The 62,080-nt window shown below is 34.0% G+C and overlaps 2 protein-coding genes and 1 pseudogene across 3 annotated transcripts; 2 read left to right on the top strand and 1 right to left on the bottom strand.

Annotated features, from left to right (window-relative positions):
• Nucleotides 1–7,767: 7,767 nt before the first annotated feature.
• On the top strand, nt 7,768–9,961 carry LOC120133887 (serine/arginine-rich splicing factor RSZ21-like). 2 transcript variants are annotated; one of them, XM_039150380.1, is made up of 6 exons: nt 7,768–7,869; nt 8,055–8,156; nt 8,352–8,440; nt 8,643–8,871; nt 9,352–9,450; nt 9,552–9,961. In XM_039150380.1, exons 2-6 carry the CDS (start codon nt 8,068–8,070, stop codon nt 9,556–9,558), a joined length of 513 nt encoding a protein of 170 aa, XP_039006311.1. In that variant the 5' UTR covers nt 7,768–7,869; nt 8,055–8,067; the 3' UTR covers nt 9,559–9,961. The 2 variants fall into 2 exon arrangements, with proteins under 2 accessions (XP_039006311.1, XP_039006312.1); XM_039150381.1 differs by lacking the exon at nt 7,768–7,869 and adding an exon at nt 7,889–7,911.
• Nucleotides 9,962–15,694: 5,733 nt separating this feature from the next.
• LOC120134346 lies at nt 15,695–17,353 on the top strand (annotated as a pseudogene).
• A 782-nt stretch (nt 17,354–18,135) lies between these two features.
• LOC120134282 lies at nt 18,136–19,928 on the bottom strand. The gene is made up of 3 exons (XM_039150736.1): nt 19,168–19,928; nt 18,831–19,069; nt 18,136–18,736 (listed from the first exon to the last, which is right to left on the bottom strand). The coding sequence occupies exons 1-3, from the start codon at nt 19,897–19,899 to the stop codon at nt 18,142–18,144; spliced, it is 1,566 nt and encodes a 521-aa protein (XP_039006667.1). The 5' UTR covers nt 19,900–19,928; the 3' UTR covers nt 18,136–18,141.
• Between the last annotated feature and the right edge of the window lie 42,152 nt (nt 19,929–62,080).

Genomic DNA, 62,080 nt, shown 5'->3' on the forward strand with positions numbered 1-62,080 from the left:
TCTGCTTCAGTGGTAGATAATGCGACACAATTTTGTTTCTTTGAAAACCAAGAAATCAGCATATTTCCAAGGAATTGAAAAGTACTGGAGGTGCTTTTCTTATCTAATTTGCATCCTCCATAATCCGCATCAGAGAAGGCATGCAAGCTAAAGCTAAAGTCTCTAAGATACCAAAGTCCTAAACTAGGAGTGTCCTTAAGGTATCTAAAGATCCTCTTAACAGCTAGTAAATGTGATTCCTTAGGGCATGATTGAAATCTAGCACATAAGCAAACACTAAACATAATGTCCGGTCTACTTGCAGTTAGATAAAGCAAAGAACCAATCATTGACCTATATAATTTAACATCCACACATTTACCTCCTTAATCTATGTCAAGCTTTGTCGATGAGCTCATTGGAGTGTTATGTGGCTTCCCATTTTTCAGTCCAAACTTATTGAGCATATCTTTAACGTACTTAGCTTGATTGATGAAGATGCCATCTTTTCTTTATTTGATTTGGAGTCCCAAGAAAAATGAGAGCTCCCCCATCATGCTCATCCCAAATTCACTTTGCATTAGCTTAGAAAATTCTTGGCAAAGAACATCATTAGTAGAACCAAATATTATATCATCAACATCAATTTGAACTACTAATAAATCTTTACCTTTATGCTTTAAAAACAATGTAGTGTCAACCTTCCCTTTTGAAAAACCTTTTTCAATTAAAAAATTTGACAATCTTTCATACCAAGCTCTAGGAGTTTGTTTTAAACCATAAAGTGTTTTTGTCAATTTAAGAACATGATTTGGAAATTTTAAATCTTCAAAACCTGGAGGTTGTTTCACATACACTTCTTCCTTTATAAAACCATTTAAAAATGCACTTTTAACATCCATTTGATATAATTTAAATTCATAAAAACATGCAAATGCTAATAACATTCTAATTGCTTCCATCCTAGCTATGGGAGGGTTTGTTTCATCATAATCTATGCCCTCTTCTTGAGTATAGCCTTGAGCAACAAGTCTAGCCTTGTTTCTCACTATATTACCACTTTCATCAAGCTTATTCCTAAACACCCATCTAGTACTTACAGTAGATTTATTACTAGGCCTTTCAACTAATGTCCATACTTTACTTCTCTCAAATTAATTTAATTCTTCTTGTATAGCCATAATCCAATGTTCATCTTTTAATGCTTCTTTAATATTCTTAGGCTCTATGCATGAGATAAATGCAACATAATTACAAATATTTCTAAGAGAAGATCAAGTTGTTACCCCTTTTGATGGATCACCTATAATCTCACCATCCTTGACATAATTGTACTCTCTTGGGTAAGATACTTCCCTTTCTTCAATGGTTGGATTCTCGAGAGGATATTGAGTTTCCTCATCTTTCGTTTTTTCCTTTGATGATGGTTCTCCAACGTCATGTTCACCGTTATTTATATTTATAATACCTACATCATCATTCAAACAAGAATCCTTCCTCGGAAGGGGATTATCATCGAAAACAACATGTATAGACTATTCTACAACTAAATTTCTTTTATTAAATACTCGATAAGCTTTAGAATTTAAGGAATAACCCAGAAAAATTCCTTCATCACTTTTAGCATCAAATTTGCCAAGATTGTGTTTACCGTTGTTTAAAACAAAACATTTACATCCAAAATGATGAAAATAGCTAATGTTAGAATTTTTATTTTTAAAAATTTCATATAGAGTTTTCTTTAAGATTGGCCTAATCATTACTCAATTTACAACATAACAAGCGGTATTTGTGGCTTCCGCCCAAAAATATTTTGGCAAATTGTTTTCACAGAGCATGGTTCTAGCCATTTCTTCTAAAGTTCAATTTTTCCTCTCAACAACTCCATTTTGTTGAGGGGTTCTAGATACTGAAAAAGTATGACTAATACCATTAGAATTACAAAAATCAGTAAATCCAAGATTTTCAAATTCAGTTCCATGATCACTCCTAACACTAGTTATAAATTAACCTTTTTCGTTTTGGATTACTTTTGAAAACGTGATGAATTTTTCTAATGCTTCATCTTTAGTAATTTAGAATAGAACCCAAGTATATCTAGAATAGTCATCTACCAAGACAAATGCATATTGTTTTCCACCCAAGCTAGTAGTCCTAGTTTACCTAAAAAGATCTATATGGATCAATTGTAATATTCTACTAATTGATACATCATTAATGGATTTAAAAGAAATTCGCTTTTGTTTTCCTTTAGCACAAGCATCACAAATTTTATTAGTATCAAATTTAAGCTTAGGCAACCCTCGAACTAAATTTCCTTGAATTAGCCATTGCAAAACACTCATACTAGCATGTCCTAGTCTCCTATGCCATAACCAACTATCATGCTCATCCTTAGCAACTAGGCATAAATTAGTCATATCAATAGAGTCTAAATGCACCATGTATATGTTTCCTATTCTATGACCAACAAGCATAATTCGATTAGATGCAATGTCAATAACTTTACAACCATTAGTTTCAAACATGACATTGAATCCTTTATCACATAATTGACTAATACTTAAGAGATTATGCTTTAATCCATTCACATATAAAACATTTTTAATTTGTATTGAAGAGGTATTACCTATAGTACCTATACCTTTGATGTGACCTTTTGAATTATCACCAAAAGTCACTTCTCCTCTATTTTTGGCGTTAAGCTCTATGAACCAACTTTTGTCCCCAGTCATGTGTCTTGAGCATCCACTATCAAGGTACCATGAATTTGAATTTGTTTCCCGTGCCTTGTAGCAATGCTCCTTTTCCTACAAACATAGATTAATTTCTAATTTTTGGTACCCAAATTATTTTGGGTCCATATTCATTGTTTCCAAAATCCTAGTCCCCTTAGGTATCCATTTGTGTAGGATATCCTTATCTTTAGTAGTAATGAGCTCTTTAGGAACCCATATACTTCTAACGATTTTTTCATTAGAGTTTCTTCGGGGACCTCTATGATTGTAGTTTTTAAAATTTTTTCTAACAAAGTTGGATTTTGAATTTTCTCCATTTTCAAAACGTTTTGTTCCAACTTTATCAAAAGAGGTTTTAAGACCATCAATTTTCTTTTGATGATCATCATGGACCTTTGAAAGTAAATTTTGCAAATCCAAAATTTTCTTTTCAAACTCTTCTAGTTTGATTTGCAAATCTTTGATTTTACTTTCAAAATCGTTGTTGGTTTTGGATATGAGTTTATTTTCATTTTTCAATTTTGAAACATCATTTTTATATTTTAAAAACAATTTCTCACAATCCGAAGCCAACCCATTATATTCCTCTAATAGCTCATCATAAGATAAATCATCAAATTCAGATGAGTTAGAGGTTACCTTAGAATCTTCCCCAAATACCATCAAGCACAAGTTTGCTACTTCTTGTTCCTTTTCATCGGAACCCTCTTCATCGCTCCATGTAGCCACATGAGCCTTGTGCTTATTTTTTAATTGACCCTTTCTTTTTAATTGTGGGCAATCATATTTGACATGCCCCGGTTTTTTGTATTCATAGCAAATGATAGGGTCCTTCTCTTTTGGTTCATTTTTTAGGCCTTCATTTCGTTTGAATTTTCTTCCTCGGTAAGGTCTCATCATTTTTTTGAACCGTTTGGTAAACAATGTCATTTCCTCGTCATCTTCATGTTCATCTGAATCACTCTCATCTTTTGTGGATTTGAGAGCAACTCCAATATTTTTCTTCTTCTCCTTCTCCTTTGGTGTCTCGTCAATCTTATCGAGGTCTACCTCATATTCAAGCATCATTTCATGAGTGAGGAGGGAACCGATTAACTCTTCAAGAGTTAAGGACTTTAGGTTCTTAGCCTCGATGATTGCAGTCTTCTTATATTGCCATGATTTTAGAAGTCAGTAAACTAACTTCCTCACAAGCTTTTTATTTGGAATGATCTCTCCATATGATTTGAGACCATTGATAATCGTTGAAAATCTATCCGTCATAGCTTTGATATCTTCATTTGGTTTCATCCTGAAATTTTCATAGCTATGTGTTAGAAGACTAATTTTAGATTTTTTTACCTCGTCGGTGCCTTCATGAGTGACTTGTAGTTTATCTCACATTTCTTTGGCGGTTGTACAAGATGAAACTCTTCTATATTCATCTGGTTCAAGAGAACAAAATATGATATAGATTGCTTTGGAGTTGAGCTGAAACATTCTTGTCTCTCCTTCACTCTACAATCTTGGATGAGTGAGAGGCTTGATATATCCGTCTTCTACAATATTCCATGCCCCCATGTCACTTGCTTGAATGAAATACATCATCCTATTCTTCCAATAGGCATAGTTAACTCCATTGAAGAAGGGAGGCTTGTTGACGGGCATCGAATCGAGACCGGAGTCGACATTTGAAGTAGAAGCCATTGATGACTTGACAATCGATGCAACTCTTCCCGAATCGACTCAAGAGGCGATTAAACCTTCAAATGAGTGAGGCTCTGATACCAATTGTTGAGTTAATCGATCGACAAAATCGGCCAAGGGGGGTGAATTGGCAATTGAAATTTTTGTGGAAGCTTTTGCAGAAAATTGAAAGTAATTGCACAGAGATTTAAAGTGGTTCGACTTTCTCAATCAAAGTCTACGTCCACTACCTTAGCTATCCACACTAAGGATTTTCCAACAAATTCACTAATTTGTTCTTTCTTTTGAGGCCAAAGAGATAACCTTATAACTCCCTCAAGAATATACCTCAATTCTTGATAACACTCTTTCTCAAAGAGAAGATTACAAATTTGCAAACTTACAAGGAAATCCTCACAAGATATATTGTTTGCACAATTCTAGAACAAAAAAAAGAGCACTAAAAAATGAATACAATTAAGTACAAGTAGTGTTCTTGAAAGCAAAATGAATATTGAATGAAAAATAGGCTTGAAATGCTCAAACTTGAGGTTTGATGCTTTCTCTTTGATTCTCTTTTGATTCTTGTTGATTGTTGTTTCTTGTTGTTGATCAATGGCTTCTAAGCTTGTTTAAATACACCTTCAAATGATTCTGAACGTTGGGGATGATTAGTGGAGTCAATAGAGTAGTTTAAGTGTGAAAATAATTAATTAAAGCAGTTGGGAGCTTCAGTGCATCGATGCATACCCTAGGTGCATCGGTGCATCAGTGTAAAATTCAAATATTTTGACCGTTGGACTCTCAGTGCATCGGTGCACTAAGAGTGCATCAAAGCATAAAATGCATTCAATGTTTTGAAAAACCTGAGTGCATCGATGCATGGTCTTGTGCATCGATGCATGTTATGTGCATCGATGCATAAAAAGCATTTGATGTTTGAAAAATTAATTGGTGCATCGATGCATGGATTGGTGCATCGGTGCATCACTTTGAAAAATTGATTTTAGGCTTGATTTTGGTTCAAAATACTTTGTGAAAATTGTTTCAAAAATAGTTTAAGTATAAAACACAATTTTACACATTTAGCAAGGTTTGAAATTGATCTTGAAAGACTTGGAGTAATAATTTGATATTCGAGTAATTAAATCGAATATACTTAGAAAATCATTTATGAAATCTTAAAATTCATTTAATTTAATTTGTTATATCGAATTATCAAAATGTTTTCAACATAAACATTATATAGAAATTCTTACCTTAAAGGCCCAAATAAAGCCTGCCAAAGTGTATTTGGAACCATGACCACGCAAACTTTTTCGGTCCTCAAAGGCAGACAATAACTTTTTCCAGGTAGATTTCCATAGATATGAACCCCACGAAAATAAGTTCCATGCATTTAGGTCATATACCAATAATATTATGTCCTCAGAAATAGGTTGTCTGGCCTCTTTGCCTAAAAAGTCGATATGCAAAAGTAATAAAAGGCATACTCGGACAACATCGAGGTCATCCATCCGAGTAAAACCATCTTTAACAAATAATCTCTTCAAGTCGTCGACGTGTAAACTCGGCTTCGCCTTTTCCAGCTCAGGAAAAACCCTAGATAACCATGATGGGCGGGCGATATTACTAGTGTACCGACCTATACCATCGTGTCCGAAGCGTAGACCAGTGATTAAGCAAAACTCCTCCCGCCCAAAACAAGTATACGCCGGAGGAAAATGAAACCATATCTCTTCATCACCACGTTGTATCCTCTCGGGTAGATCGTTAGTCATGGTCTGAAGAAACAAATAGGTCAACATAGCATCTCCACCCAAATGTTGTACTTTCAGCCATGGCCCGAAGCAAGTATCCTCAAACAATTTTCTTTGTACAGGTGTAAGCATCGACGCAATTGTAGTGGCTAGGCTTAATTTATTCCTTAATGTCAATGAAGCCGAAAAAACTTCTACAAAAACAATAAACATACCAAGTTAGATATACCAAAAACTACAAATTATACACTATAAACAGACATGATATTAAACAGTGAAAACAAAGCCAAATATGTTTCAAACTTGCACGGTATTTACCCAAGTCATTATTCTATCATAGTTCACAAAATGCATCAGATAACATTCTAGAAGTAAGCACTTATATAAACATTTAAAAGGATAACATATAGGTTTAGTGCAGGTTCAAGGACAATATATATGTTTAGTGCAGGTTCAAGGACAACATAAAGAGTAGTAGTTTATTCTTGAAACTTAAATTCGCAACACTGTGAAGTTAGTATTTATCTTTGTTTTTTGGTTGGAATAATGCAATTCATCCAAGTTTCAATTTGAAGAAGAAGAATAGTTTCTGAAACTTAAAATCGCAACGCGAAAATGAAAATTGCAACGCGAAATGAAAATTGCAAGTTGAAACTAAAATCGCATTGCGATTTTCATTTTCGTGTTGCGAATTTAAGTTTCAAATAGTCTTCTGCAAATTGAAACTTGAATGAATTGCATTACTTCAACCAAAAGACAAAAAAAAAGACAAATACTAACTTCACAGTGTTAAAGACTAAACAGTTTAGCAGTATTGGCAGTAACCGAATGAATTTACTAAGCAATCTAAGTGAAACGGTTAATCTATTACTGAAATTACCAGTAAATTTATCATCAATTTAAATATGAAAAATCTAATAATAATACAAAAATTTCAAAATAAAAATAATTAAAAAAACTAACCCTCGATGGTTGATTTTCCATTTCTGATCGTGAATGGTTGTGAGGGTGGCTCTGAGAGATGGAGATAGACGGATTTCGCCGGAGATTGGGACGGATTTCGCCGGAGATGGGGACGGATGTCGCCGGAGAGAGTGAGAGCTGGAGATGAGACTGAGTTTTGATTTAGGGTTTTAGGTTATGATTTGCGATTATACTGTTTACATTTGTGTTGCGAAATTAATATTGTGTTTCGAATTCAAAAATAAAATCCGCATTGCGAAAATAAACGCGCTTTGTGAATTTGACTTCTGTGTTGCGAATTTGACTTCTGCGTTGCGAATTAAATCGCAACGCGAATTCGTAAAATTGCAATGCGATTTACATATTCACGTTGCGAATTTGGAAACTGAGTTGCGAAATTGGAGTTCGCGTTGTGAATTTGTTAGTCATTTTCGTAAATCCAAAAAAAATTGATTAAAATCGTATATTATAAGGTATTTTCGGCCACTGAAATTATTTTCTATTTTTTAAATTATTCTTTATGACGGAAAGAGCATGGATTTGAGCACCTCAATAGAGATATTTCGACCCGGTCCAACAAAACGAAAATGCCATATATTAGGTAGTTCCGATTCCTAGGTCCAGGCCTTTTTACACGCTACATTGTTTTGCCCTTTAAAACCAAAAATCAATTTACAGTTTCTTGTCTTAGGGTTTCCACTTCAATTTTTAATCTCTCCATTTCTCTCTCTCTCTCATCGTAAAAATCCCTATAAATTGTCAAGGTAACTCCTAAATCCTAATCATATTTTCTCCCTCAACTACAGGTATTGCTTCGATTGTTTCCTACAAAAGCCCCTAAATATTCTCTGACCTCTCTGTAACGATCATATTCCTAGGGTTTTCTGTTTCTTTTTCTACTTTTATTGATTTTTACTTATTAGTTGATGCTATTATTTATGCTGTGCAGTGATTTTTCGAGAATGTCTCGGGTTTATGTCGGGAATTTGGACCCTCGGGTTACTGAGAGGGATCTCGAAGACGAGTTTAGGATTTTCGGCGTTCTCCGCAAGTAAATATAATTTTATTTTTCCGAATGAATAAAAATTTATTTTGATGACCTTCATAATTATGTGTTTTAGGTGGTAGCAATGAAGCTTTTGGTTTTTTCTTGTGACGTTCAAAACAAGTTTACCTATTGTTTTAATATATATAACTGTATGTATATATATTGTTTGAATGATTAATTTTGATGGAGTGAATTCAGTGTCTGGGTAGCTAGAAGGCCACCAGGATATGCATTTATTGAGTTTGATGACCGCAGGGATGCTCTGGATGCAATCCGTGAATTGGATGGTGAGTATGTATGTTAAGAGAGATGTCTTTTAAGATTCTTCTTAGTATTTATACAAGCTGGGAATTTGTTTACTACTTGTTTGCAGTATATGGTTTGACTCCGCTTTTTTGTTACGTGCTTCTTAAAATCAATGATGAATTTCTGATCCATCCTGTTTTACTGACCTGGAGTTTGCTTACTGTTTTTATTTTCTCCTTGAAGGCAAGAATGGTTGGCGTGTGGAACTTTCTCACAATTCTAAAGGTGGTGGAGGCCGTGGTGGTGGACGTCGTGGTGGGGGTGAGGATTTGAAGTGTTATGAGTGTGGTGAACCTGGTCACTTTGCTCGTGAATGTCGCTCACGCATAGGTTCACGGGGCCTGGGGAATGGGCGAAGGCGAAGCCCCAGTTCTCCTCGCCGTAGGAGTCCAAGTTATGGATATGGGCGCAGGTGTGTTTAACTGTCCTTACATACATACATTAAATACATTTGAGGCTGTAGGATGAGAGTTTCTGCTGAATCAGGTTTGCAAAGGTGCTTGTACAATGCGATGGTACAATACATGTTATGCCCTTTCTTTTGCTAAGCAAAGGCTTTTCCCCCCTTATTGGTTATCGGTATGAATGATTGTTAATGAATGCAGGATGTATAGATATATATATTCTTGGTTATATAATTGAGGTAAACTTGAGTTGCACTTGTGCCGTACTTATTTAGGCCCTAATCTTTAACTTTTTAACCCTGAAGTGCTCTAAAGTCTAAATACATATTTATGGCTGGGTAATAAGGCTTAGTTTTTTTAAAACTATTTTTCCTGTGTGTGTGCGTGTTTGATTTTTATGATTGTCACCTGAACAAGTGTACACAGATTACTTACAAGATGTACTTGCTACTTTTACAAGCTCATAAAACTTCTATATCATGTGGCAGGAACTACAGTCCACATGGGAAAAGATCTCCTCGACGCCGCAGCATCAGCAGGTCACCTCCATATCGTCGCGCTCATCGTGATTCACCTTATGCTAATGGGTATGTCATTCCTACCAAATTACTTGAATGACACAGGATCTTATTTTTATACTTGCAATGTGGTTCTATATTTGACATGCTTTGTTTAAATTCTTTTGCAGAGATTAAAGCAGGACCTGAACTGAGGAATTCTGGAATATATCTATGGAAAAGATTATGTAGTACTGCTTTAGGAGTTTCTGTGAGCAAAAGAGATTTATTTTATGTTGTTTCGTGACAATAGGGTCTCGTTAGAACTTGTGGTTTTGCGCGGCTTCCACTTGGCAAAGTGTTTCAGCTGCCAAAATGGGTGCATTGGACACCATTCTGTGATGACTTGCTCTAAGCAGCATATGGAACTGGGAAGTCCCTTTCTTCATATTGTTATCTACTTTTATTTATCTGTTACCTTCATATGTTAACTTAGTTATTATGGTAAATTTGTCTTTTTGTGATTTGATGATTCTAAAGGATTTTTATGTTTTGTTTGATTTGTGATTTTGAAGTAAACCAGCATCCTTTCGCCCCTTTACTGCATCTTAGTGCACATGGTTTCCTCACTATTGCTTCTCTGCACCACCTCTTCTACTGTTCGTCGCTCCTGCATGTTGTAGAAGCTTGAGTTGCATGCTGAATTCACTAATAGTAACAAACAGATTTTGGTTGCAACCTTGTTTGTGGTATATGCATCTGCAACAAAGCTTCTAAATCTTTTAAGACGAGGAAGCCAATAATTGGTCTACTGTTAGCTTCTCCGCACTTCGTCATCTACTTCTATGATTGCTTAATATTCAGCCCAAAACTGAATTGTGCAAGACCCCTCCATAGTCGCCCGTCTTCGACAAAGAGTTTGATCTAGGTTTGATCTTTTCTTCCATTGTAGCTGATTTTGGAAGGTGTCAGTATGACTTTTATCATGGTCTTGTCTAGTACTATTTGTTGATGCTGGGTAGGATGCTCGTATATTTGCTTGGAGACATATTTGGCGTCGATGGTATGGAACGTTTTATTTCTGTCATATCTTCGGCATGGAAGCTGCTACAACCTGCAGCAAATACTTTGATTATCATCTTAAGTGATGGATTATCTGCAATTCTTAAAGGTAAGTATCAATTTGCTAGTCTGTCTTGTATATTTGCTTGTCCGTTTTGGTGCTTAATAATGTCTTTTATATTCTGATATGGATAACGGTAAATTGTTTAACTTGCCATTTAGGCCCATTCATCCCTTGTAAATTTGATTGCTGTTTGTGTTGCATACACCAGAGGAGATTCCAGTTGAATGTTAATATAATGCTAGATACAGTTCTCAATAACGTTGAGTGGTGGTTACATTTAACCAGGTGAATTATTTCTACATTCAATAATTTGGATGTGCGATTCAAGTTTCTCAATTCATTTTTTTATGATGGAATTAGCTGTTTATAAATATCATCCTTTTCATCGAGTGAATTTAGATTTTGCTCTATAAAGTTGTGGGGGATCGGATGTAATAAAAAAAAGATTAATAACGCTAGAGAAAGTAAAGAATGATCCGAGTGTAGCCATAGATTGATGCAATCCATTTTCTGAATGTACTTCGACCGTAGCTAGGGTCGTACAAAAAATTCGAATATCCGATTTTGCTAAAAAAATATCCGAAACCGGATTTGAGAAAAATCGGTTTTTTTTAACCGGATCGGATTTTTTTAAACCGGTTATTTTAACCGGTTTGGAGAAAAAAACCTAAATCGGTTTTTTTATCGGATAAAAAATCGGTTTGAAAAAAAATCAATTTTTATCCGGAAAAAAAATCGGTTTGGGTTTAAAAAACTATACGTTAATATAACCGTTTGGGGTGGGGTTTTGTGACTGTTTTTGACTTTTTTTTTCTTTAAAAAATTACCATTTTATCACCTTAAACATGTATAAATAGGTTGGGGATGTATTTGGTTGATTACAACTTTCTCAAATCTTATTACACAATACCTAAACATCTCTCAAATCTTATTTTTGTAATTTTTTGTTCATCATGAGTAATAAGGCTGAATTTTCCGTCGGGGGAAACCTTGAAGTCGTGAGAGTGATCGAACACACTTGAAACAAAGATATTTGAGATCATTACGATTTATGTGAGATGTCAAATGGCTCGAGGAGGGCGCGTTGTAAACTTTGTCTAAAGTTTTTTGCATCGGAAGGAAACACAACGTTGAAGAACCATTTGACAAAATCATGCAAGACACTTCGCTCAAGATCGGATCCTAGTCAATCGAATCTTACACCGCAAGGTGGTGTTTTTGTTTACGACAACGAAAAATTACGAGAAGCGTTTACAAAGTTCGTGATTACAAAAGCATTGCCGTTCGACCACTTTGATGATGAAGATTTCACGACAACAATTCAACAACTAATGCAATCACTTTATACTCAAGTAAGTTGTACTACCCTTAGAAGAGATGCTATAAAAATGTGGCGTACGGTGAGGGAAAAAATGATTTTAGGATTCCAAGAACACCGTTATGGTGTGTCGTTTACATGTGACGTTTGGAGTTCCCCTCATAACACCGGAAATTCTTTTTTAGCCGTTACGTCACATTGGTTATATCAAGATAATTGACAAATGATGAAAAGAACAATCGCGTTTGAATTATTCGGTGAGCCGCATACCGGTGCTAATTTATTTACACTTTTAAAAAGGGTAATTTGTCTTTATAAATTAGAAAATAAAGTTTTTTCTATATCCTTTGATAATGCATCGAATAATACAAACGCGGTTCCAATATTGAAAATATTACTTTCACCGATTTTAGACGGTGCGTTTTTTCATACCCGTTGCGTTGCACACATAATTAATTTATCCGTGCAAGCCGATTTGGAGGTTATTGAGCCGATTAGATTAGAATTTAAAACAATGATAAAATTGGTTCTTTGTAACAACAACAAAATACTAAATGATTATAAACGATTTTGTAAGTCCGTTAATAAAAAAACTTTGGGTCATAATTTGGATTGTCCAACTCGTTGGAACTCAACTTGGATGATGATGCATACTGCCTTAAGGCAAAGGGAAACATTGCAAACATTTCACGATCGGCTTTTCGAGAGGGTTCATGTCCCAAACATTTATCCGGATTCGAGTTGGGAAACTATAGCCAAAATAATCGATTTGCTTGTGGTTTTTAAAAATGTAACAACTTTTTTATCCAGTGTTTATTACCCTACTAGCCCGTTGGTTCTTAATCAAATATTTTTGTTGGCTACCCGACTAAATGACTTTGAATTTGAAACCTTTAAAATATTTTAAGGGGATTCCCCTCATTTTTACTTGTGCCGCCGCTTTAAACCCAACGTTAAATGTTGGCGGGGTTGAAACATTAATTGAAAAAATTGCGTTTGCTTTTAATCTAACCGATGATGAACCCAACTTTGTCCAAAACCAAATAAATTATTTTAACAAATGTTTTCGAGACATGTTTGCAATTTATTTAACTAAATACGTATCAAGTAGTGTAATATACGATCAAATGAGAATGAATGCGGAATCATCTAGTAGACGTCCAAGTAACATAAATTTGAATCTTTTTAACACTCTTGTAAATTCACAATCCAAACGATCACATACTAACACTCCAAGTAGCGAGTTGGGAAATTACATGTCATGTAATTTTCTATCAAAAATGACATTTGAAGAGTTTGAAAGTTTGGATATTTTAGCTTGGTGGAAAGAAAAGGAAGCACAATTTTCGATTCTAGCCGTCATGGCCCGTGATTTACTAACCGTCCAAGCTTCTACGGTAGCTTCGGAATTCGCTTTTTCTGTTAGTGACAGGGTTATATCGCAACGGAGATCAAGACTAAGTCCCGAGTCGGTGGAAGTATGTATTTGTTTAAAGGATTATTTGGATGGAGCGGCTCGTAAGCAACATATCACCACCCTAGAAGATGCAATTGATGCCGATTAGGAAGCAAACTTACACATTGAAGAAGTCGAACTTGGAATATCCCCTCCAAACGAAGAAGGCGAAGATGATGAAGAAGAGATGGCAATGTAGTTTATTTTTAAACTTTATTTCAATTATCGTAAATTTTGTTTCAATTATCGAACTTGAAGTTTTTAAGTATTTGAATTTATCAAACTTGGAAGTTTTTAAGTATTTGAATTTATCAAACTTGGAAGTATTTAAGTATTTCAATTATGTTGAGTTAATCGATCGACGAAATCGGCCAAGAGGGGGGTGAATTGGCAATTAAAATTTCGGTGGAAGCTTTTGCAGAAAATTGAAAAGATTTGTACAGCAATTTAGAGTGGTTCGACTTTCTCAATCAAAGTCTACGTCTACTACCTTAGCTATCCACACTAAGAATTTTTCGCAAATTCACTAATTTGTCTTTCTTTTGAGGACAAAGAGTAACCTTACAAACCCTCAAGAATTATATCCCAAATTCTTGAGAAAACTCTCTCCCAAAGAGAACAATACAAATTTGCAAACTTACAAGGAAATCCTCACAAGGTAGATTGTTTGCACAATTCTAGAACAAAGAAAAGAACACTCAAAGATGAATACAATTGAGCACAATATGTGTTCTTGAAAGCAAAATGAATATTGAATGAAAATAGGCTTGAAATGCTCAAACTTGAGGTTTGATGCTTTCTCTTTAATTCTCTTTTGATTTTAGTTGCTTGATGTTTTTTGTCTTTGATCAATGGCTTCTAAGCTTGCTTAAATACACCTTGAATCACTTCTGAACGTTATGGATAATTAATGAAGATAATATAGCCGTTTAAGTGTGAAAACATTTAATAAAAATGCTTGGAGCGTGGGGGGAATTTGTACCCTCTCATAGGGAATCGGTTCCTTAAGTGTAAAATTCAAATATTTCGACCGTTGAATAGGGGGGAATCGGTACCCCCTATGGGAAAATCGGTTCTCTCCGAGCATTCTGGAAATCTCAGAGCCAAACCATTCAGGGGGAATCGGTACCCCCTTGGGGGGAATCGGTTCCCTCTGAGCAATATGGAATTTTTGGCTTTAAAATGATTTGAAATACTTTGAAAGATTATTTTAAAATTGTTTTAAGATTAAAACTTAATTTTACACTTAAGTAAGGATTAAAAATGATTTTTGAAATATTTGGAGTAATGTTTTGATATTCGAATAATTATATCGAATATACTTAGAAAATCATTTGGAAAATCTTAAAATTCATTTAACTTAGTTTGTTATATCGAAATATCAAAATGTTTTCAACAAATTATCATAAACTTTGTTGCAATTGATGACGATGTAATTTTAATAATATTAAAATCGGTTTTTTATAATCGGTTTTTTAACCGGTTTTTTAAAAAAATCGGTTTTTTTAAAACCGAAACCGGTTACACCGGTTAGGATATCTGGCCCTCCAAACAGATTAGAAACCGAACCGGTTATTTTATAAACCAATTTTTTTTCTATAGGAAAAAACCGGATCAGATAAAAATCGATCCGGATCGGATTGAAATCCGACTTCTGTGCAACCCTAGCCGTATCTAAACGAAGACCCAAAATACTTCATGAGCTTTAACACAATCATGGCAGTACAAATAACGTATGCATGAAACGGAAGATTGGGCCATTGAATTCAATGAAGTAGTAATATGTCAGAACTCAGTTTTCAACAACTAGCGGTCAATTATGTTTTTCCACGAAATTTCCAAGCCCTCATGCTTAATAATTAAGAACATACGATTCATGATACACAAATTTCTAAACATGGACAGGGAGTCCCCTCAAATTATGTTGAAAGAGAAGTTGAGTTCCTTGATATACTCAATGAGACTCTATCAATTCCCTCTGAAAGTTTCAACTTTGTTGATGGTGGTAATATTTGGATTGGTGTAGTTATTGCTTTTCTGATTTAAATGAAGAGTTATAATCGATATTTCAGGGCGCCGTTAAAGGTAAGCGACTGGATGCGCGACACAAATTATCTCACAATAATATTGGTTATAACTCTGTCTAAATTAAAAAAAAAATGTTACCAACAAACTTAATCTTCACCCTTTTTACGCCCATTCCTTCATTGTGTTCTACTCGAAGATCATCGTCCAGAAATTGCTTCCTGCTTGATACATTCACTGGACGTATATTTAGACTAGGACTCATCGATTACCGTCCGCGTTGCCGATGAGCCTATTTCTATGGAAACTCTCAACTGAATTCAATTTTGTCTTCTTTATTTGGGACCATGAGTTTAGTTATCAACCAGGATTGTAAAAGATATCAATATATCCACAGTTGAGCATTTTCTTAAAAATTAAAACTACGAGACATGGGAACAACAAAATTGGCTCAAAACCCACGACAAGCCATTAGAATAGTAGAGGATATAACCAAGAACAATTCAAACCTAAATCAACCCAGTTGGTCTTACATCCTAAGAAACCACCTTTCTCAAGGAACTCCCGATCAAGTGCTTTATTTACACACCCAAATTCGCCAACAGGGACTCTACAGTTTAGGCCTTGTTCCTTTGATATTCAAGGCATGTGCTTCTGCTTCAGCTCAAACTTATGGGAAATCTTTGCATGCCGAGTCAATCAAATTTGGGGTATCCGTCGATTTACATATCTCCTCGTCACTGCTGAGCATGTATTAAAGATGCAGCAATTTGATTGATTCCCGGAGGGTGTTTGATGAAATGCCCGAGAGAAATGTGGTGATATGGAACGCGATGATCGGTGGGTATTTGAAAAACGGGGATAGAGAATCTGCATTGTATTTGTTTGAGAAGATGCCTATTGGAAGAAATTCTGTGACTTGGATTGAGATGATCGATGGGTTTGCAAAGAGTGGAGATACTTTAAGGGCAACAAGACAATTTTTCGATAAAGTACCATTAGAGTTAAGAAACGTGGTGACTTGGACGGCGATGGTTGACGGGTGTAATGCAAATGGACAATTAGAAGCTGCAAGGGAGATTTTTGAAATGATGCCAGAAAGGAATTACTTTGTTTGGTCATCAATGATTTCTGGGTTTTGTAAAAGGGGTGATGTTAAGGAAGCAAGGATTTTTTTCGATCGAATCCCTGTTAGGAATTTGGTTAATTGGAATTCGATGATTTCAGGGTATGCACAAAATGGGTTCTGTGAGGAAGCTTTGGAACTGTTTAGGAGAATGCAGAATGAAGGTTTCGAACCCGATGAAGTTACATCACAAGTGTTTTATCTGCTTGTGCACAGTTAGGTGAATTAGATGTTGGGAAAGAAATCCATTATCGTATTAAGACGAAAGGAATGAAGGCTAATCAGTTCGTTTTGAATGCTCTATTGGATATGTATGCCAAATGTGGCGATTTAGGCCAAGCGAGGTCGATCTTTGAACGAATGAGTCACAGGAAAACCGCCTGCTGGAATTCCATGATATCGGGTTTTGCCATTCATGGAAAGAGCAGAGAAGCTCTAGAGTTTTTCAAAAGAATGGAAGAGTCGATGGAGATGCCGGATGCCATAAATTTCCTTTCGGTTCTATCAGCTTGTTCCCACGGCGGGTGTGTAGATGAAGGGTGGGAAATTTTCTCCAAGATGGAGACTTACGGTATCGTGGCAAGCATCAAACATTACGGTTGCTTAGTCGACCTTCTGGGGCGTGCTGGAAGATTGAAAGAAGCTTTCGACTTAGTCAAGAGAATGCCGGTGAAGCTGAATGATGTAGTTTGGGGGGCTCTGCTCGGCGCTTGCAGAATTCATATGGATACTAACATGCTAGAACAAGTGATACAAGAAGTTGTTGGAGTGGATAATGACTTGGATTCGGGGGATAATTCACATCATGTGCTGCTGTCAAATATCTATGCAGCTTCAGACAGATGGGAGAAGGCTGAAAAAATGAGAATGGAAATGGTGAACAAGGGGTTTCAAAAGATTCCAGGACTCAGTTATATTATAACCAGTCATACGGAGAAGTAAATTATCCGATCATAAGACTTCGATCATAGTTCAAATATACACAATTTTATTTTTATTATGATCCAATTATACACGTTTATAAACCTTTATCCTAAAAAGTTCTCTCCTTTCCATTTTTCTTTGTTGTTTGATAGGCGACGACATTAATCTTGGTAATAGTGGTCAATCACATGTAGTCCTTGTTTCATTTTATTTTTTATATCACATTTTTAATGACAATTTCCTCAGGTTTATTATGACAAGTTTTTTTTTATCTTTTTTATTTATCGTTTGGTTGCACTTATCGTTCAAGTTTTTCGTTGTTATCCTATTGATCTTTCGTGCCTTAGATTTTCTGATTGGATTTGGATACGATGTTTGCATTTAGAGATAATTTTCTCATGACACTTAACTTTGATTTGATACTGTTGATTCATTTGTCGATGCAATCAGATCTGCTCGTAGTTATCTTTTGTTCGAGTTTCTTTTAGATTTCTTTCTAATTTTTTATGTCAACGATTATAAGAATATGAATTGTGATCATAAACCTTCATTGTAATTTTAGATATTTTTTATCTTTTAATAAAATTAATTACTTCTATTTGTATACAAAAAGTTGTACACATTTATACTAATAATAAATATATCAATTCATCTTATATTACGAGTGAGTGAAACAATCAATTAATAAAGAAATAATATTACATAAAGTCTTGTGCATTATGCGAGACAGATACAATCCCAGAAATGATTGGAAATCGAACGATGGCAAAAAAAACCCTTGAAAAGTGTAATATAACCTTACCAATTCAAGGATTCTTCACCTTAATCCTTAGCTTCCTAGATATTTGTGTTGCTTTAGGATGAACTGGCTGCTTGTTCCCATCACTCTGTTCTACCTCTACCCAATTAATAACCTTCAGTATCAGAGACTGTGCTACTTTCCCTTTACATTTCTTCATACCATTCTCCAAAGTTTTCTCCAGGAACTCCATGAACCAATTCCCTGCTTCAGTTTCTATCTGCTTCCCCAATGCTAATGTATTGCTTAAGCTACACGATAATGGTCTCTTGTTTTCGTCATTCTCGTCAATAGCTTCATGGGGCAGCATGGCGAGGGGATTTGATCTTTGGACCTTCCCCGAGTTTGTTTTCGGCTCGGGAAAGGCTGCAGTTGACTCATACAACTCTGGTTCCTCGGTTTGGTCCATGGAGTTGTGCGCAATTTGATCCAAGATTGCATGCGTATCTTCACCTTTTGAGTTATGTGCCATTTCGGTTGCACCTTGAATGGACATTATATCACCCATGGCCTGAACAATTTGTTCGTGAAACTCGAGAAACCGATCTAAACATGCCGCTGGAGCATCTGGATCTGCCGACTTGCTCATGTTGGAAAACATCCTGCAACTCCAGCCAAAGTATATAATTGACCTTAGCAGCCATAAAACTTCAACTTGGAATGAAGAAAGAAGAAGATGGTTTTAAAGTGTATTACTTGAGAGAGCGGACTAAACTATCAATGGCTTTAGCATCTCTTAGTGCTAGAAGAGCAATCTTCTGAGCCTTCTCTCGGTGCTGCATGGCTTCCTTGCTCAACAAGCTAAAATTTCCGGTCAAATTCATGGCTATACTTTTGCTATTATCAAACTGAGATTGCGGTCGTAGTACATCTTCACCCATATTGAGGGAAGCAGCTCGGCGTAAACAGGGCGGTGGGGTTGAACTTTTCGTGTCCTGCAAGCGAAGGAAGAATCACTTAACATACAATTGAGTTGAATAATGAAAACAATTAAACGAACATCGATCATTGAAAAGGGGAACAATGTACCTACAGATGAGTTGAGAGGACTGATCGGAATCCGTGGCTGTCGATGGCAGACGCTTTTGCTCCGAGGAAACTTCGAGGCAGAAGAAGGCGCTATGCAGCTTTTCCTAGCCAACAACCCTCCACCCAAAGAACACCTTACACTTGCATTAACACTAGCATTCCCATCTTTCGCTACCTTTCTTATCATCGGAGACATCATCGAATTTCTCACCGAATTAGACCGCTGTTTCACCGGAGTACACTGATCGAAATGCAACCGAACCGGCTTTGGAGCCAAAGGAGAATAAATCACGTCGCTTGCACTCCCATTAGCCCCCCTTACCCAAGATCCTCTTCTATGTTTCTGCTCAACTTTTTCCTCCTCCCTTTTAAAGCCCGTTAAAGGCTCTGGAGTTCCGACAATGGGGTGTCTTCCGGGGAGAGGGTTTGCACCCTTAACGACGGGAACAGGAGAACTAGGCTCCAAACTATCAACATAAATGAACTGCCCAAGTTGCATTTTGTTACTAAGAACAAAATCTTCTTGGTCAGAAGGAAGACTAACGTAAATTGAATGCGAAGAATCCGAGACCTTGATGTAAAACCCATGTTTAGGCCACAGGTTCTCCTCATCGAGATCGGCCGGTACGATATCAGTGACCTGCAAAAGCGAGCTTCGATGTTCGCCGGTTGGTTTTACTCCGGTGGTCATCCCATTAAGTAACTTCAGCAGAATCCCAGATTCCAAAGTTGCCATAATTTTCCCGATCAAAAGAATCGTCGAAGATTAATGAAATTCAATGCATGAAAAGAGGTGGTGGACGATGTTTTATAAATCGTAGAAAGAAATGTGTTATTTTAAAAATTTTGGAAAATTTGGAACGTTGTGGCAACGGTCGTATGGTGGAGCCGTCCCGTTTGAATTATGCAAATTCGAAAGCGAGAAGGCAGGTACATAACGCCGTTTCTTTAACTTTATATACAATCCTACGCCATGGATTTTAGATGAATTTAGAGATTAAAATATCTTAATCTCTTCAAAATTACTACTAAAAAAATTATATATAATTATAATTATTGAAAAAGGTATTAATTATAATATTTAAACTAAAATTTAATTATCACGTTATTTTTATTTGTATTTAGTAAAAAAAGGTTTTAATTAAAAAAATTCAATTAAAAGTAATTTTAACAAGAACAAAGTTTATTTTCTTTTTTTTAGTTGAACTTGAAATATAATTTTTTTATGAAAGTCTATATATAATTCTATTATGGTATTAATACTTAATTTCATAGCATAATTTAAGGCTGGATGGCAGGAGCTACTAAGGATCTAGTACATGAGCGATCCTCTCATGTGAACTATTGCAAGTATCCATGAAAATTTTCATAGTCACAATGGTCAATCGTGTGGAATAGAAGTGATCAAAGTGAATGCTACTGGTCGTGGTTATTGTTTAGCTACTGGTATGTGTCAAAAAAGCTGTTTGAGTTAATATCTAATCGAATATTGCAACTTGCCAGTGCACAGAAGATAGGGAAACCTACACAACTCTTTCTCAGTTACTGTTACTTTTGATAGGTCCGCATAGATTTGTGCGGTTATTGGCGGTTCATTGTAGAGGTGAAACCAGATAGGTTGTTTCCAGCATACTCACCTGTACTTGTGCACCCGCCGTAGCTTTTCTCCACAAACTGTCAACAATTCTTTGTAATGAAGAGAAACTTGGAGCAGGACCAAGAAATTGACCCACCAATGAGAGGTTCCACTCTTTAATTCTAGATTCTAGCACTTCTTTTGGGGGATGAACCGTTGTGGTGCCGTCACAAACTCTAGGGGTGGAATTCTAAGTTGTGACCTTCAGAACAACCAAATAATTTTCTTCAATCCATGGGTTTTCTCGCGATAGGACAGGAAGGGAGACGAGAACAGACTGAGTGAGGAGAAGACTTTTATAATAAGTCTGGAAATTGATATTCAAGAGGATCATGCATGCTTTACATATTGCGAAAAGGAAATGAAGAGATACAGAACATCGGGTTACTATGTCTGGAATAGGCTGGCATATTGAAATCTTTCATCTTTTCTGGTCAGGCTTTTAGTGGCCTGTTCGATATGTTGGTGTATGAAATAGGATTTTTATTTGACGTAGGTGTTTATTTAATTATTATTATTGTTATTTTTTTTTTGGTGTTCGTAATCATTTTAGATATATTGTTATCTGTCGTGTTAAGTTGTAATAAAGCTTTTTTTTTTTATCAACATATCGTTATACTCTATTATTATATTAGTCTTTATGATTTATCTGTCATATTCGATAATATAATGTTTACTTGGATATTTTTTTTTTCAAATTATTTAAGTGGATTTTATGAGAACTTCTCTTGAATTTTTAAAATTAATTACATTTAATTTTTGAAGAAGATGAGATGAATTGACATCATCTGTTTCATTGATACTACATAGAATTATACAATATGTTTTTAAATATCTCAATTAAGGTGTTGATTTTTTAGAAATATAATTATATGTTATATATTGTGAATTAATAGTTTATCATTATATATAAATTTAAGAGTAAAGTATATCATAAGTCATCAAACTGTGTTAAAACTATCTTTTCGGTTATTGAATTTTTAAATATCATTAAATTTATAAAACTATTATAGAATGATTCTTACAGCTTTATAAATAGTAATTTAATTTGATATTTTTAATAATCATTTTGTAAGTCTAATTACTCTTTTATAATAGTATGATAAATTTAATGGTTATTTTGTAATCGTTTGAAAAGTTTAATAATCATTTGATAATATTTGAAAATTCGTTAACCAAAAGATCATATAGACATAATTTTGTCTAAATTGATAACCTTTGAGGATATCCTATTTGTAATTGAATTTTTGGATTATATTTTAATTTTGTTATTTTTAAAATAAAACAGTGGAATTGATGCAATTTTATCATTTACATCATTTTAAACAATAATTTAAATTAGTCGGATATATAGAATTAAGATATATAACTTGATTACTCGTTTTTCGCCTCACTATCTTTGAAATTTGAAAAAGAAAATATCTAATCATCCAAAACTTAAAGTTAATCTTAAAATATAATTTTTTTTTTCAAAAAAAAAAAGAAGGAAAAATTAGAACCATTTCATAGAATTTTAAAATAAAATGTGCAATCATAAGTAACGTCGGAATAACTAGCCAAGACAATGCATTACATGAGATACCAACTTGTAGGGTCATATAGTCAAGCTGCATAGTATTTTCTCGTTAGCAATTATTAGTCATATCTTGACCGAAAGATGCTTTTTTTTTTCATCGACTAAAACATTAATTTGTAGAACTTTTCTTTAATTGCATGTGCATATGTGTTAAATTTTGTATTAATAATCAACCTACACCATGGATCGAACTTCTAAGGTTAATAATCAACCTACATGGTACTACTGTTTCCTTGATAATTACTTATCGTGTCTTGATAAGGAATTCCCCTTTTATAATAGAGAAAAAAAGAACAATTAATGTAGGAAACTTTTATTTCATTGCATAATGTTAAATTTGGGCATAATCTTAAAATTAGTCTTTAATATTTATCAATATGAACATTTGACCCTTATTCTTTCTTTGAAACATTTTAGTCCCAACATTTTATTCTGGGGTAAAAAGACTCATCTATAGATGAAAATTGTTAGTTAACACACAATTAACGCTATAAAATAAGGGCTTTTTATCTTAAAAATGAAACGTTGAGAACTAAAATGTTTTAACAAAAAATAAGGGTCGAAGTAACTATTTTGTCAAAAGTTAGAAGTCTTTGTGTCCTAAAAATGAAACATTTTCGAAAAAAAATGCTAAAAAAAATAGGGGCCAAAATGACAATTTTTGTAAATGTTGGGAGATAATTTTGACATTATGTCTTTAATTTAGTATATTTATGTATTTATCAGTTTTGCACGAAACGAGTGATCTAAGTGGTTAAAAGATTATTGTTATCCCTTGAGGTCACAGATACAAACATGACGTCTGTCGGAGTATATGAGTGTTCATTATCAAATGATTAAAAATCTTTTGAACAAATACTACCTTATATTCACATGTAACAATTATTACAGTTTTCATGGCCCCATTCATGAGAAATTATTATATGGACTCGGCTCACTACGTCATCTGTGACCCTAACCAATAAAATTTATTCATCTCACAATAACTTTCAAATAACTACCCAATTATTATTTACATATAAAAAAATGTGGGAATTTACCTTAAAAAAATAAGAGGGACGAATTCTATTAGTTAAAACCATATATAAGGTGGTGAGCCAAATACATTTAATAATTTTTCTCATATGGAGGATTTTTTAAAATTCACTACCCAATCAGTAAGTGTAAACGTGTAGGGATATCTGCCGACTCAACCATCTACACGTGTTTTAATGACTCTTAACAATAATTTAATAATTTCAAAAAACAGTGTATTACCAGATAGTGCCATTGACTCGACGAATACACACCACTTTACAACATTTTCTTTTGGGTAAATCATACATTTGATATCTAAATTATTACTTTTGTTCTGTTTCGATACCTAAACTTTATCTTTTTCATAATCATACCTAATATTTGGTTTAGGTTTCAATTTAATATTAGTCATTCAAAAATTAATATAATTGCTAACATGACATTATTTATTTTTTCAATGTAAACATGACATTATCTTATGATAACACATCAACATCACCGTTAAAATTTTAACGGTAAAATACTAAATTAAAACATAAATTAAATATTAGTTATGATTTAAAAACAAAATTGAAGTACCATAATAGAATAGAATTAATAGTTTAAGTACTAAACATGTAGTTTACTCTTTTTCTTTTTATTCAACATTACCGCATGATATTAAATGTCGTGCTCAGCTGTCACATAATAACTAGCAATTTTTCAGATATTATTTTTTTCTTAATTAAATTCTTATTAGTTTATCATATTTCAACTTTTTTATGAAACTTTATAATAAAAAAACTTTTATAAATCTTTAAATCTCCAACTTCTTTAAAAGAAAATTACATTTGCCCCCTCCACCAACACATGTTTACTTATTTTGGGTAATGCACCAAAGTGTAGTTTCTTTTTTTTTTATATAATATCACCCTTTTTTTTACAATAATTATGTAAAAGAACTTTTCTCAATTATTATCATTTTATTTAAAATAATAATTAAGTACACTAAAAACTTACAATTCATTTATGTTAGGCAGTTATACTTTACAACTAATTAAATATAGGATAAAATACACAAATGGTCTAATGATTATAATGTGTTGTTTTGTTAAGTTAATCGGCTATTAAAAGTTATAAAATTAACATGTGACTATAAGACATTGCTTTGTTGAGTCACCGACTATTAAAAGTTACAAAATGGTTGTCTGACTATTTATATGTTCCAAAATCATCATTTTCATTAAAAGTTTGACGACGATCTGAGCTGGATATTATCATGCTGACAGGGATATGATAAAATATAACAACATAATCTCAAACAACTGTCATATCACAACCAGAGTATTAACGTCCAGCTCAGACGTGAGTCAATATTTTAATAAGAAAGTACGAGTTCGGAACATACGAATAATCAGATGACCATTTTGTAACTTTTAATAGTCGAGAGACTCAACAAAGCAACACCATATGATCAAATGACAATTTGATAACTTTTGATATTAATTTACTCTAAAAGATATCCACTTGTTCTACAACTTGACTTATAATTCAACTTGATTAACAACAAAACAATATTTTAAAGATTATTAAATAGAATAAGTATATAAAAGTTTATTTGAGGATACACATTTTATTTTTTTGGATAATTCGCTTGTATTATATCAAAGAAAGCAAAAAAAAAAAAATGGCTCTGTCCCTTTTTCTCGTATATATGGGGTAAGGGGAGGTAAGATAGTAGACTTCCCCCAACACCAAGTTGAGAGCAGCTTCCGTAAGAGACCTCCAAATTATGAAATGCCCTCCGTGGGACTCGATCCCACGACCTCAAGGTTAAGAACCTTGTGCTCTACTAACTGAGCTGGATGGTCATTTCATATCAAAGAAAGCAACAAGTTTACAATATGTAATTTTAATTTTAAATATTTTAAAAAATTACATCATAATTTTGAAACATGTCAAAATAATTTTATTTGTCGATGAATTATTCTGCTCTTTCAGAAGAAGTGTGCAGTGTCGTCCATCGAAAAATTGATCAAACTTTCAATTAGGGCTTTAAACGAGTCGAGTTCGTATTGTTATACTTGACTCAACTCGAAAGCTTTAAAATAGAGCTCGACTTTGCTTGAAAACTTGTGAGTATAAAATTTTCATACTTGACTCGTACTCGAAATCATGAATTGAAACACGAAAAAGCTTGAAAAAAAAAATCTTAAACGTAATTTGGTTGAAGCTTAAACTCGAACTCGAATCTAAACCTTAAGTACATGAAAACCTTATAATGCATTTAAAAAAAACAACATATAAATGTTAAAATTATTAATAATTTATTTTTTTTTTAAAAAGTAAAATTTTAATATTTTTTCAAGTTGCTCACGAGCTTTTCGAGTCGAGTATCAAGTAATTTGTTTCGGATCATTAAGAACTCGAATTGAGCTTGAGTTCGAATCAAATTCATTCGAGTCGAGTATTTATAGAGTTTTAACCAAATTGATCTCGAATAACTTATGATCTATCTCGTCTCATTTACAATCATATCTTCAACTATCAATGAACCCTTTCTATACCCCTTTTAGGAACACGAGAGACAAAAAGATACTCTCAATACATTATTCAAAAACACATGAGATAAAATCTTCGACTAAAACAGAATATAAATACTTTAAAAATAACATTAATTGGTGAAGCTCATACAACAACTTAATGCCATAACACTGTACAAACATATCCTAAAGATATTCGAGATAGATATAAATTCATTAAATTAGCTAATAATAGATCAGGGTCCCAAGTTGACCATCGCATGCAGGAGCTAAAAGGAGTTTTGGTCTCTGTCAACTTCTATTAATAATTATTGACGCATCTATATTTATATTAGAGTGAATAAATGTTTATTTTAAAATTTAATTTTATTCTAATAATTATTTATGTTATTGATTATATTTATTTTAAAATTTATTTATATATAAAAATATTGCGTTGTTAATATATATATACCAATAGGACGGTGGGGGTTTTCGTAGGCTGCTAATATTCTTGATATCGATTACGTTGAAGAGAGTGTGCTATAATTCAACTCAATTAATGCTAAAATGATAACAGCTGAATTGATGATTCAAATGCATGTTTCGTATGGCAACAGGGCAGAGGTAGACCATGTTATGCTCAAACATGTGTTTTTCCACACACACACACACACACACATATATATATATATATATATATATACAGAGACACACACACTTAATTTCATTTTCTGACACCTACCTCAATTAATTCTAATAAATTCCGATATTTCACCTCGTCCCTCTCATTTATTTCACAATTATGGTATTTTTATGCAGTCATTAATATTGTGATAAGCCCAGAAGATCCTGTCGGATCCCGAGGTCCAACTCACGCTATATAGACTGATGTCCATGTCGGAAGCCAAGCCATTTATTCTACTTCAGCATCATTTCCTTTTATTGCATTTGCTGGTTTAATATTTGTTGGTTTACTTTTGTTTTAGGGCAGTTACTAGCACGACTGCAATTCATGGTAGTGGGTGGATGAGTCTCCTACAGACTCGGACACCATTAACTTCATTTCAGTTGTTTCTTTGATGTATAAATTTGGAAAGAAGACATCGGAAAAAGGGATATTAGAAGTTAATGAATTTATGGTTCATTCTCACCCAAAGAGAATACTTTCTTGTGTTTGTTGTGCTTGCACTGATTGGGACCTATCATTGGTATCAGATACAAGATCATGACGACAAACAAAGAACGGATCGAGCGTCTAGAGGAGGGGCTTGGAGGAGTTCAAGCAGGAATGCAGCGCATGGAGGTGGGAATCACCGACAAGATCCAACAACTAGAAGACACTATTGCAAAACTATCTGGAGCATTCTCCGCAAGCAGTGGATCACCTAGCCATAATAATTATCAGAATGAAGGAGCCCACCGAACCAACCGAGATACCGACGAAAACATCCAGCCATTTTCTTCCAAGATTGCAAAGTTTGAATTCCCAAGATTTTCTGGAGATGACCCGACAGAATGGCTCAATCGTGTGGACCAGTTCTTCGAGTTTCAAGAGATAGCCGCTGATCAAAAGGTGCATCTAGCTTCGTTCCACCTTGAAGGCGAGGCAAATCAATGGTGGCAGTGGTTCCGAAAAGCATTCACTGATGGACAGGGGAGCATCTCGTGGGAAGCCTTCGAAGATGAAGTGAGGGATCGATTTGGACCCCCTGATTCTGAAGACTTCGACGAAGAATTATCCCGAGTGAGACAAACGGGAACATTGCAAGACTATCAACGGGAATTTGAACGACTTGGGAATCGAGTTCGTGGATGGACCCAAAAGGCTATAGTGGGTAAGTTCATGGGAGGCTTGAAACCAGAGGTGGATGATGGAATAAGAATGTTTAAGCCTCAATCTCTGAAAGAGGCAATTAGCTTGGCAAAAATGAGGTATGATCAGCTTGCGAGACAGAGGCGATTCACACGGCCAGGTGCCTTACGAGCTTCTTTTCCTGTAAGTAACACCAGTCCTCCCAAGGTTTCCACACAAGTGGTAATCAAAAGGTTGTCATGGGATGAGATGCAGAAACGTAGAGCTCAAGGATTATGTTTCAACTGCAATGAAAGGTTCACCCCTGGGCATTAGTGTCAAGCACCACAGTTGATGCTCCTTGAGGGCTGTATACAGGAAGATGAAACACTAGACGAAATGGGAGGGGTAAACACGACAAGGGAAATGTCTGAGATTGAGGAAGATGATAACGAAAATGAGCCCGAGATCACCCTACATGCACTAACTGGATGGACTGTACCGAGAACAATGCGAATTAAGGAAATTATTAGAGCGCCTGAGGTGGTTGCTTTAATCGATAGTGGATCCACTCATAATTTCATCAGTGATCTAGTAGCCAAAACGCTTCGTTTTCCCGTGAAGCCCACAACACCGTTTACTATCCGAGTTGCCAATGGGGAAATATTATCTTGTAAAGGGAAATATGAGAAGCTTATGGTTAATTTACAAGGTAATGAGTTCCACCTCGACTTTTTTTCTGTGCCCTTAAATGGTTTGGATATGGTGCTAGGCATTCAGTGGTTAGAGACATTGGGTTCAATAATTTGTGATTGGAAAAAATGAACCATGGACTTCATTTGGGAGCAACAGCCTAAGAAACTCCAGGGGATTGAAATTCCACCAATCCAAGACACTATATTTTAGGGCTTCACCAAGGACTATCGACAACGACAAACGGTGTTTGCTTTATATTTTCAGCTCGAATGACAGCAGAACAATGATGAACTCTCATCAGATATGCAGGCATTGCTGGAGGAATATTCAGATGTCTTTACTACGCCTACCATTACCACCAACATGCAAAATTGATCACAAAATACTTCTCCAAGACGGAACTAAAGCTATTAATGTGAGGCCATATAGGTATGCATATTTCCAAAAATATGAGATTGAAAATCAGGTTCAAGACATGCTCAATGCAGGGTTTATTCGACCAAGCACCAGACCCTTTTCTTCTCTAGTACTATTAGTGAAGAAAAAAGATGGCACATGGCGATTATGCACAAACTACCGAGCATTAAACGCTGCCACCGTAAAGGATCGTTTCCTAATTCCAACAGTAGATGATATGCTTGCTGAGTTACACGGAGCTGCTTTTTTTACTAAGTTGGATCTCAAGGCATGTAACATCCTCAATACCAGGTTAGTGACTAAATTGGAAAGTTTCATATTTTGGTGATTTAAATAGAATGAATGAATAGTATAAATATTTATATGTAAATGATTGTGTAGGATTAAATTGAAAGGAATAAGGAATGCAAGGGCAAAATAGTCATTTGCATGGAAAATTAATTAAAAAAGGGATAATGATATATATGAGTACAAATGGGTTGAAAAGGAGAGAACAACAAAGGCTTCCAGAGTTCTCTTCTTCTTCTTCTTTCTTCATTGTGCGTGTGAACCAAAACAAAGGTAAGATTTCTGATTATTGAGTTTCTTGTTAAATTTAATATTGAGTTTTGATTATTAGATGATAACTAAGCTTAAGGAAAGCTTAAGTTATCTTAACATCAAAGGATGATTGAGTTAGGAGAGATTTAAGATTTGAAGTTCTTAAATGAAATCTTGGAATAGAGTTCATAACTAGAATTGAAAGTTATATTTGACTTGTCATCAATCTAGTTAAGATATACGAAGTGTTAAAAGCGGAATTCAAACATGTTGATTTATTAATGTAATTATTGAATTACATATGAAGGATATGATTTGAAGGTTTAAGATGAAATAAATGAGTATAAATTGGTTTAAGGATGTGTACTAGAGTTAAGAATGAAAAAGGGGATTAAACATGACAGATTTAATCCAAAATGAATGAATTTTTGAGTTCAAAAAGAGGATTCTGGGCAGAGTGCATCGATGCACATTCATAATGCATCGATGCATCAAGGTTAAAACCCAGAAATTTGTTTAAAGGTGTATCGATGCATTGGTAGTGCATTGATGCACTCTTTTAAAATAAAAACATCGAATGCAATTCATGCATCGATGCATAAGTAGTGCATCGATGCATCCCATTAATAATGAAACATCGAATGCAATTGGTGCATCGATGCATAAGGAGTGCATCGATGCATCCCAGCAATAATACTACATTGAATACCTTTTATGCACCGATGCATCAGTAGTGCATCGATGCATACCTTCATTAAAAGATGAAATTTACTTTTCTCTTATTCTAAAGAGTGAACCATTAGAATATATTAGTTATAATACTGATATAGATCCATGTGCGATTATGTAAATACTAAAAGTAAGCTTATTCCGGAACGATCAAAGGATTAGAATCGAATCAAAGCAAAGCTAAGGTGAGTGCATACTATATGTATATTATAATGGAATAAGACTTGTGATAAGTCAAATCCCTATGTTGATTTTTTTATAATACAGTAGTTGTGAACATGCATTCATGATAAGTATTGTGATACATGCATAAGACATATATATGTTTATGTGATATGATATGTAACACCCCAACCCGTATCCGACCCGGATACGAATCCGAGGTGTCACATTGACCTTTTAAAACATGTACTTGTATAAAATAGTGAGTAATTTAAAACTTTTATAACATATAAATGACTAATTTACATAAAAGACATTTTCATTATTACAAAACCAATCAGAGCGTGTATATTTCACTTATTTATTTACATATAACTATTCAAAACATTTATAAAACTGTTCATAGCTTAAACAATATATTCTTTTGAAAACATGCCAACTAGAACTTTATATACAAAAATACATATTATTCACATCTTTTCTGATCTGACCTTTAGTAAGGAGAACTGAACTGTCTTGCTCCACATTGCTCTTTACTCTTCTCGAAACCTACGTGTAAATCACTTACACGCTAAGTCAAAGACTTAGTGAGGCATATAAACATATAAGGTAAACGGTAACTAATAATCATACCTAAACAATTACTACTATCATTTCATACAACTCATACTTTTACATGTAACAAATATATGCATACATATATGTCATTATCATTCATATCTCTTATCTCATGTTCCTATGATCTCTTATGTCCATATCATAAAACATATACCATAACCAATTGCACATATATATATCATGTCATGTAAACCATATATATATACTATCATAAAACACGTACACCCAAGCAACTATATTATCATCTTCATTTCTTTCTTATTTTATCACTATCATTGATTCCTTTTATCATATGGTCTTATAAGTTACCATTTGTACAATCAATATCACACATGAAATTCCACAAGGAAACAAACATATTATCATATCACTTTTATTAATATTATCTATTTAATAGCCCATGATACACATGTGAGAACTAAAGATATGTGAGTACACAGAGGTTGTGCACTAATGCTGTCACTACAGCTCATATAATTGCACCGAAGTGCCACATATAATTGCACCGGATTGCGGCGTAGAATTGCACCGTAGTGCCATATAAAAATATCCATAAGGACCACATATCATTCCTTAAGAATAATATACATATACTAGGGATCAAGTATGTGTCTCACCAGACTTCACACATGTTCCAAAGAATACATATATGTCTCGAAAGACCACATATCATTCCTTAAGAATCATATACATATGCCAATGATCAAGTATGTGTCTCACCAGACTTCACACATGTTCCAAAGAATACATATATGTCCCGAAGGACCACATAGACCCTCGACTCTTGGCATACCAACTATACCCCTAGCTCTCATGACACATAACATGGGCGTTATCTTTTATATCCTTTTACATATTCATGTAACCATATTATATATTCATATAAGCTCATGGTTTCATTCACATATACATGTAATCACGTAGTTCATGTCAATTCTCATATGATCATATTCATATAAACATATGATTCACCTTCACGTATCATATATACTTTCTCTTTCATATAGCTCATAACATTTCTCATGTGTTCATATGATATGTAAATCATTGTCATCTCATCATGTTATCACATAAACATATAATCTTACAATACATACAAAAACACCTCAATACATATATTCACATATATCTATCATTTCATTATCCTTATTATTATTCTTATCATCACCATTAATCCCATTTTACTTACCATATTCATATCAATAACACATATACTCATGCACACATATAAATCATAACAAATACATACTTCTATGAATTCATGTTTTTCACTATTGGAAATAGACTTATCGCAAGTCTTATTTTTCATTGAACCTCATATACTAGAGAATATGCACTCACCTTAGACTTGTTTGCTTTGAATCAATCTTAATCCTTAGATTGTTCCGGAACAAGCTTCATTCTATATCTACATCATAATAATACATTGATACATATCAGTATAGTAATTGATATCTTCTAAATTGTCACTTCTTAGGCTAAAAGAAAAGCCTATTTCATCTTTTAATGAAGGTATGCATCGATGCACTGCACAGTGTATCGATGCATTCCCTACCGATGAATCGATGCACTACTTGTGCATCGGTGCACAAAATACATTCAATGATTGTTTATTACTGGGATGCATCGATGCATGCCTTATGCATCAATGCACCAATTGCATTCGATGTTTTTAGATTAAAAGAGTGCATCGATGCACTACCTGTGCATCGATACACCTTTAAACAATTTCTGGGTTTTAACCTTGATGCATCAGTGCACTATGAATATACATCGATGCACTCTGCCCAGAATCCTCTTTTTGAACCCAAAAATTCATTCTTTTTGGATTAAATCCTTCATATTTCAACCCCTTTCATATTCCTAACTTACATATACATACTTAAACTCATTAATATTAATTTATCTCATATTTAACCTCAAAATTCCATCTTTCATATAGAAATCAATAATCATACCCAATTTTCCATGTTATACAAACTTAATTCTAACACTTCTAACTTCTTATTCTTATAGATGACAAGTCAAATTCATCATCCAAATTCATTTAAACCTTCTTATTCAAAATTTCACTTAAAAACCCATTTTCTTTAATCTCTTCTAATCTCTTCATCTTTGAGTTTTCACTTATCTTTAGACTCTTTAAGCTTTCTTACTTTCCAAAGAATCAAAACCAACTTAGAATTCAAATAATAATCAACTAATAAAAATTCTCACCTTTGCTCTTAGCTTCCACGCGTGAAGAAGAAAGGAGAAGAAGAAAACTCTGGAAACTCATTTCCCTCATTTTCCACGTTTTATATCCTCTAAAAGAGAAATAAAAAATATTCTCTTAGAAAAGACCATAATACCCTTATTACTTTCAAACTTTACTATTAAATCCAACCTCAAAATTCTCCAATTAAAATTCTAAACTTTTAACTTATTTCGAAATTGAACACAATGCTTTCAAAATTCACCTTTAGGTCACTAGCCTGATATTTCATCATAACTGATTAAACATACACTTTGCATAACTAAACAATTTCTCATATTACCTAACATACCTTTCTTACTTCTGGTTAAACTTATAACCTATATCTCAACATAATCTTTATCACATCTAATTCTTTAAACTTCATCCTTTCATTTTCTTCATAAATCAAAATCTTCTTATACACCAATCATATCTTTCTTTCATGTTCACATACTCTTTTCCTATCACTTAAACTTATCTCTGATTACCAATCTTTATTATATCTTTATAACTTTACTAATCAACTTCACTTATACAGAACCTCATTCTTATTGTATCTTGCTTGTATTTTCTTCCTTCAAAACTTTCTTTAAAACACATAAATATTTATCTCCTTGCCTATATCATATCTATATGATCAAAATACACAACCACATCCAGATTCATATCTCATTTGATTAACTTACTTTATGTTTCCTTCAAATCTGATAACTCTAACATCCATGCCATTACAGCTAATTAATAACAACTTTTCAATCTAGGGCGTAAACCCTGATCAAATTAATCATAAACATCATTTCAGTTAAAATCAACCCAGTGTAATTCACTTATTGAACCCATACTCTCATTCATATGCAGTATTATGCCTTGTCTCCTTTATTACCTTTCATTTCAATGACTAAAATACATAACCATATTTCAATCCACACCATACTTAATGAGCTTACCCTGAAATCATCTTCTAATCCTTTAACTTTAATACACTACTATCTTATAACTCTGTTAGTCAACATCGGTTCTTCAAATCTAAAACATAAACTTTCATCGAACCATTCCTATATATTCTTTGCAGTCAGAATTATTTCAATAATAGTTTACTCAACTAATCAAATAAACATTCAATCTCATACACCATGTCACTTCCATTGTTCAAGCTTAACATTATAACTTCCTTTATTTATAAACTGATCATTGATGTACTCATACTTAAACTCTTATTATCAATCCTTAGTTTTACTTAAACATATGAATCCTCACTTCCTTCACTATTTCATAATTCTATGATCAGAATATATATATATATATACAATTGTATCCATATCCACTTCATATTTGGTTATCATAACCCACCATATCTTGAAATCTTATAATTCCAATACATTCCGTCCCATAATCTTGTTAGCCCACGCTAACTCTTTCCATCTTAAATACAAAAACAATATCTACCTCACTTGATACATTTAAAATACTTCTTATCCTTCACATTATTTAATTTCTAGCAAAACACTTAATCCATTCTTTGGTCTTTATCCATTTATCCTTTTATAATCTGCATTGTCTTATACATAACTAAACCATATCATGTTCTTCATACTCCCATGCTCTTTTATATCACATATATTTATCCTTAACTATCACTCCTTATCACATTTTCATTACTTTGATAGTCAACTTTACTTGCACAAAACCTTATTCTTTACCATTCTTATACTTATGTTTTCTCCACTTGTTTCAAAAATCACCAGATTTCAATGCTCATCTAATCCATTTAAAATACTTTTTCTGTTTCGATTTACATAACTTCTAAAAGAGCTTTTAACCCAATTCATAAGGGTTGTCTTTAACCCTGACTTATCCTCAATTAACTCTTTGTTTAATCTTTCAAGATCAAACCTACTGTTGGAGTCTGTCGAACTCTCATCTGATTTGATTCTCTGACGGAGAATACAACTAATTCATGTCTGGTTTAAAGTTGAACCAGAATCTCTACCTTTCTTTGATGGTGCTAACTTCTATGAAGCACTAATTCTCTTAATCATCTGAGATTTTTGTTCTCCAATCCTTTTATTCTTACATCTCTCTAGAATTTTAACACGATTAACCATTTCTTGAAATGAGAACAATTTCAAAACCAGTAAAACTCTTTTAATTTAAGGCACAAGCCTTAAACAATCAATCACATGCATCCTTTTTATCCTTCTTAATCAGAATAAATTCAACAATAAATCTGCTTAACTTATCAAACTTACTTTCATACACATGCATGTGTAATTCTCTTGCTTCAAGCTCATATATTCGAGCTTCATTTGTCTTATGAACTGGTCATCGATTTACTTAGTCTTTAATTCTTCTACAAACGATAACCGCGTCACTTTTTTTTTAACATTCTTATGGTGACATTTGTCCACCATATTTCTAACTTGCCCACATAGTAACAAAACTAATCAATTTAACTTCTCCAATTTAGAGAAAATGAAAACTTTTTAACATTATCTTTCTATTATTTAATCAAATTTCCATAACAATGGAACATTTCTCAAATTCACCCTTGAACTCGGGTGCTCTTAACTTTTTCAACTAATTCAATACATTCATTCTATGAGTTAAAGAAGTATAAATTGAAAATTCATCAGAATATTCTTCAACATGGTGAAGACATTCCCTAAGTTTATACATGCACTTCCTGAGGTTTTTCGCTCTTCTCCCTGCCTGGCCAGGGCAGGTGAAAGCTATTAGCTTCAGTCTATTGCCTAGTGCTTCACTTTGGAAGCTCTCATGATCATACATCTAATATAACATAACATTTTAATTCTATTAGCAAGACAATACACTCCTTACACTATCAGATCAGAAATTATTCACTCTATATTGGCATGTATACTTTTTAAAACACTTTTTACTTCGATTTATGCCTAGAATCGGCTAAACCTTAGCTCTGATACCATTAAATGTAACACCCCAACCCGTATCCGACCCGGATACGAATCTGAGGTGTCACATTGACCTTTTAAAACATGTACTTGTATAAAATAGTGAGTAATTTAAAACTTTTATAACATATAAATGACTAATTTACATAAAAGACATTTTTATTATTACAAAACCAATCAGAGCGTGTATATTTCACTTATTTATTTACATATAACTATTCAAAACATTTATAAAAATGTTCATAGCTTAAACAATATATTCTTTTGAAAATATGCCAACTAGAACTTTATATACAAAAAATACATATTATTCACATCTTTTCTGATCTGACCTTTAGTAAGGAGAACTGACCTGTCTTGCTCCACATTGCTCTTTACTCTTCTCGAAACCTACGTGTAAATCACTTACACGCTAAGTCAAAGACTTAGTGAGGCATATAAACATATAAGGTAAACGGTAACTAATAATCATACCTAAACAATTACTACTATCATTTCATACAACTCATACTTTTACATGTAACAAATATATGCATACATATATGTCATTATCATTCATATCTCTTATCTCATGTTCCCATGATCTCTTATGTCCATATCATATAACATATACCATAACCAATTGCACATATACATATCATGTCATGAAACCATATATATATACTATCATAAAACACGTACACCCAAGCAACTATATTATCATCTTCATTTCTTTCTTATTTTATCACTATCATTGATTCCTTTTATCATATGGTCTTATAAGTTACCATTTGTACAATCAATATCACACATGAAATTCCACAAGGAAACAAACATATTATCATATCACTTTTATTAATATTATCTATTTAATAGCCCATGATACACATGTGATAACTAAAGATATGCAAGTACATAGAGGTTGTGCACTAATGCTGTCACCACAGCTCATATAATTGCACCGAAGTGCCACATATAATTAAACCGGAGTGCCGCGTAGAATTGCACCGTAGTGCCATATAAAAATGTCCATAAGGACCACATATCATTCCTTAAGAATCATATACATATACTAGGGATCAAGTATGTGTCTCACCAGACTTCAAACATGTTCCAAAGAATACATATATGTCCCGAAAGACCACATATCATTCCTTAAGAATCATATACATATGCCAAGGATCAAGTATGTGTCTCACCAGACTTCACACATGTTTCAAAGAATACATATATGTCCCGAAGGACCACATAGACCCTCGACTCTTGGCATGCCAACTATACCCCTAGCTCTCATTACACATAACATGGGCGTTATCTTTTATATCCTTTTACATATTCATGTAAACATATCATATATTCATATAAGCTCATGGTTTCATTCACATATACATGTAATCACGTAGTTCATGTCAATTCTCATATGAGTTCATATTCATATAAACATATGATTCACCTTCACATATCACATATACTTTCTCTTTCATATAGCTCATAACATTTCTCATGTGTTCATATGATATGTAAATCATTGTCATCTCATCATGTTATCCCATAATTATATAATCTTACAATACATACAAAAACACCTCAATACATATATTCACATATACCTATCATTTCATTATCCTTATTATTATTCTTATCATCACCATTAATCCCTTTTACTTACCATATTCATATCAATAACACATATACTCATGCACACATATAAATCATAACAAATACATACTTCTATGAATTCATGTTTTTCACTATTGGAAATAGACTTATCGCAAGTCTTATTTTCCATTGAACCTCATATACTAGAGAATGTGCACTCACCTCAGCCTTGTTTGCTTTAAATCAATCTTAATCCTTAGATTGTTCCGGAACAAGCTTCATTCTATATCTACATCATAATAATACATTGATACATATCAGTATATTAATTGATATCTTCTAAATTGTCACTTCTTAGGCTAAAAGAAAAGCCCATTTCATCTTTTAATGAAGGTATGAATCGATGCACTACACAGTGTATCGATGCATTCCCTATCGATGAATCGATGCACTACTTGTGCATCAGTGCACAAAATACATTCGATGTTTGTTTATTATTGGGATGCATCGATGCATGCCTTATGCATCGATGCACCAATTGCATTCGATGTTTTTAGATTAAAAGAGTGCATCGATGCACTACCTGTGCATCGATACACCTTCAAACAATTTCTGGGTTTTAACCTTGATGCATCGGTGCACTATGAATATGCATCGATGTACTCTGCCCAGAATCATCTTTTTGAACCCGAAAATTCATTCTTTTTGGATTAAATCCTTCATATTTCAACCCCTTTCATATTCCTAACTTACATATACATACTTAAACTCATTAATATTCATTTATCTCATCTTTAACCTCAAAATTCCATCTTTCATATGGAAATCAATAATCATACCCAATTTTCCATGTTATCCAAACTTAATTCTAACACTTCTAACTTCTTATTCTTATAGATGACAAGTCAAATTCATCCTCCAAATTCATTTAAACCTTCTTATTCAAAATTTCAATTAAAAACCCATTTTCTTTAATCTCTTCTAATCTCTTCATCTGTGAGTTTTCACTTATCTTTAGACTTCTTTAAGCTTTCTTATTTCCACTTAGAATTCAAATAATAATCAACTAATAAAAATTATCACATTTGCTCTTAGCTTTCACGCGTGAAGAAGAAAGGAGAAGAAGAAAACTCTGGAAACTCATTTCCCTCATTTCCCACGTTTTTATATCCCCTAAAAGAGAAATAAAAAAAATATTCTCTTAGAAAAGACCATAATACCCTTATTACTTTCAAACTTTACTATTAAATCCAACCTCAAAATTCTCCAATTAAAATTTTGAACTTTTAACTTATTTCGAAATTGAACACAATGCTTTCAAAATTCACCTTTAGGTCACTAGCCTGATATTGAGGATGTTACATGATATGTGATATGACTTGTGATATGAGAACATGATATGAAGAGATATGAGATACATGATCACAAGAGAAATGATATGAGTACATGAACATATGAAATATAAGAATAATGCCCATAGTATACGAAATGAGAACTATAGGTGTAATTGGCATGCCAAGAGTCGAGGGTATAATAGTCCTTCGGGATGTAGTCCTTCGAGATGTAGAGGTCCTACGATGTTGAGTTAATCGATTGACTGAATCGGCCAAGAGGGGGTGAATTGGCAATAAAAATTTTGGTGGAAGCTTTTGCAGAAAATTGAAAGAAATTGCACAGCGATTTAGAGTGGTTCGACTTTATCAACCAAAGTCTACGTCCACTACCTTAGCTATCCACACTAAGGATTTTCAAATAAATTCACTAATTTGTTCTTTCTTTTGAGGCCAAAGAGATAACCTTACAACTCCCTCAAGAATATACCCCAATTCTTGAGAACACTCTTTTCTCAAAGAGAAATACAAATTTGCAAACTTACAAGAAAAACCTCACAAGGCAAATATGTTTGCACAATTCTAGAACAAAGAAAGAACACTCAAGAATAAATACAATTGAGCACAATAAGTGTTCTTGAAAGCAAAATGAATATTGAATGAAAAATAGGCTTGAAATGCTCAAACTTGAGGTTTGATGATTTCTCTTTGATTCTCTCTTGATGTTAATTGCTTGATGTTTCTTGTTGTTGATCAATGGCTTCTAAGCTTGCTTAAATACTCCTTGAATCAATTCTGAACGTTGGTGATAATTAGTGGAGTCAATAGAGCCGTTATTGTGTGAAAACAATTAATTTTCTAGGTGGGAGCGTCTCATGCATCGATGCATGACCATTATGCATCGGTGCATCAGTGTAAAATTTCAAATATTTTAACCGTTGGACTCCTAGTGCATCGGTGCACTAAGAGTGCATCGATGCATGAAGTGCATTCGATGTTTAAAAAATAGCCTAGTGCATCGATGCATGGATTGTGCATCGATGCATCAAATGCATTCGATGTTTTAATTAAATCAGAGTGCATCGATGCATGGAGAGTGCATCGGTGCATGGAATGCATTCGATGTTTCAACTTATTCATTGATGCATTGATGCATGGTATTGATGCATCGGTGCATGCCTTTGAAAAATTGATTTAAGGCTTGATTTTGGTTCAAAATACTTTGTGAAAATTGTTTCAAAAATAGTTTAAGTACAAATCACAATTTTACACATTTAGTAAGGATTAAAATTGATCTTCAAAGACTTGGAGTAATAATTTGATATTCGATAAATTGAATTGAATATAAATTGTATAATCATTTGTAAAAATCTTAAAATTCATTTAACTTAATTTGTTATATCGGAATATCAAAAATGTTTTTAACAATCTCCCCCTTTTTGATATAACAAAACACTTGGGAAATTTTAAGATTTAGAAAATTATTTTTGAAATCAGCTTTTGAAAAATTACTCCCCCTTACTATGACACACATCTTCTCCCCCTTTTTGTTAAATCAAAAAGACTCTATAAAACGTTTTAAACAAGAATGTTTTGAAAAACTTAAGCCAATTGATTTATTAATTATAAGCTGCTAATATCACAATTAAAAGAGAGGTTAGCCATTAGTTTCATAAATCAATCTTCATATAACATGCAATGGATAATTGGTCATATATGTCTAATGATGCAAAAATAAGAAAATTTAACCAAACCAAATATATATATTAAGTTCAAGCATCCATAAATATAAAATAAGTCCAGTCAAAGTATCAAAAACAAAGAAACCAGAAATATCAAAATCAATCCAAGTTTTAATTTTAAGAAAGCATGACAAGAAATACAAATCTACTCCATCGGAGGATCGGGAGGAGAAGGATAATGAGCTCGAACTTCAAGAGTCAGATCATCCATACGATCACGCATCTCCCTCTGAAACTCAGTAATCTGAGACTCCATGGAAGCAAATCGTAGATCAAATGCCTCTAAAAAAGATCAGAAATAAGGTGGTGTTTGATCTTCTTGCCGAGCGGGTTCCGGTGCATTAGCTGGATCGTCAATATCTTGAAATATCCCTTGAAGCTCTGGATCAACATTCGCAGTCAGAGGAGGAGGAGGAGCACGAGAAGAACTAGCTCCCGGAGTTTGTTTATTTGGTCGGAAGAACCAAAATCCGGTGCGTTCATCTTGAACCCAATCCGGTGCGTTCATCTTGAACCCAATCCGCTTTCTTTAAAGAAGTGAGATTAATTTGATTTTGGAGAGGAATGGCAGTGTCGAGAGAAACGTCTAGACCAAATTTGATAAACATGTTACTAAGTAGACATCCGTAGGCTAATGTTTCAACATGTTTAGAAGGAACAATGTTTACGATGTCTACTAGTTGACTAAAAATGACCTGTGGAAGATTTATTTTGATTTTATTTTTAATACAATATATCCACCACAAATCCCTAGCACGTAGAGTGGAGTACCTACCAGCAGAAGGACGAAACCACCAAGAAATAATAAAATGAAGGAAATGGTCGTGATGGGTTCGAAGGGTACTGACACTAGCATTAGGAGTATAGGGATAAGCCACAGATTCTTTTTCGTCAAACACACCATCATCATCTAACCCGAAATGAGAAGCAATAGTTACGGAATCAACAACAATGTACTGTCCTAGAAGATAGGATTTAATTCTGATGGTTCCACATTGGGTTTGATTTTGAATACAGAGCACATTGGAATAGAAAATGCGGACTAATTGGTGGAAAACGATAGGTTAAAGCAAAAAAAGTTTATCAAACTTCCATTGTTTAAGAATTGGGTGGTATTCGAAATTGATGTCAACCATAGCTTGAAGCGAAGGAATACGCTCTTCACGAATTCTATAAGTTTGGAAAGAATTTCTGTACCTAGAGTACAGTTCGTCTCTACGACGCTCAGGCATGTTAAAACAAGAACCTAATAGACTAGTGGGTGGTGGAGGAATGGGATTTGGCGGTTGGTTTGAACGAGAACGACTAGACGAATTTCTAGGACGTTTTGGCTTAGACATGATTAAAGGAAACGGAATAAGGAATATTACCTGCAATTTGAAAACATATGTATGCACAATCAATCCCAAAACTCAATTGAGTCCTCAATATTTCAAGGTTCTCTAAATCAATCCTAATGGGCATGTTTTGAAAACTATTAAAAAATTGATAATCATAATAATATAGTTTTCATGAAAATAAAAACAATTAAATAAAAAATCTTACTATTTTTTTTTAAAATTTTCGAAATCCAATAATTTTTTTTTTGAAAAATTGTTTGTTTTCGAAGAAATTGGCAGTAAAATCTTGTTTAGAACCAACAAACAATCAATGCCCGATATAATGTACATCCTATAACTAATTAAAACTAGTTCTAAAATCATAAATTTGTAAAATATAGGTTTTTAGAAAAATACCTTGAAAATTCGGATTGAGAGAGATAAGGAGTTGTTTTGCACGATTTAATGATTGAAGCAGGTTTGGGAGCTTAAAAGCTTGAAAATTCCGTCGAAAAATCGTTGATTTTGAGCAAGAATGAAGATTTTAGAGAGAGAGAGAGATGAACGACTTTGAGAGAGGGGTTTTTAGGTTTTGAGAAAATGAGGCATTTTAACCCAAAACCCGACCGATGCATCGATGCATGATCTTGTGCATCGATGCACATTCAAGGCATGCATCGGTGCATCATGCGGATGCATCGATGCACATTCAAAGGGATGCATCGATGCATTGTTAAGTGCATCGGTGTATTAAGCACAAAAATGTCAAAAATCCATTTTAAACACTTAAAATGCTAAATTATTTAGCTCTAGTGGTTTTGGCAACTCATATATTGAAAATTAACCATGTTCAATCAATCAAGTTAATCTCTTAAAAAATATTTGAACATAAAATTAATTTTCACCAAATAACATAAACTCCCCCTAACTAATGGCAATGAATGCAATCAAAAATTACTATTATAAGCATTTTTCATTTATTCTTAAAAGTGATAAAAATTATTTTAAACACTAAGTGAAGATAGGTTGGCTAAACCTAATTCTCTTCTAAGTGTCCAAAATCTTTCTTTGTCTAAAGGTTTTGTAAAGATATCCGCTAATTGGTGCAAAGTATCAACAAATTCTAGAACTACATCTTCCTTAGTGACATGGTCTCTAATGAAGTGATGTCTTATTTCAATGTGCTTAGTTCTAGAGTGTTGGATGGGATTTTTAGTGAGACAAATAGCACTAGTATTGTCACACTTGATAGGAATAGTACCAACTTCAATTCCATAATCAAAAAGTTGTTGTTTCATCCATAAAACTTGTGCACAACAACTACCAGCTGAAATGTATTCGGCTTCAGTAGTAGATAATGCAACGCAATCTTGTTTCTTTGAAAACCAAGAAATCTGCATATTTCCAAGGAATTGGTAAGTACTGGAGGTGCTTTTCCTATCTAATTTGTATCCTCCATAATCCGTATCAGAAAAAGCATGCAAGCTAAAGCTAGAGTCTCTAGGATACCAAAGTCCTAAACTAGAAGTGTCTTTAAGGTATCTAAAGATTCTCTTAACAGCTAGTAAATGTGATTCCTTAGGGCATGATTGAAATCTAGCACATAAGAAAACACTAAACATAATGTTCGGTCTACTTGCAGTTAGATAAAGTAGAGATCCAATCATAGACCTATATAATTTAACATCTACACATTTACCTCCTTCATCTAAGTCAAGCTTTGTTGAAGAGATCATTGGAGTGTCATGAGGTTTCCCATTTTCCAGTCCAAACTTCTTGAGCATATCTTTGACGTACTTAGCTTGATTGATAAAAATGCCATCTTTTCTTTGCTTGATTTGGAGTCCCAAGAAAAATGAGAGCTCCCCCATCATGCTCATCTCAAACTCACTTTGCATTAGCTTAGAAAATTCTTGGCAAAGAACATCATTAGTAGAACCAAATATTATATCATCAACATAAATTTGAACTATTAATAAATCTTTACCTTTATGCTTCAAAAACAATGTAGTGTCAACCTTCCCTTTTGAAAAACCTTTTTCAATTAAAAAATTTGACAATCTTTCATACCAAGCTCTAGGAGCTTGCTTTAAACCATAAAGAGCTTTTGTCAATTTTAAAACATGATCCGGAAAATTTGAATCTTCAAAACCTGGAGGTTGTTCCACATACACTTCTTCTTTTATAAAACCATTTAAAAATGCACTTTTAACATCCATTTGATATAATTTAAATTCATTGAAACATGCAAATGCTAATAACATTCTAATTGCTTCCATCCTTGCTACGGCAGTGTATGTTTCATTATAGTCTATGCCCTCTTCTTGAGTATACCCTTGAGCAACAAGTCTAGCCTTGTTTCTCACTATATTACCACTCTCATCAAGCTTATTCCTAAATACCCATCTAGTACCTACAGTAGATTTATTACTAGGCCTTTCAACTAATGTCCATACTTTACTTCTCTCAAATTGATTTAACTCTTCTTGCATAGCCATAATCCAATGTTCATCATTTAATGCTTCTTTAATATTCTTAGGCTCTATGCATGAGATAAATGCAACATAATTACAAATATTTCTAAGAGAATATCGAGTTGTTACCCCTTTTGATGGATCACCTATAATTTCACCATCCTTGACATAGTTGTACTCTCTTGGATAAGATACTTCCCTTTCTTCAATGGTTGGATTCTTAAGAGGATCATGAGTTTCCTCATTTTTCGTTTCTTCCTTTGATGATGGTTCTCCAACGTCATGTCTAACGTCATTTATATTTATAACACCTACATCATCATTCACACAAGAATCCTTCCTCGGAAGGGGATTATCATCGTAAACAACATGTATAGACTCTTCTACAACTAAAGTTCTTTTATTAAATACACGATAGGCTTTAGAATTTAAGGAATAACCCAGAAAAATTCCTTCATCACTTTTAGCATCAAATTTGCCAAGGTTTTCTTTACCGTTGTTTAAAATAAAACATTTACATCCAAAAGGATGAAAATAACTAATGTTAGGCTTTTTATTTTTGAAAATTTCATATGGAGTTTTCTTTTAAAATTGGCCTAATCATTACTCGATTTACAACATAACAAGCGGTATTTGTGGCTTCCGCCCAAAAATATTTTGGCAAATTATTTTCACAAAGCATGGTTCTAGCCATTTCTTCTAAAGTTCGATTTTTCCTCTCAACAACTCCATTTTGTTGAGGGGTTCTAGGTGCTGAAAAATTATGGCTAATACCGTTAGAGTTACAAAATTCAGTAAATCCAAGATTTTCAAATTCAGTTCCATGATCACTCCTAACACTAGTTATAGAGTAACCTTTTTCATTTTGGATTACTTTTGAAAACGTGATGAATTGTTCTAATGCTTCATCTTTAGTATTTAAAAATAGAACCCAAGTATATCTAGAATAGTCATCTACCAAGACAAATGCATATTGTTTTCCACCCAAGCTAGTAGTTCTAGTTGGCCCAAAAAGATCTAAATGGATCAATTGTAAAACTCTACTAGTTGATACATCATTAATGGATTTAAAAGAAACTCGCTTTTGTTTTCCTTTAACACAAGTATTACAGATTTTATCATTATCAAATTTAAGCTTAGGCAACCCTCTTACTAGGTCTCCTTGAATTAACCGTTTCAAAACACTTATACTAGCATGTCCTAGTCTCCTATGCCATAACCAACTATCATGTTCATCCTTAGCAACTAGGCATAAATTAGTCATATCAAAAGAATCTAAATGCACCATGTATATGTTTCCTATTCTATGACCAACAAGCATAATCCAATTAGATGCAATGTCAAAGACTTTACAACCATTAATTTCAAATAAGACATTGAATCCTTTATCGCATAATTGACTAATACTCAATAGATTATGCTTTAATCCATTCACATATAAAACATTTTTAATTTGTATGGAAGAGGTATTACCTATTGTACCAATACCTTCAATGTGACCTTTTGAATTGTCTCCAAAAGTCACTTCTCCTCCATTTTTGACGTTAAGCTCAATGAACCGGCTTTTGTCTCCGGTCATGTGTCTTGAGCATCCACTATCAAGGTACCATGAATTTGAATTTATTTCCCGTGCCTTGTAGCAATGCTCCTTTCCCTACAAACATAGATTAATTTTTGATTTTTGGTACCCATATTCTTTTGGGTCCATATTCATTAGTTTCCAAAATCCTAGTCCCCTTAGGTATCCATTTGTGTAGGATATTTTTATCTTTAGTAGTAATGAGTTCTTTAGGAACCCACATACTTCTAATAATTTTTCCATTAGAGGTTCATTGGGGACCTCTATGATTGTAGTTTCTAAAACTTTTTCTAACAAAGTTGGATTTTAAATTTCCACCTTTTTCAAAATGTTTTGTTCCAACTTTATCAAAAGAAGTTTTAAGATCATCAATTTTCTTTTGATGATCATCATTGATCTTTGAAAGTAAATTTTGCAAATCTAAATTTTTCTTTTCAAACTCTTCTAGTTTGATTTGCAAATCTTTGATTTTACTTTCAAGATCGTTGTTTGTTTTGGATATGAGTTTGTTTTCATTTTTCAATTTTGAAACATCATTTTTATATTTTAAAAATAATTTCTCATAATCCGAAGCCAACCCATTATATTCCTCTAATAACTCATCATAGGATAAATCATCAAAATCGGATGAGTTAGAGGTTACCTTAGAATCTTCCCCAAATGCCATCAAGCACAAGTTAGCTACTTCTTGTTCCTCTTCATCGGAACTTTCCTCATCGCTACATGTAGCCACATGAGCCTTGTGCTTATTCTTTGATTGACCCTTTTTCTTCAATTGTGGGCAATCATATTTGACATGCCCTGGCTTTTTGCATTCGTAGCAAATGATTGGGTCCTTCTCTTTCGGTTCATTTTCGAGGCCTTCATTTCGTTTGAATTTTCTTCTTCGATAAGGTCTCATCATTTTTCTGAACCGTTTGGCAAACAATGCCATTTCCTCGTCATCATCATCATTATTCGAATCACTCTCATCTTTTATGGATTTGAGAGCAACTCCAATGTTTTTCTTCTTCTCCTTCTCCTTTGGTGTCTCGTCAATCTTGTCGAGGTCCACCTCATCTTCGAGCATCATTTCATGAGTGAGGAGTGACCCAATTAGCTCTTCAAGAGTTAAGGACGTTAAGTCCTTAGACTCGATTATTGTCGTCTTCTTTGATTGCCACGATTTTGGGAGGGAGTAGACTAACTTCCTCACAAGCTTTTCATTTGAAATGATCCCTCCATATGATTTGAGACCATTGACAATCGTTGAAAATCTATCCGTCATAGCTTTGATATCTTCATTTGGTTTCATCCTGAAATTTTCATAGCTATGCGTTAGAATACTAATTTTAGATTTCTTTACCTCATCGGTACCTTCATGAGTGACTTGAAGTTTGTCCCATATTTCTTTAGTAGTTGTACACGATGAAACTCTTCCGTATTCGTCTGGTCCAAGAGCACAAAAAATGATATGGATGGCTTTGGAGTTGAGCTGGAACATTCTTGTCTCTCCTTCACTCCACAACCTTGGATGAGTGAGGGGTTTGATGTATCTTTCTTCTACAGCATTCCATGCTCCCATGTCACTTGCTTGAATGAAGTACATCATTCTATTCTTCCAATAGGCATAGTTAGCTCCATTGAAGAAAGAAGGCTTATTGACGGGCATCGAGTCAAGACCGAAGTCGAAGTTTGAAGCGGAGGCCATTGATGAATTTGATTATCGATATAACTCTTCCCGAATCGACTCAAGAGGCGATTAAACCTTCAAATGAGTTAGGCTATGATACCAATTGTTGAGTTAATCGATTGACTGAATCGGCCAAGAGGGGGGTGAATTGGCAATAAAAATTTTAGTGGAAGCTTTTGCAGAAAATTGAAAGAAATTGCACAACGATTTAGAGTGGTTCGACTTTATCAACCAAAGTCTACGTCCACTACCTTAACTATCCACACTAAGGATTTTCCAACAAATTCACTAATTTGTTCTTTCTTTTGAGGCCAAAGAGATAACCTTACAACTCCCTCAAGAAGATACCCCAATTCTTGAGAACACTCTTTTCTCAAAGAGAAATACAAATTTACAAACTTACAAGAAAAACCTCACAAGGCAAATATGTTTGCACAATTCTAGAACAAAGAAAGAACACTCAAGAATAAATACAATTGAGCACAATAAGTGTTCTTGAAAGCAAAATGAATATTGAATGAAAAATAGGCTTGAAATGCTCAAACTTGAGGTTTGATGCTTTCTCTTTGATTCTCTCTTGATTCTAATTGCTTGATGTTTCTTGTTGTTGATAAATGGCTTCTAAGCTTGCTTAAATACTCCTTGAATCAATTCTGAACGTTGGTGATAATTAGTGGAGTCAATAGAGCCGTTATTGTGTGAAAACAATTAATTTTCTAGGTGGGAGCGTCTCATGCATCGATGCATGACCATTATACATCGGTGCATCAGTGTAAAATTTCAAATATTTTAACCGTTGGACTCCTAGTGCATCGGTGCACTAAGAGTGCATCGATGCATGAAGTGCATTCGATGTTTGAAAAATAGCCTGGTGCATCAATGCATGGATTGTGCATCGATGCATCAAATGCATTCGATGTTTTAATTAAATCAGAGTGCATCGATGCATGGAGAGTGCATCGGTGCATGGAATGCATTCGATGTTTCAACTTATTCATTGATGCATCGATGCATGGTATTGATGCATGGTATTGATACATCGGTGCATGCCTTTGAAAAATTGATTTAAGGCTTGATTTTGGTTCAAAATACTTTGTGAAAATTGTTTCAAAAATAGTTTAAGTACAAATCACAATTTTACACATTTAGTAAGGATTAAAATTGATCTTCAAAGACTTGGAGTAATAATTTGATATTCGATAAATTGAATTAAATATAAATTGTAGAATCATTTGTAAAAATCTTAAAATTCATTTAACTTAATTTGTTATATAGAAATATCAAAAATGTTTTTAACAATCTCCCCCTTTTTGATATAACAAAACACTTGGGAAATTTTAAGATTTAGAAATTTATTTTTGAAATCAGCTTTTGAAAAATTACTCCCCCTTACTATGACACACATCTTCTTCCCCTTTTTGTTAAATCAAAAAGACTTTATAAAACGTTTTAAACAAGAATGTTTTGAAAAACTTAAGCCAATTGATTTATTAATTATAAGCTGCTAATATCACAATCAAAAGAGAGGTTAGCCATTAGTTTCATAAATCAATCTTCATATAACATGCAATGGATAATTGGTCATATATGTCTAATGATGCAAAAATAAGAAAATTTAACCAAACCAAATATATATATTAAGTTCAAGCATCCATAAATATAAAATAAGTCCAGTCAAAGTATCAAAAACAAAGAAATCAGAAATATCAAAATCAATCCAAGTTTTAATTTTAAGAAAGCATGACAAGAAATACAAATCTACTCCATCGGAGGATCGAGATGAGAAGGATAATGAGCTCGAACTTCAAGAGTCAGATCATCCATACGATCACGCATCTCCCTCTGAAACTCAGTAATCTGAGACTCCATGGAATCAAATCGTAGATCAAATGCCTCTAAAAAAGATCAGAAATAAGGTGGTGTTTGATCTTCTTGCCGAGCGGGTTCCGGTGCATTAGCTGGATCGTCAATATCTTGAAATATCCCTTGAAGCTCGGGATCAACATTCGCAGCCGGAGGAGGAGGAGGAGCACGAGAAGAACTAGCTCCCGGAGTTTGTTTATTTGGTCGGAAGAACCAAAAAATCGGTGCGTTCATCTTGAACCTAATCCGCTTTCTTTAAAGAAGTGAGATTGATTTGATTTTGGAGAGGAATGGCAGTGTCGAGAGAAACGTCTAGACCAAATTTGATAAACATGTTACTAAGTAGACATCCGTAGGCTAATGTTTCAACATGTTTAGAAGGAACAATGTTTACGATGTCTACTAGTTGACTAAAATTGACCTGTGGAAGATTTATTTTGATTTTATTTTTAATACAATATATATCCACCATAAATCCCTAGCACGTAGAGTGGAGTACCTACCAGCAGAAGGACGAAACCACCAAGAAATAATAAAATGAAGGAAACGGTCGTGATGGGTTCGAAGGGTACTGACACTAGCATTAGGAGTATAGGGATAAGCCACAGATTCTTTTTCGTCAAACACACCATCATCATCTAACCCAAAATGAGAAGCAATAGTTGCAGAATCAACAACAATGTACTGTCCTAGAAGATAGGATCTAATTCTGATGGTTCCACATTGGGTTTGATTTTGAATACAGACCGCATTGGAATAGAAAATGCGGACTAATTGGTGGAAAACGATAGGTTAAAGCAAAAAAGTTTATCAAACTTCCATTGTTTAAGAATTGGGTGGTATTCGAAATTGATGTCAACCATAGCTTGAAGCGAAGGAATACGCTCTTCACGAATTTTATAAGTTTGGAAAGAATTTCTGTACCTAGAGTACAGTTCGTCTCTACGACGCTCAGGCATGTTAAAACAAGAACCTAATAGACTAGTGGGTGGTGGAGGAATGGGATTTGGCGGTTGGTTTGAACGAGAACGACTAGACGAATTTCTAGGACGTTTTGGCTTAGACATGATTAAAGGAAACGGAATAAGGAATATTACCTGCAATTTGAAAACATATGTATGCACAATCAATCCCAAAACTCAATTGAGTCCTCAATATTTCAAGGTTCTCTAAATCAATCCTAATGGGCATGTTTTGAAAACTATTAAAAAATGATAATCATAATAATATAGTTTTCATGAAAATAAAAACAATTAAATAAAAAATCTTACTATTTTTTTTTAAATTTTCGAAATCCAATAATTTTTTTTTTTGAAAAATTGTTTGTTTTGGAAGAAATTGGCAGTAAAATCTTGTTTAGAACCAACAAACAATCAATGCCCGATATAATGTACATCCTAGAACTAATTAAAACTAGTTCTAAAATCATAAATTTGTAAAATAGAGGTTTTTAGAAAAATACCTTGAAAATTCGGATTGAGAGAGATGAGGAGTTGTTTTGCACGATTTAATGATTGAAGCAGGTTTGGGAGCTAAAAAGCTTGAAAATTCCGTCGAAAAATCGTTGATTTTGAGCAAGAATGGAGATTTTAGAGAGAGAGAGAGATGAACGGCTTTGAGAGAGGGGGTTTTAGGTTTTGAGAAAATGAGGCATTTTAACCCAAAATCCGACCGATGCATCGATGCATGATCTTGTGCATCGATGCACATTCAAGGCATGCATAATCAGAGAGAGTGTTGGATGGGATTTTTAGTGAGACAAATAGCACTAGTATTGTCACACTTGATAGGAATAGTACCAACTTCAATTCCATAATCAAAAAGTTATTGTTTCATCCATAAAACTTGTGCACAACTACTACCAGCTGAAATATATTCGGCTTCAGTAGTAGATAATGCAACGCAATTTTGTTTCTTTGAAAACCAAGAAATCAACATATTTCCAAGGAATTGGCAAGTACTGGAGGTGCTTTTCCTATCTAATTTGTATCCTCCATAATACGTATCAGAAAAAGCATGAAAGCTAAAGCTAGAGTCTCTAGGATACCAAAGTCCTAAACTAGGAGTATCTTTAAGGTATCTAAAGATTCTCTTAACAGCTAGTAAATGTGATTCCTTAGGGCATGATTGAAATCTAGCACATAAGCAAACACTAAACTTAATGTCCGGTCTACTTGCAGTTAGATAAAGTAGAGATCCAATCATTGACCTATATAATTTAACATCTACACATTTACCTCCTTCATCTAAGTCAAGCTTTGTTGAAGAGCTCATTGGAGTGTCATGAGGTTTCCCATTTTCCAGTCCAAACTTCTTGAGCATATCTTTGACGTACTTAGCTTGATTGATGAAAATGCCATCTTTTTTTTGCTTGATTTGGAGTCCCAAGAAAAATGAGAGCTCCCCCATCATGCTCATCTCAAACTCACTTTGCATTAGCTTAGAAAATTCTTGGCAAAGAACATCATTAGTAGAACCAAATATTATATCATCAACATAAATTTGAACTACTAATAAATCTTTACCTTTATGCTTCAAAAACAATGTAGTGTCAACCTTCCCTTTTGAAAAACCTTTTTCAATTAAAAAATTTGACAATCTTTCATACCAAGCTCTAGGAGCTTGCTTTAAACCATAAAGAGCTTTTTTCAATTTTAAAACATGATCCGGAAAATTTGAATCTTCAAAACCTGGAGGTTGTTCCACATATACTTCTTCTTTTATAAAACCATTTAAAAATGCACTTTTAACATCCATTTGATATAATTTAAATTCATTGAAACATGCAAATGCAAATAACATTCTAATTGCTTCCATCCTAGCTACGGGAGCGTATGTTTCATCATAGTCTATGCCCTCTTCTTGAGTATACCCTTGAGCAACAAGTCTAGCCTTGTTTCTCACTATATTACCACTCTCATCAAGCTTATTCCTAAATACCCATCTAGTACCTACAGTAGATTTATTACTAGGCCTTTCAACTAATGTCCATACTTTACTTCTCTCAAATTGATTTAACTCTTCTTGCATAGCCATAATCCAATGTTCATCATTTAATGCTTCTTTAATATTCTTAGGCTCTATGCATGAGATAAATGCAACATAATTACAAATATTTCTAAGAAAAGATCGAGTTGTTACCCCTTTTGATGGATCACCTATAATTTCACCATCCTTGACATAGTTGTACTCTCTTGGATAAGATACTTCCCTTTCTTCAATGGTTGGATTCTTAAGAGGATCATGAGTTTCCTCATTTTTCGTTTCTTCCTTTGATGATGGTTCTCCAACGTCATGTCTAACGTCATTTATATTTATAACACCTACATCATCATTCACACAAGAATCCTTCCTCGGAAGGGGATTATCGTCGAAAACAACATGTATAGACTCTTCTACAACTAAAGTTCTTTTATTAAATACACGATAGGCTTTAGAATTTAAGGAATAACCCAGAAAAATTCCTTCATCACTTTTAGCATCAAATTTGCCAAGGTTTTCTTTACCGTTGTTTAAAACAAAACATTTACATCCAAAAGGATGAAAATAACTAATGTTAGGCTTTTTATTTTTGAAAATTTCATATGGAGTTTTTTTTAAAATTGGCCTAATCATTACTCGATTTACAACATAACAAGCGGTATTTGTGGCTTCCACCCAAAAATATTTTGGCAAATTATTTTCACAAAGCATGGTTCTAGCCATTTCTTCTAAAGTTCGATTTTTCCTCTCAACAACTCCATTTTGTTGAGGGGTTCTAGGTGCTGAAAAAGTATGGCTAATACCGTTAGAGTTACAAAATTCAGTAAATCCAAGATTTTCAAATTCAGTTCCATGATCACTCCTAACACTAGTTATAGAGTAACCTTTTTCATTTTAGATTACTTTTGAAAACGTGATGAATTGTTCTAATGCTTCATCTTTAGTATTTAAAAATAGAACCCAAGTATATCTAGAATAGTCATCTACCAAGACAAATGCATATTGTTTTCCACCCAAGCTAGTAGTTCTAGTTGGCCCAAAAAGATCTAAATGGATCAATTGTAAAACTCTACTAGTTGATACATCATTAATGGATTTAAAAGAAACTCGCTTTTGTTTTCCTTTAGCACCAGCATTACAGATTTTATCATTATCAAATTTAAGCTTAGGCAACCCTCTTACTAGGTCTCCTTGAATTAACCGTTTCAAAACACTCATACTAGCACGTCCTAGTCTCCTATGCCATAACCAACTATCATGTTCATCCTTAGCAACTAGGTATAAATTAGTCATATCAAAAGAATCTAAATGCACCATGTATATGTTTCCTATTCTATGACCAACAAGCATAATCCGATTAGATGCAATGTCAAAGACTTTACAACCATTAATTTCAAATAAGACATTGAATCCTTTATCGCATAATTGACTAATACTCAATAGATTATGCTTTAATCCATTCACATATAAAACATTTTTAATTTGTATGGAAGAGGTATTACCTATTGTACCAATACCTTCAATGTGACCTTTTGAATTGTCTCCAAAAGTCACTTCTCCTCCATTTTTGGCGTTAAGCTCAATGAACTGGCTTTTGTCTCCGGTCATGTGTCTTGAGCATCCACTATCAACGTACCATGAATTTGAATTTGTTTCCCATGCCTTGTAGCAATGCTCCTTTCCCTACAAACATAGATTAATTTTTGATTTTTGGTACCCAAATTCTTTTGGGTCCATATTCATTAGTTTCCAAAATCCTAGTCCCCTTAGGTATCCATTTGTGTAGGATATTTTTATCTTTAGTAGTAATGAGTTCTTTAGAAACCCACATACTTCTAACAATTTTTCCATTAGAGGTTTTTTGGGGACCTCTATGATTGTAGTTTCTAAAACTTTTTCTAACAAAGTTGGATTTTGAATTTTCACCTTTTTCAAAATGTTTTGTTCTAACTTTATCAAAAGAAGTTTTAAGATCATCAATTTTCTTTTGATGATCATCATTGATCTTTGAAAGTAAATTTTTGCAAATCTAAATTTTTCTTTTCAAACTCTTCTAGTTTGATTTGCAAATCTTTGATTTTACTTTCAAGATCGTTGTTGGTTTTGGATATGAGTTTGTTTTCATTTTTCAATTTTGAAACATCATTTTTATATTTTAAAAAATAATTTCTCATAATCCGAATCCAACCCATTATATTCCTCTAATAACTCATCATAGGATAAATCAACAAAATCGGATGAGTTAGAGGTTACCTTAGAATCTTCCCCAAATGCCATCAAGCACAAGTTAGCTACTTCTTGTTCCTCTTCATCGAAACTTTCTTCATCGCTCCATGTAGCCACATGAGCCTTGTGCTTATTCTTTGATTGACCATTTTTCTTCAATTGTGGGCAATCATATTTGACATGCCCTGGCTTTTTGCATTCGTAGCAAATGATTGGGTCCTTCTCTTTCGGTTTATTTTTGAGGCCTTCATTTCGTTTGAATTTTCTTCTTCGATAAGGTCTCATCATTTTTCTGAACCATTTGGCAAATAATGCCATTTCCTCGTCATCATCATCGTTATTCGAATCACTCTCATCTTTTATGGATTTGAGAGCAACTCCAATGTTTTTCTTCTTCTCATTCTCCTTTGGTGTCTCGTCAATCTTGTCGAGGTCCACCTCATCTTCGAGCATCATTTCATGAGTGAGGAGTGACCCAATTAGCTCTTCAAGAGTTAAGGATGTTAAGTCCTTAGACTCGATGATTGTCGTCTTCTTTGATTGCCACAATTTTGGGAGGGAGTAGACTAACTTCCTCACAAGCTTTTCATTTGAAATGATCCCTCCATATGATTTGAGACCATTGACAATCGTTGAAAATCTATCTGTCATAGCTTTCATATCTTCATTTGGTTTCATCCTGAAATTTTCATAGCTATGCGTTAGAATACTAATTTTAGATTTCTTTACCTCATCGGTACCTTCATGAGTGACTTGAAGTTTGTCCCATATTTCTTTGGCAATTGTACACGATGAAACTCTTCCGTATTCGTCTGGTCCAAGAGCACAAAAAATGATATGGATGGCTTTGGAGTTGAGCTGGAACATTCTTGTCTCTCCTTCACTCCACAACCTTGGATGAGTGAGGGGTTTGATGTATCCTTCTTCTACAGCATTCCATGCTCCCATGTCACTTGCTTGAATGAAGTAAATCATTCTATTCTTCCAATAGGCATAGTTAGCTCCATTGAAGAAAGAAGGCTTGTTGACGGGCATCGAGTCGAGACCGAAGTCGAAGTTTGAAGCGGAGGCCATTGATGACTTTGATTATCGATATAACTCTTCCCGAATCGACTCAAGAGGCGATTAAACCTTCAAATGAGTTAGGCTCTGATTCCAATTGTTGAGTTAATCGATTGACTGAATCGGCCAAGAGGGGGTGAATTGGAAATAAAAATTTTGGTGGAAGCTTTTGCAGAAAATTGAAAGAAATTGCACAACGATTTAGAGTGGTTTGACTTTATCAACCAAAGTCTACGTCCACTACCTTAGCTATCCACACTAAGGATTTTCCAACAAATTCACTAATTTGTTCTTTCTTTTGAGGCCAAAGAGATAACCTTACAACTCCCTCAAGAATATACACCAATTCTTGAGAACACTCTTTTCTCAAAGAGAAATACAAATTTGCAAACTTACAAGAAAAACCTCACAAGGCAAATATGTTTGCACAATTCTAGAACAAAGAAAGAACACTCAAGAATAAATACAATTGAGCACAATAAGTGTTCTTGAAAGCAAAATGAATATTGAATGAAAAATAGGCTTGAAATGCTCAAACTTGAGGTTTGATGATTTCTCTTTGATTCTCTCTTGATTCTAATTGCTTGATGTTTCTTGTTGTTGATCAATGGCTTCTAAGCTTGCTTAAATACTCCTTGAATCAATTCTGAACGTTGGTGATAATTAGTGGAGTCAATAGAGCCGTTATTATGTGAAAACAATTAATTTTTTGGGTGCGAGCGTCTCATGCATCGATGCATGACCATTATGCATCGGTGCATCAGTGTAAAATTTCAAATATTTTGACCGTTGGACTCTTAGTGCATCGGTGCACTCTTAGTGCATCGATGCATGAAGTGCATTCGATGTTTGAAAAATAACCTGGTGCATCGATGCATGGATTGTGCATCGATGCATCAAATGCATTCGATGTTTTAATTAAATCAGAGTGCATCGATGCATGGAGAGTGCATCGATGCATGGAGAGTGCATCGGTGCATGGAATGCATTCGATGTTTCAACTTATTCATTGATGCATTGATGCATGGTATTGATGCATCGGTGCATGCCTTTGAAAAATTGATTTAAGGCTTGATTTTGGTTCAAAATACTTTGTGAAAATTGTTTCAAAAATAGTTTAAGTACAAATCACAATTTTACACATTTAGTAAGGATTAAAATTGATCGTCAAAGACTTGGAGTAATAATTTGATATTCGATAAATTGAATTGAATATAAATTGTAGAATCATTTGTAAAAATCTTAAAATTCATTTAACTTAATTTGTTATATCGAAATATCAAAAATGTTTTTAACATACGGGACATAGATAATAGTCCTACGGGACGAATACTGAACTAAGGTTCGGTGCCCCATGAGGGAATTGATACGAGCTGTGGTGACAGCATTAGTGCACAACCTCAATGTACTCACATATCTCTATTCTCAATAATATACATGGGCTATGCAATTGAAATACCGATTTACAGTGAAAGTGATACAAGAAGGTAAGTTTCGTATGTGCATTATATGTTATCGTGCGTTAGATACATGTATATTGAAATGTCATGATCCAATGGTAAGTATGAACATTCATAAGTTTATTGTTGCATATTCATTTATTGCCTCACTAAGTCTATGACTTAGCGTGTAAGTGATTTACATGTAGGTACCAAGAATCAGGAAAAGTGGAAATAGAAGTAGCACGAACAGCAATACTACTAAGAGATCAGATCAGAAGTAATTGACAAAGTATGTACTTGGTTATGTATAGAGTGTTGGCATGTAATAAGTGTTAATTACGAATACTCTGATCGATTTTGTATTTTATGGTCTTATGTAAATTAGTGTATTTCGTTTTAATGAAAGTTTTAAAAATTCCCGGGATTTTCTATAAGAGTCAAAGTTTGAAAAGTCAATGTGACACCTCAGACTTGTATTCGGGTTGGATATGAGTTAAGGGTGTTACAAGGCAGGATACCACCAAATACGAGTTAGCACCCCTGATATTAATAAAACTGCTTTTTGCACTCACAATGGCCACTATGAGTACTTGGTTATGCCATTTGGGCTATACAATGCACCATTTACCTTCCAACCAATAATGAACTCGATTTTTCGACCGTATTTGCGGAAGTTCATCTTGGTGTTTTTTGATGACATTTTAATTTACAGTCCGACATGGGAACAATACTTGGAGCATGTCCAACTTACATTCTCCATCCTTCGGCAACATCAGTTCTATGTCAAGATGAGAAAATGTGCATTCAACAAACAAGAGAAAGAGTATTTGGGCCACATAATTACACATCGTGGCATTAAAGTTGATGAAAAGAAAATTGATGCAATGGTTGCTTGGCCAAGACCCTCCAACATTACCGAGCTTTGTGAATTCTTAGGGCTCACCGACTACTACCACAAGTTTGTTCAAGGGTATGGATTAATAGCTCAACCATTAACAAACCTCCTCAAAAAAGGGAAGTTTCTATGGAATGAAGAAGCGGAATCGGCTTTCTTAGCTTTGAAACAAGCCATGACATCCACCCCTACACTAGCCATGCCAAACTTTACTGAATCTTTCTCCATCGAAACAGATGCATCGGGGAACGGAATTGGCATTGTTCTAACTCAACGAAATAGTCCAATTGCCTATATGAGTCGAGCCTTGGGAATCACTAAGCAAACTTTGTCAATCTATGTAAAGGAAATGCTAGCCATCGTGGAAGCAATACGATTGTGGAGACCATATTTACTTGGCCACAAATTCTACATCATAACCGATCAACGCATCCTCAATTTTTTCTTAAATCGTTTCAACTCCGGAGCAGCAAAAATGGGTGGCCAAATTATTGGGGTACGATTATAAAATCATCTTCCGACCGGGTCGTGACAACTCTGCAGCAGATGCTTTATCTAGGCGACAAGAAAACCCATTTTGGCTGCTCTTCATTTTTCAGATGTGGATATTTGGAAGCAGATCCGCGATGCCTCTAAATCATATTCCTATGTGCAATTTTTTTGGGTAAAAAGGCTGGTGACCCTCCTCATGACAACTTGACTTGGCGTGATTAATTGCTGCTTTACAAAGGAAAGGTTGTGGTGCCTGTTGATCACTCCTTACAGACCAAATTGTTGTATGAAGTTCATGATTCTAAAGTTGGAGGGCACTCAGGGATTATTCGAACTTATAGAAGATTGCAACAACAATTTTATTAGCCAAAGATGCATAAATCTATTCAGTAGTATGTCCAGAAATGTGAGGTATGTCAACGCAGTAAGCCAGAGACCAAGGCACCAGTGGGATTATTACAGCCCTTACCAATTCCTGCACAGGTTTGGGAGGACATCACTCTCGACTTCATTGAAGGGCTGCCCAATTCTTATGGCAAAGACACAATTCTGGTGGTCGTCGATAGGCTCAGTAAGTTTTCCCACTTTATTCCCTTAACTCACCCATTTATGGCCAAAGTTGTTACAGAAAAATTTATTGAAGGAGTTGTCAAACTCCATGGAATGCCACGCTCCATCATCAGTGATCGCAACCCAATCTTCATCAGTAATTTCTGGCAAGAATTCTTCAAACTATCCGACTCCAAACTCATGCTCAGTTCAGCATACCATCCCCAAACAGACGGCCAAACTGAAGTTGTTAATCGTTGTGTTGAACAATATTTGTGTTGCTTCGTTCACCAATGGTCGCGCAAATGGAGTAATTATCTCGCTTGGGTAGAGTATTGGTTCAATACCACCTACCACACCTCAACAAAAATGACACCTTACCAAGCTCTTTATGGTCGCCTTTCACTACTTCTCCCCGCCTATCCGGAGGGCCTTTCCCCAGTTCATGAAGTGGATCAAACGTTCATGCATCGTGACGAGCTGCTCCACAAACTCAAGACAAATTTAGAGATTTCCATGAACCGAATGAAGCAACAAGCCGACTCCAAGCGAAGAGATACCCAATTCGAAGTTGGTGATCGAGTCCTATTAAAGCTCCATCAATATCGCCAGCAAACAGTCTTCAAACGGGCTCATAAAAAATTATCTAGTCGCTACTATGGACCCTATCCTATTTTGGAGAAAATTAGAGTAGTAGCATACCGCCTGCACTTGCCACCTACAGCTCGAATTCACCCCGTGTTTCATGTCTCTTTGCTTAAACCGTACAATGGCACTCCAGTTGTCATTCCACTTGACTTACCTCCACTTGCAGATGATGTCATCATAACCCTTGAACCTCAACAAATACTTGATACATGATGGATTAAGCGTGGTGACACCTTCATGGAATAAAGCTTGGTGCATTTGAAACATCTACCCCACGAAGAAGCCACCTAGGAGTCCACGGATACTCTTTGCCACTAGTTTCCTTATTTGATGCTTGAGGACAAGCATCCTCTTCATGGGGTGGGCAATGATAAGCCTAGAAGATCCTGTCGGACCCTGAGACCCAACTCACGCTATATAGACTGATGTCCATGTCGAAAGCCAATCCATTTATTTTACTTCAGCATCATTTCCTTTTATTGCATTTGCTGGTTTAATATTTGCTGGTTTACTTTTGTTTTAGGGCAGTTACTAGCATGACTGCAATTCATGGTAGTGGGTGGATGAGTCTCCTACAGACTCGGACACCATTAACTTCATTTCAGTTGTTTCTTTGATGTATAAATTTGGAAAGAAGACATCGGAAAAAGGGATATCAGAAGTTAATGAATTTGTGGTTCATTCTCACCCAAAGAGAATACTTTCTTATGTTTGTTGTGCTTGCACTGATTGGGACCTATCATATTGTTTTTTTTCTAGAAAAAATATAGATAAAATATTTGATTATGTTTTTCTTTTCCTTGTGGTCGAATTCTTTTGGGGAGTTAATATCTTTGATTTTGGTTTTGTTTCTTTGTATTTGGACTTTAATTATGGGGATATTTTTCTCTCTTTTGTTAGAATGAATAGTGAAAATGCTGTCAATAGTGACAATTAGGGTTTGAGAGAAGATGAAGAGAAGAGAGTAAGGCAGTCGTACTCGTTAAGCATGTGGGTTAAGGCCCCGAATAACACATGCATTCAACCAGAGAATGTTCAAATTGTTCATTCTTTTAATAATTTGAGATGATTATAAGATAATATTTGTTTAAAAAGAAAAATAGTTTTTGATAACGCACACGTACATGTAGATGTAATTACTTGAACACAAACATAATAATAATTTTTTAATTATTAAAATCACTTGATAAATTTGATTATTAGAATTATTCAAAACATTAAATCAGATTTGAGTAAAATTTGTTGTCTACATTTATAATTTACGGACATTCGTGTTGTTAAGCATGCATGTCTCTAATATGTTTAGAGTAGAATATATCTGATATCGAGAATAAGACATTGCATGTGGATGTAGGTTTCCGTTTACTTCAAGTCTTCAAGGTTTTTTCAAAAAGAATAAAAAGAGAAGGATCGTGGTGTTCATAATTCAACAGACAAATCGGCTCAGTGGTTCATGTCTGATTGAATGGCAGAATCGAAGTTCAGATTCCAATCAGTTTCCATTTCGGTTCTGGCCTGTTTCCTAAAGCTGACGGGGTAAAGGAAACATGTACCTAGGATTACTTCAGACGTGGCAAAACAATAAAATTTTAGGGTTAATGCAATAATAACTTATTAAATTATATCTTAAGTTAATTTATGTGTTTAAAAATCATTAAAAATAAGTGTTTAATATTTTTTATATTTTTAGGTACCTAATATTTTTTCTGTTATATTTTAGGTGCTTACACGGTAACGACCATTTAAAAAACTATTAAATGATATGTGTCATGTTTATATTTTGGCTTAATGCAAAAACATGTGTCCAAACTATACCATAAATTAATTTTTGGTGTCAAAAGAATTTTTCGCTAAGAATATATGTATAATGTTTCGGACATTACATTTTTAGATGCCTAGATTGTAACGATCATTAAATTCGAACGTTATTTGACATGTGTTGCATTTATATATATTTTTAATTATTTTAAAAAAAATTAATTTTTTTTAAAAATCTAAGAAAAAATCCCCCGCCTACGCAAAAACTTCTTCCCTCCTCAATTGCATTCAAACCCCCTCCACCGTCCTCATAAATTCCTAAAATTAATTTAGAGTGAGAATGATAAATTTGGGATTAGGGTTAGAGATTTAGGGTTTAGATCTACGGATTTAAGTTTGGATTTATAGATTTAAAAGGATTGAGATGACAACATGAGGGATGGTCAGTAGTA

This window comes from Hibiscus syriacus, unplaced genomic scaffold, assembly GCF_006381635.1.
Source record: "Hibiscus syriacus cultivar Baekdansim isolate YM2019G1 unplaced genomic scaffold, ASM638163v2 tig00110597_pilon, whole genome shotgun sequence".
NCBI classification, from domain to species: domain Eukaryota; kingdom Viridiplantae; phylum Streptophyta; class Magnoliopsida; order Malvales; family Malvaceae; genus Hibiscus; species Hibiscus syriacus.

Coding starts and splice junctions, on each gene's coding strand:
- LOC120133887 (XM_039150380.1), top strand. CDS start 8,068: ATGTCTCGGGTTTATGTCGGGAATTTGGACCCTCGGGTTACTGAGAGG. Junction 8,157..8,351: donor ATTTTCGGCGTTCTCCGCAA/GTAAATATAATT, acceptor GAGTGAATTCAG/TGTCTGGGTAGCTAGAAGGC. Junction 8,441..8,642: donor TGCAATCCGTGAATTGGATG/GTGAGTATGTAT, acceptor TTCTCCTTGAAG/GCAAGAATGGTTGGCGTGTG.
- LOC120134282 (XM_039150736.1), bottom strand. CDS start 19,899: ATGGCAACTTTGGAATCTGGGATTCTGCTGAAGTTACTTAATGGGATG. Junction 19,070..19,167: donor TCAGTCCTCTCAACTCATCT/GTAGGTACATTG, acceptor CTTCGCTTGCAG/GACACGAAAAGTTCAACCCC. Junction 18,737..18,830: donor AGTTTAGTCCGCTCTCTCAA/GTAATACACTTT, acceptor CTGGAGTTGCAG/GATGTTTTCCAACATGAGCA.